The sequence below is a fragment of the Lemur catta genome, chromosome 5, assembly GCF_020740605.2.
Source record: "Lemur catta isolate mLemCat1 chromosome 5, mLemCat1.pri, whole genome shotgun sequence".
Classification (NCBI taxonomy): domain Eukaryota; kingdom Metazoa; phylum Chordata; class Mammalia; order Primates; family Lemuridae; genus Lemur; species Lemur catta.
Genome location: NC_059132.1, coordinates 43717882 through 43779118, shown reverse-complemented (window position 1 = coordinate 43779118; position 61237 = coordinate 43717882). Strand labels below are relative to the sequence as shown.

The following is a 61237-nucleotide window of genomic DNA, read 5'->3' as shown; positions in this document are numbered from 1 at the left end:
TTGTAGACTTTGTCTGCAAATGATAAAGTCTACCTATCCATCTTACTCTGGCTCCATAGCAAGAGCAAGAGAGCCAGACATTAGGTCCAGTGACACTGGAAGGAGAGGGCTGGGGCGGGGGCACAGAATGGTAAAGGGGCTGCAGAGCCCACAGTGTGATCTGCACATCCTGGGAGAGGAGAAGTCAGGGCTGCCGAAATGGCTCCGGCAATATCATGTGCAACTTGCTGGTTTATTGAGGGCAACGAGGAAGGTATCCTAAGAGCACAGTGCCTGATACATAAAGTGTTCAATAGTCACTCCTGGAATGAATTAATGAGTGCAGTAATGAGTGCCATCACTGGCTGAGGTCAAGTATCGCCATGCTGTGGGGGTGAAGGTGAAATGAGTGTTTGGATGAGTGAGACTGTGCTGTCACTATTCATGACGTTGCACCAACCTTGCATCATGGTCCGAGGGTAGGGGCCCGTCCCGGCCAGGAGAGGCAATGGCACATTTTCCCAGGCCTCTGATTTTAGCCAGGCCTTCATCCTCCTGAATGTCTTGGAACTGCTTATGCAGCGCTGGCACTCAACACTTGTACTGGAGGAAATGACTTTTTAACTACAGCACTGTAGAAGATTCTTTGAACAAAGCGCAATGAACAGTGGCGGGCCAGCCTTTATTCTCAGTAACCGTGCGGAAGAGCTCTAGAGGAGCTGGAAAGCAGGTGAGTCTCGTGTGAGGCAACTAATTAGAGAACAATCCACCCTCGAGACAGCCTCGTGACTACCAAGAGGCTCCTTGGAAGCAGATAATTTGGGGACTTCCTTACATCTGTGCAGTCTGGAGACGTCTGTCCTGGGGCTCAGATTAGCAGCTGCGCTCATCGGGGTACTGCTTTGCAGGGCTCTGTAACTCGTCAGCAGGTTCTTCTCACGCGGTAGGTTCGGTCTGAGAGTTCTCTTGCGAGGAGCTTGCTGTGATTTTGTGCAGGCCACAGTCAGAAGGAAATGATGGTGGCATTGGCGCAGGCCACGGTGGCATGACTTCCGGTATACAGTTCTAGCAAAACCTGGTATTCTCCCTGCAGGAGGCACAGGTAACGTGTTAGTTAGGCATGTGAGCCACAGTACAATCAACCACCTAACAAATGTTTATCAAGCATCTTCTATGTGCTGGGCGCTGTTCTAGACACTGGAGACAAAGTAGAACAAAACTAACCACGGCCCTCTGAGCCCTGTGGAGCTTACAGTCTCGCTGGGAGAGGGGCAGGCCACACTGCAGTTGGCTGTGAAGGGGGTCAGATACCGATGCTCGTGCAGGGAGGGGTGGGCGGGAGCTCGGGTGGGGACAGGGTGAGTGCTGGTTTGCAGTTTTAAGTAGGGTGGTCCAGGGAGGCCGTGCTCAGAAGACCACCTTTAGGCAAAGGCCTGAAGAGTTCTGGAGTGTTCTGTGCTGCTGTGGGCTGCTGCCCCCACATTTGAGGGACAGCAAGGAGGCCACAGGGGCCTCAGGGAAGAGAGGGCGAGGAAGTGAGTTCAGGGAGACGTAGGAAGCCAGACCCTTGGGGCCTCGCAGGCCATGCTGGGGACGTCGGCTTCCACTCTGAAAGGGATTTGGGTCTCCAAAGTTTTCCCCAGGGGAGTGGCCTGATCTGATGTTTGTGTCAGGGGACCCCTCTGGCTGCCGGGCTGAAAAGATGGGGTGGGTGGCAGTTGCAGTCATGCAGGTGAGGTACAAGGGTGACTGGGGGCGGGGGTAGGGGAGAAGGGGTTGGATTCCAGAGAGGATCTGCTGAGGAGCCCGAGTGGGTGGAGAGAAAGAGCTGGGTTAAAGGCGACTCAGAGGCTTCTGGCCTGCGAGACTGGAAGGATAAAGGGTCATTTGCTGGGACAGAGAAGACCCTGGGGGTGCACAACTCAGCAGCACAACATCCAAATGCTGTGGCACAAAATGTGTGGCCACTTCCAGCTTTCCTTTCTGGCAGCAACACTGCAGAGAGGGCTCCCTTCATCTACAGTTAGCTTCCAAGAGCCGTCTGAGCACTGTGGCGCGTGAGGAATGGTGGAAGAGTCCCAGGGCTGGAGCCACACCTGTTTCGCTCTCTGCCCCAGCGCCCCACTGGCCATGAGGTGGTGACAGGGCTGTGGACGCTGATCTGGAGAAGAAAAGGCTGGGGGAGGCGGAGTGTGGCCGGCAGGGCAAAGGACTGAGGGGAGGGGAGGCTCAGGAGACCCCAGCACATCCGGGAACTGCCTGTCACCAAAGGAGGAAAGGGTTTGATCTGTACAAAGCCGGAGGGAAGGAAGCAGTCAGACCACAGAACAGAAGTTGCGTGAGAGGCTGCCTTTGTCAGAAGAGAATAACTTTCTAGCACCTTGCCGAGGCTCAGAAGCGGGTGGATCCCCCGACAGAGGCTCTGCTCTGGATGGGCCTGGGTGTCAGTCTGTGGTTCTGGAGGCTCCCAGGAGTCTCATTGCTCAAATACTGAGCAGCTGACATTTTAGAAACAGTGTTAGGAATTTAACCAAAGCTGTGTAAAAGTTTGAGAATTCATAATGAGTAAAGATTGGCTCAAATTTATATCTGATTGTGCATCACCCTCATCTTCACCTACTTTTCTTTTAACTCTCTCTGTATATTTAAGTCCACTCCCTGCACGATTATTAAAAATCAAATGAGCTTTTCATTATTGCTTTATGAGTCTGAGAAAAGACGTATTTGAGGGAAGGGGCTTCAGATTATGAGCTATGGGTACACAGACTTGGGGTAAGGCGTGAGGGTGTTTGGGCAGCCGAGCCAGTCTGGGGGCAGGAGGGCTGTGCGCTGGGAGGACAGGAGGCGGGTGGGGATGAAGGACGGAGCGGGCAGCCTCTCCACTGTTGAGGGCACCGGGGTTGCAGGTTAGGACTTTGAAGGTGCCTCCTTGGCGCTACATGGTTCAGGTTGTGTCTACAAGTTGGTGCTTTGGGAGCCCCCAGATCTCTAAATTCCATTTCAGAAAACAGCAGTGCACAGATATGGGACACAGGCACGGCTACGATCTGGGCCACGGGACTGGATGCGTTAAAAGGGAACTGATACGAAGGCACTGAGTTCTGAGTCAGAAAGTTTTTGGCCACTCAGAGACCCCCATTAGCCAGAGCCCATCCCAGGGGGTTAGGTTGGAGGAGAGGACATGGGGTTATGGGGTACGTCTTTCGAAACCCAAAGGCTGTCTGTCTCTGTCCCGCATTAGGGAAGCGAAGTCTCTGGGCGCCGCAGGCCAGTGCAGGGAGCCCGTCGTGGGACGGAAGCCCCAGCGGCCTCTGCCGCAGACGCGGCCCTCACGCTGGCACCGCCTCCTCCAGCTCCGTCACTGGGTGAAGAACTCGGGCATTGCACGCCCCCCAAATGTCACAGGTGAATGTAATAAAGCTTTTTAGACCTCTGGCCAGTGTTTTCTTTCAAAAGGGTTCTTTGACTTTAAGACTTTCTTTTCCACTCTATTTCATATAATTGCTAAGGGTAGCTAGTTTTACAAAAAAGCAAATAATTCAAAATGAAAATCAGTTGTTAGCGAATTTTAAGTCAGTCTCTAGTTGGTGGTCAGAAGGAAAGTGGGAAAAGAAAGAGAATTTAAATAGCAAAGATTTAAAGAACAAAAGGCTATCGGGGAGAATTTAGGTCCCACAACCTAGAATTGAAGAGAGATTGAGTTTGCCTTTCTTGAAAAACTTTCCCACTGTGCCACTGAGGCCTGAGGAGAAAGCGCGGGAGAACCCCGGGGGTGGGGGGCTGGAGACCTCCCAGCTGCAGGAGCAGTGCCAGTGGGACCCAGATGCTATCGGGACGAGGTGGGATGGGGCTGGCCCTCTGAGCCGGGAACCCAGGGCCCGGGGCAGAGAGGAAACAAACCCAGACGTGAAACTAAGTTAATGAGATTCTGTATGGAGGAGGAGACCCTTTTCCTGAGTCAGATGCAGGTTTTGGAGAACTGAAATAATGAGATCGGAAACAAAAACATTTAAAACGATTACATTTTTGCAGTCTTTTTCATGTTCCGTAGGATTCTCTCAGGAGTAGCATCTTGAAAATTTATTGTTTATGGCAGACCAGCTTGAGTTCAGCCATGAATAGAGTCACACTATTTTGGATAAAAAGGAATTAGTGGGAAATTCTGCTCTCGGCAGTGAGCCTTGTCCGCAAATGCTGAGGACGTGGGCATACTATTGACTTGGTGGCAGCCCACGAGTGACAGTGCAAGGGCTGTACCTAGGGGACCTTTAAGTCCAGGGCTTTGCGTGTCTGCCTTTCTCTGCACTGCCAGCCACCCCAGCACGAATCGCAGCGTGCGTGCGGCCGCTCCACGCAGCAACCAGCGCAAGCCACTCGGAGTCCCCACGGACGCCAGCAGCCCTGCCGGACGAGACACAGGCATCCCTCTCGGGGAGGTTTGTGTCCAGATGGCCTGCAAAGCTTCAATGGCACAGGAAACGTTGAATACCTAAATGGCAGATGCTAAAAGGTAACAGCGTTATGGAGAAAGGCTTTTGTAGTAATGGCTTTTGGATAAGTTTTAAACTGTTCAGTTCCCTCCTCCTTCCCCTCCTCTTTCTCGCCTTCTCCTTAAGAAACGACCTGTTCAATACAAGCATTAAGCAACAGAGCAAAACAGAAAACCAAGACCTTACCTTGGGAATATCTATGCCAGGGTTATTGACAGGGCCGGCAAAGTAGATCTGCTCTGAAAAACATGTAAATTCAACCATTTAAAACAAAAATGGTTCCCTCGCACGATCTGTGGTCACACAGATGTGTAATGATTGTTGGCACTAAAATTGGAGTAGCCACTGAGAGAAATGTTCTCATTCCCTGATCCAGACCTACTGTTCATTCCTTTATTCTTTTATGCAACAGATGCCCGCTGGCCACCTGCCATGTGGCAGCCCCTGGGCATGCAGTGACTAAAAACAGTCTGTGCCCACGAGCTGTGTGTATTCTAACGAGGAGACTGACAGTGCCAAAATAACTAGACAAGAAAGATCCAGACTGTAGAAGGTGCCGGCAGGAGCCAGGCAGGCAACGTGAGAGGGCGGGAGGCTGAAGCAGGATGCACAGGGTTAAATCCTGAGACCATCCCTACAGGCATTCGACCATGGACAGCCATTATCGCTCTGGGCTGTTTCCTGACTTTTAAGATGGGTACCACGATGACAGTAACAGTGCCCACCTCCTAGTGTTGTGAAGAGTCAGGAGTTAACCGATGTAAAGCACTAATAGCATAATGACATCCAGGAAGCACCTGTGGATACTGGCTAATGCCAGGAACTGGGGGCTGTGTGTTTCGTGGGGCGCTGGCAGGGAGAGGCGCGTCTCAGGAGGTGACACTCGAGCCAAGCCCTGAAGACGCAGGATGAGCCCAGCCTTTAAAGGGCTGGGAGAAGAGCATCCCAGGACAGCAGGGTAAGGGCAGAGGCCCTGGTACGGAGAAGGGCTGGGCAGCTGGAAGGGCAGAGGGACGGGTTCTGCAGAAGCACAGTGAGCAAGGGGGGCCACGTGGAGACGAGCCTGGGAAGCCTGAGGGGGGACAGACAATCCAGGACCTTGAGGAGTTTGGATTTCATTCCCAAAGCGATGGGAAAGGTGTTAAAAAGTCAAGGGAAAGTAGCTAATTCATGTTTTTCAGAGACATGGCGCTGTGCGGGGAGTGGAAGGGAGGCAAGAGCGGAGGGTCTCCAGGCTGAGGTGAGTGATGGGTTGGTGGGGGTGGCGCTGGGGACAGAGGAACAGATGTGTTGGACATGCAGAGTGAGGGCCAGGGAGGGTCTGGGGTGGAGCATCTGGGTAGGTGGGGGGGCCTAGAGAGGGTGTGTGTGTGTGTGTGTGTGTGTGTGTGTGTGTGGTGATGAAAGAGCTCTGTTTCTAGGGGAGGGTTAATCGAGGCACTTGTAGGGGTTGGATATACAAATCTGGAATTTTGGGGAGGAGGTAGGGATGGGTTATGAATATTAGAGTCATTAGAAGGTGATAAAGCCATGGGACAGGATGGGAACACCTCCACCCCCACCCAGAGAAAAGGAATGAGAAGACAGAGAAGGGGACAGGGCCAGAGCCACTCCCGAGGCCCTGCAGCATTCAGAGGTTGAGTCAGGGAGGGGAAGCCAGCCAAGGAGGCCAAGAAGGAATGGTGGGTAGAGTGGAGGGTCCCCAGACAGTGGGACCAAAGGAGCCAGGAGATGAGTGTTTTCCAAACAGGAGGGGACGAGCAGCTGTGTTGGATGCCACCGCTGACAGTTTGAGTAAGATGAGGACAAAAATGTGCAGTGGCTTGGGCAACGTGAGGTCATTGGGTGACCCTGACAGGAGCTCGGAGAGGTAAGGACAGATGTCGAGTGGGCTGGGTTGAGGAGTGACGTGAGGAGGGATGTGAGAGAGTTCTGCCATGCGGGGGAGCAGAGCTCACGAACGGTAACCGGAGGAGGGCGTGGTGTCAAGGGTGGTTTGCGTCTGTGCTCAGGGTAGAGACACTGCACCATATACTTTGTCCACAGGGAATGGTCTTGTAGGAAGTGACATTGAAAGTGCAGAACAGGGAATAACTGAAGGAACGAAGTGTTTAAGAAGGTGGGAAGGAAGGCATCTGCCTTTGACAGGAGCACAGATATTACTCCCATTGTCGTAGGACAGGAAAAAAGAGCAGAGCGAGCTTCAGTGCAGGCGGGTCTGCAGTCGGCGTCAGAGCAGCGGCAGGCCCTGCCTGGTGACTTGGGTTTTCCAGTGACGATCATGGAGACAGATGAGGGGCGTGGACGGTGAGGGCCTATGCTGTGTTGAGCAGCAAAAGAAGGTGCGTAATATTCATCACGGGCGGTGGGAAGGAAATCCACTTGAGAAACACAGAAGGATTTCTAGGCAGTGTCGAGTGCTTTTTTTGAGTTTTGTGGCCATAAATTTAAAGATGCTTCAACCAGCCCAGATGCAGATTTTCTCAGCAACCTTCAGAAGGTGTGACGCAGGAACAGAGAAGGTCGACAACTGGGTTGGAGTTTTGCTGGACGAGAAGGGTCAGGAGAGAAAGGCAAAGCTGCCAGGACAGATGCGAGGGGACAGTGTGTAACAACACGAGGCCACGGAATCTGTGGGGTTGCGGAAGAAGGTGAAGGCGGGGCGGGGGGGGGGGGTCGGTGACAGTTCAAAGAGTGGTGCAGTCATTGAATGGAGTTTCGTTATTACAGTCGAGATCCTAGAATCAATGAGCTGGAAGAACACGAGGAAGCCGGAGGGCAGAGGCTTGAAGTTGAGATTTCAGAAACGGTGCAGTTTCACACTCAGGATTGACACGGGAGGTGGTGGCTGAGGTGACACGATGGAAGTGGCTGTCGGAGGTAAGCAGGTGAGGAAGGTGGGCCATCCATGCCCACACTGAGGTCAGCAAGAAGGAGGACACCTCTGCCAGCTGCTCGGTGATTGCTGCCCCCTCTGCGATTCCCCAGCACCGTGCACCTAGCGTGTGATAAGCACCGCGGCGGCTGAGAGCACAGACCAGGGTCGGGCTACCTGGGCTGGGGTCTTAGCTCCTGTTCCCACCCAGGCTCCCTGAGCAGTGTGTGTAGGCGCTGTTCCTAGGAAGCACAGAGTGCAGAAGCGCTGCCCGCCCGTGATGCGCTCGGTGCCCAAGCTCTGCACAGCCCGGGGCACCGTTCCAGTCAATCTGTGCGGACGGTGCCCTCAGGAGCAGTGCAGTGGCTGGCCGTCCACCAGCACATGATTTCTCTCTAGGAAATCATCTTCTCCCCTGTGGATACTCTCTGACCCAAGCCAGGACAATCGGAGCAAAGGGACAAGGAGACCCCGGCCCAGTCTGTTCTGGCAAGAAGTGGTTTCATTTCGCCTCACCGATCTCTAGGGCTGCCCACTTTCTGCCCGGTGTTGCAGCTTCTCCTTGTACCTGAGACTCCTACACAGCCTTTCAAGAAGTTCCCTTTGCTTTTGTTGACTGGAGCAGGCTTCTGCTGCCTGCAACCTGAGGATGTGACTGGCGTGGGCAGGAGCCAGTCAAGGGCTGTCTTGCCAGCATCAGGGTTTGGGGCACGGTGTGGCTCAGGGGTAGAGCCCACGGATGAGGACCGGGTGTGCCAACCCCTGTCTGGTCTGGCTGGGTTCCCTTGGCCATGTTTTATACACACTTTATGTTTTTACAGATTGCTCTCCAGTGGCAGAGTGCAAACGACTTGACCTGGGAAACAGAAAGACGTGGGTTCAAGATGCCCCTTTCCCACTCACTAGCATTTGCTTAACCGTCCTGCCACTCAGCTTCCGTGCTTGCAAAATAGCAATAGGAACACCTCCCCACAGGGCGCTAAGAGGACTGGAGAACTTGTCTACAAGGTCGCTGAGCAGAATGGGATCCCCAGGAAAGGTAGACACCACAGTTATCAGTTGTATTAATATTCACCCACCAGGTGTCACGAAGAGCAATGGCATGACCGACCACTGCTGGGATGTTGAGAACACAAGGAGACTAGGTTTGGGAACCTCTTTGTGCATAACTGCTAAGTCCTGAACTTCTGTTCTAAAATAATGGATGAATATGATGCGTTGAAGAGCCCAGGAATGATGTCTAGCATCTCGATGTGCTCACTTAATGTCCCGAGATGTGCTAACTTGTGCTCTTCACTATTAACAGGGTCTTTACTGGGGCAAGAGATTTTCATTAAATTGGTCTCTTACACTTTACAGTTTCAAGTGGCGCTTTTTGGGGGCTTGTGAAGTTCCTGAGAATAGCTGCAAGGAACTCATGAAACTGTCTTTTTTTTTTTAACCTGATGAAACAACACCTAAAATTAAATTCTCGCTCCTTCCTTTCTCAGATCCTCTCCGACTCTGAGCTTCCTTTAATGAACGTTCCCACACCCCAGTGCTATAAAAAGGTCCCCAATGTGTTTGGGCCCATTTCTTCCTTCCCTTCATTTGAAATCTTTATCAATTTTTAATGTGCAGTGGATTGAAAAATTTACCTCCCTGGTTCGGAACGCATGAAGTCATTTCTGAATATCGGCTTTTTTTTTTTTTGACCCAAATCATGGGATGACTGTCACTGAGTGTCTTTTTAGAGAGAGAATGGTTTTTAAATTGTGGAAATAAAAGGTCCCAAGGGTGCTGGATGACACTGGCTGAGCCGGGGCCTGCGCCCTGCTCTGCATCCTTCTGTCCTCGGGAACTGCGCGGTGCTGGCGTGGAGAGCCTGTTGGGGACTGTCTTCCCGCTTGCCAGACCTCCCTAGGATCTTAATAGAATTCTCCCTAATTTTTCAAATTTACTATAAAAATGTCATCAAAAGTTAAACACTAATGGCTGACTACTTAAAAGTAAATTGCCAAAGTAGGGGAATTCAGTAATCGCAGTTATTTCTGTTTTGCTCAGGAAAGTGTTAGTCCCAACGTGAAGTAATGACAAATATTTGAGATGATGGATATGCTAATTACCCTGATCTGGTCACTATACATTTTGTATACATAAAAACATCACTCTATATTCCATGAATATATACAATTATTATTTGTCAAAGAATAAAATTAAAATGCTAAAAAAGGAAATAAAATGGTTATTACATGAAAGTATGCGTCACAGAGCTGGATTTGTGAAATTCCATAATAGGCCAAGGGTTTGTAAAAATGCCCATATTGTCTTAGAAAATTAAAATTGCTTCTTTCCTAGGTCAACCTTAGTCTTACTATGCTGGGGTCGACTAACATAAAGAATTGACTGATGTCAAAGGACATTTAAAAACATGCTTGAATTTGAGGATGGAGGGAAGGTACTCAGAGCTGTAAGATTCCTCAGTAGCCAGCGAGTTCTCTTGCAGCTTGCTCAGCAGCCACCCAGCAGTCAGGAGGGCTCTCTGACCTCACCCCGGCTGGTGTCCTCACTAGGGTGACCACTGTGTCTAGTTGTCTTTTGAAGTCCATGACTTTTCTGCTAATGCAATAAGTAAGCCATTGTTTTTGTTGATTCTGCCTGAATTTGCAGCAGCAGCGGCTGCCCAGTAATCACAAGCAGGAAACCTGCAGCTGCTTGAAGTCTGTAGACAAAGAATAAAACATGAAAACAAGAAAGGGCTGGAGGCCAGGTGGTGGTGCTTCAGATTTCCAATTCCATGAGAAATGTAAATGGCGCTGTCTCCCTAGGGGGCCGGGGGCAGGGAGACTCCGCATTGTCAACCACCAGAGAATAGGCAGGGTTGGACCAAAGGCACCTCCCTGCGAGGAAAAGGTCTTAGACTTCCAAGTCTCCAAGGCTCCGCTGCCTTCCAGGTACCTGGTTAAAATGCAGGCCTCTACTCTGAGATTGATGATGGCTTGAGAAGCTCAGAGTCCTTGCAAGAAATCCATCATCAGCTGCATGAAGTAGCTGCCATTGATCACTTATTGAGTGCTTACTGTGTGCTGAACACCATGCTAAGGGCTTTATGTATATTATCCCATTTTATCCTTATGACAATCCTGTGAGGTCGCTTATATTTTCCTTATTGTACAGATGAGAAAACTGAGGCTCAGAGAGATTAAGTAACTTGCTCGAGGTCACATAAGGGATAAGTGACAGTAAAGGTTCAGCCCTATGTAGGTTGGTAGGTCTGGCTTCAAACCCTATGCTTACCCACCAGGCTAGTGGTTCTCCATGTGTGGTCCCTGGACCAGAATCATCAACCTCACCTGGCAACTTGTCAGAAACGCAAATTCTCAGGCTTCTCTCCAGATGCACTGAACTAGAAACCCCAGAGGGGAATCCGGGCATCTGTGCTTGAGCACGTGCTCCAGGTGATGCTGATGCATGTTCAAGGTCAAGAGCCACTGCGCTGGGCTGGGCCCCCGGCCCTCCAGCAGCAGCACTGCAGTGTGATGAGGCAGGGAGCAGGAAATTGTTCCAGTAATATTGGTCTTGGTAGCATGCTGCCTGCAGCTACAAAATGACAGTGGGGATACTGATGGCAGGAGAAATCGTGCAATTTCCCAGGTGACAGAGAATCATCACTCCCTCCACGAGTCTGTGGATTCATCCATGGGAAGAGGAGCCAAGGTGCATAAGTTCCCATCTAAGCCACTTTGTCACTGGGGCTATTGGCAGTGCCTGAAGGACAAGGACCAGAAGCGGGGCTTGGGGATCCTGAGAGTGAAGTGCAAGGACAGAACGCCTGCAGCTTGCAAAGGAGCTTGCAGAAGCAGGGGGTCTAAATGGCCTCAGAAATCAAAGGTAGAACCCAGGCAATACCCCAGAAAAGACAAACAGTAACCCTGTGTTGCCCATGGCTCCACTTTCCACGGTTTCAGTTATTTGCAGTCCACAAATATTACAGTACTTTAGAGAGAGAGAGAGTGTGCAAGCACACACTCACGTAGTTTTTGTTACAGAATATTGTTATAATTGTTCTATTTTATTGTTGATTATTGTTGTTAATCTCTTAGTGTGCTTAATTTAAATTTAACTTTATCTTAGGTATGTATGTATAGGGAAAACATAGTATTTATAGGGTTCAGTACTATCTGTGATTTCATGCCTCCACTGGGGGTCTTGAAATGTATCCTCTGCAGATGGAAGGAGACTACTATATTTTAAAATTGAGTCTTCAGTTAAGCTGCTTATTCTCCTTCTGTTGTAGCTAAGATCAATGCCTGAATTCCTAAGGCTTGCATTTGTTAATATGCGTAGTGAATGTGAAACAGCTGAATCATGAGGCTGACGGCAGTGGTGCCGTGGCTTGGGGCACGCTTTATAGAAGTTGTCAGGTAGTCGGCATAGATTAATGCTCTTCAAGATAGCACCAGCCTGGAAGGTGGTTTTGCCCTGTCTTCTGCTACAGCCATGCAAGGTAGAAGGTATTTTGCAGAAAGCATTTACGGGAATTTTTCTAAATGTAGGCAGTAAACAGATTGCATTCCCATTGCTCCTCCTAAATTCCCTCCCTAGACCTGTAGAAAAGACACATTGAAACAGAAATAGAGGAAGCAATAGAAATCTAGCTGGTGGAACCTGAATTGCCAATCTACTTAAAACTTCTAAGACTGAGTTTTGAATAGATACAGTGAGATTGAGAAGGCTCTGCAGTTAATAATGCTAGGGAGATCACCAGGTACAGGTATCCAGCAGGAACCAGGACCAGAAAAGAAACACGCTGGATAATGAAAAGGAAAGGAAGCCATGTAGCCCTGAGCACCCACTGTGGTCACACCTGTGACTTACTGGTGCGTGTAAAATCAGTGAGTATGCCTGGACTTCCTCAGCTGCTGTCAGGGATATCTGCCTTATGGGAAATATTCTGCCAGATTTTAAATATAGTTCTCAAAGGATCTACTCTGTTGCATACTGAAATTCATCTAATTTTGATGCAGTACCCACTTTGGACAAACACTTAGAATAGGAAAGTTGAAATTTACACGAAAGATAAACCAGGGACCAGTTATTTTCTCGACTAAAGGATTCTTCAGCTTGCAAAAGGTGTCCTTGTAATATTTCTTTTAATTACCAGCTTTAAAAATTAATGCATTTAAAATCAAGTCCAAACTTATCTTTTTTTCTGTAGCTTACACATTTTATGAAGTGAGGTATGCCTATATCTATCGTATGTATTTCATAATAGATTTTGCTCATGCTGAAAAGTGGCTCATGCAGGGACGGATGCACCGTGAGTCTGAGCCAGTAGTTCTTATGGGCCCCGCTGCCTTCTGCACCTCTCTGCGGTTCTGACACGAACTTGGCATCATTAAGTCCGCTCAGCTTTTCGTCATGCTGCACCGTGTCAATCACAGCTGCCGAGGTCTCAAAGAAGAGTCCTGACCTACAGAGCCCTAGTTCATGATAATAAATACCCAGTGTGTATACACACGCACACGCATACACACACAATTCAATTGTTTAACCTCCCTAAGCCTTTACTTCAGTCTCAGTTGATTTTGGCAATAGGTTGGGTACAATTGATAGCCACAAGTCAATCCATGAAACAATAAACAAATTATCTTTGAAAATCAGTTACTCACTTAGTGCTATAAAACCAGCACCACTCTGCCTGGGTTGGCCGACCCTGGCCAGAACCAGGTTTGACAGCTCATGCGCCTCTTGCCACCAGAGTGAAAATCGTGTGTTCATTCTATTTGCTTTATGGCCTTAATCTGAGTCTTTACTCAGATCTCTCGGTTCATTTCCAGTTGAGAATCTCTCTTCTCCATGGCCCTACACAGAATATCCTAGAAGCCAAAACGTGAGCCACCCTGTCCCTTTAATAATTTCTCCCTGTTTTTTATTTGGGGGGAGCAAGTCATGCTCTTACTTTCCAGGTTGACACTCAAGTTTCATGTTGCACTGTAAGTCCTACGATCAAATCTCCGCTCTGTTCAACTCCTTGTTTCCCTCTCATCCTCCTGGCATGGGCTGTTCTAGGAAACTCATTGAACAGACGGATCTCACTGAGAATGGACGTGAAGATGTGTTGAACTCTGATACGTCAGAGACTGAATGGGACGGGGGTGAACTTGACTCGATTCCAAGCCAGACAGGGCTGCGGGAGTCTCATCTGTGGTGCTGGGTAGTGCTGACGAAACAGACTTTGGGAGAAGTCCCGGTGTCAGGTGGTTGTGGGGTATCTTTTTGGGATCATGAGGACAGACCACACCTTGGTGGACAGATGTCAGGTTCCCTTGAAGCAAATGGATATTCCCATGGTCACATATTCCGGGAAAAAGTCAAGGCAGGGCCAGAAAATAAGAATTTTAGAGGCTGACCTGACCCAGGTAAAACAAGAAAACATTACAGAACAACACAGCCACAAATACTCATTCAGCTGCTGCTCAGGAAATCCTGGGTCTGGGGCAGGCTGGTGGAGAGGGGTGCGGTGGCCGCCCCCTGGCTCCCAGGCGAGCCAGTTTGAGTCGGAATCCTCACCTCCGACTGTGTCTGTGAGAGACCCGCCCGGGGTTACAGAGCAGCCCTGTGGGTGCTCAGGCTGCCCCAGCCCCTGCCGCAAGGTCCCCCAGGTGGGAGAGGGAGCCAGAGAGGTTCACTGCCACGATTTCTGACGCACCAGCACCATCGCATGTCTTTTCTTGCTTAGTCTCCACGGTCACCCAGTAAAGAATTATGGCTACTCCCATTCAATACATGAAGTAGCTGAGAACCAGAGAAATTAAATGACCGCCCAGAAAAGAAGAGCTCCTGTCCCCAGCCCGTCGATGGCAGCTGTGGGGGTGGAGGGGGGCCATGGGTCCCCCTCCCTGGCTTTCTCACGAGGGGCTTTCTTCCTGCCCCCGCCGCTCTTACCAGTTTTCCTGTGCGGTCCCCTTTGCCTCCCATCTAATTTGTTGGCACAGCCTTACAAAGCCGAGTTACAGCAAAGGTGTCGCGTTTGTGTCAGCGTTGGGGACCTGAACTGATGCGCGGCTGTGCTCCCCGGTTCTGCCCCACAGCCCTGGCGTCTCACCCGCTACCGTGCGACGGCAGCGCCTACAGCAGGGGCTCGGCCAGCTCTGGCCTGTGGCCGAATCCTGCCCAAGGCCTGGTTTGGAGCAGCCTCAGGCTGAGAATGATTTTGATTTTTATGTTTTTAAATTTCAGGAAAAAAATCAAAAGAAGAATATTTCATCACATGTAAACATTATATGAAATTTAAATTTCAGTGTCCATAAATCCAGTCTTATTGAGACACAGCCATGACCATTCCTTTTCATATTGTCTATGGTGAGTTTCACACCGCAAGGGTGGATTTCAGCAATCACCAAAGAGACCATGTGGCCTGTAAAGCCCGAAATATTTGCTGCCTTGTCCTTTCCAGAAAAAGTTTGCCAACCTGTGGCCCAAAGGGCTTTTATTTTTTTATTTTTATTTTTTGGGACAGAGTCTCACTCTGTTGCCTGGGTTAGAGTGCTGTGGCGTCAGCCTAGCTCACTGCAACCTCAAATTCCTGGGCTCAAGTGATCCTACTGCCTCAGCCTTCCATGTAGCTGGGACTGCAGGCATGCGCCACCATGCCTGGCTGATTTTTTCTATATATTTTTAGTTGTCCAGTTAATTTCTTTCTTTCTTTTTTTTTTTTTTTAGTAGAGAGGAGGTCTCGCTCTTGCTCAGGCTGGTCTTGAACTTCTGAGCTGAAACGATCTGCCCGCGTCGGCCTCCCAGAGTGCTAGGATTACAGGCCTGAGCAACCGCGCCGGGCACCCAAAGGGCTTTTAAAATACAGATGTGCTGAGCCCTAAGCCCAGTTTCTGATTCAGTAAGTCTGAGTGGGGACCGAGAATTTGCCATTTCTAAGAGTTTGCCGGAGAGTGCTGATGTTGCTGGTCTGAGGACCACAGTGGGAGAACCACAGCCTTACAACAGCGGCTGGTGACGCCCAAAGACGACTGTCTGATCCCCATAATTTGTATGTCCTTTAAATCCTTTTCCTAGTCCCAGTGGAGGGCTGAACTGAGTTCACTTCTCCTCTCCCGGACCTTTTCTTTGTTTACAGAAGACGCATAGCAGAGGAGTTCGGAGCTGGAAAGAAACCCAGCATCACCACCTGTTGGCGCTGTGACCTTGTGTGAGTTACTTAACCTCTCTGGGACTCCATTTCCCCACCTGTTAAAATGAGGCTATATATAGGAAAAAACAAAATATTTTCTCCTGCTATATTCTCCACACAGAGCATTTCTGGTCACTGAAATGTGTGGGATTTTATCCTCATATCCACCAATTCTCCAATACCAGCTAGGTGTGCTATTCTGATACTGGAGTTAGCACAGACCCCGTGGGTTAAGGGCTCAGCCCCCAAGACCGCTCTTCCCCCTCATTTCAAACATCAGTTGCAAGTAGTAGGTTCCTAGGTGACCCACAACTTCTGTCCAACTTGGCTATAAACCAGAAGTTGCCACGAACCCCTGCTTGTGTTTGACAATTTGCTAGAATGACTCATAGAACTCGGAGAAACACAGCCTCGTGCCGCATAATGAAGTTTCTGTCAGTGAAGGACCACATATATAACAGTGGTCTCCTAAGATTATAATACAGTATTTTTACTGTCTGTTTTTATGTTTAGATTGTTTAGATACACAGGTACTTACCACTGTGTTACAGTTGCCTACAGTGTTCGTACAGTAACATGCGGTCCAGGTTTGTAGCCTGGGAGCAAGAGGCTGCACCACACAGCCCCGGCGTGTGCCAGGCCATGCCACCTAGGTGTGCTAAGTACACTCTGTGATGTTCGCACAAGGAAGAAATTGCCCAGTGATGCATTTTTCAGGACAGACCCCGCTGTTAGGTGATGCCTGACTGTGCTTGCATTTACCAGTTTATCATAAAAGACCTTACAAAGCGTACAGGTGAGCGGCCAGGTGTACGGAGCAAGGCCAGGTGCGGAGCTTCCAGGCCTTCCCTGGGTGCCCCACCCTCCAGGCACTGCCACGTGTTTAGCAACCTAGAAGCTCCCTGAACTCCACGCTTTAGGGATGTCTGTGGAGGCTTCATCATGTAGACACGATGGGCTGTTAACTCTATCTCCAGCTCCTCTGTCCTTCCCAGAAGGCAAGGGGTGGAGCTGAAAAATCCGAACTTCTAATTGTGGCTTGGTCTTTGTGGTGATCAGCCCCCACCCAGGAACCCACCAAGAATCATCTCGTTAGGAAAAAAGGCACTCCGGCCACCCAGGAAATGCCAAGGAGTTCAGTCGCTTTACGCAAAAAACTGAGTCAAAGACCAAATATTAAAACACACGATACTCCCAGCACCCCTATTGCTCAAGAAATTACAAGGGTTTTAGGAGCTGCCAGGAACCAGGGACAGAGACCAAATATATGTTTCCTACTATAAATCACAATATTATAGAGGCTAATAACAGTAGTTTCTATACTTCACAAGGCTGATGCAAGCAGTAAATTAGTTCATACACATAACATTCTTGAGAAGATGCCTGGTGCACGTGGAGGGGTACCACAATGCCAGTTGGTGTTGTGTAGCCAGCCTGGGGCTAAGGTGGCGCTCTTTGACCTCGGCTGAATGTTGGACCACCTGGCTTGGTTCTGACTCCCAGAGGTTCTGATTTAATTGGTCTAGGGTGTGCCTGGGTATTGGGATCTTCAACATTTCCAAGGGAGATTATAATGCAGCACTGGCCAATAAGAAATATAAAGAGAGCTGCATGCATAATTTTATGTTTCCTAGAAGCCACATTCTAAAAGGTGAAATTAATTTTAATGATATGTTAGTAATGTCTTATTATTGATAAGTAATTAATAAATAATATAGTAATAGTAAATTCTATTTAACTCAGTGTATTCCAAATATTATAATTTCAACATACAACCAATATAACAATGGATGGAGATATTTTACATTCTTTTTTTATACTAAATCTTTGAAATTTAGCCTATATTGTACACTTAAAGCACATCTGGTTTGTGGTCACTGCATAGGACAGCAGGGGTATGACTGAGGTGCAGCCCAGATTGAGAGCCACGGGGGAGGGCGTGCGTGCCTGGTAGCTGTGCACCAGGCCTAAGCTACCCAACTAGGCGGGGGCTCTGTCAGCGTTACTGTTCTTGAGCATCCAGGGAGCTGGCTGCAGCTTCCCCCTCTAGGGTTAGTAATTAGGTGTGGTCCTTAAAGATATTCAACGAATCCCAATTTAGTCTTAAAAATTGGTTTCAAAAAAAAAATTGGTTTCCAGCTTATGGAGCCAGATTGAAAGCATCGAGATCAACTAAAGCAGGTAAATCTATATGGCTCGGTGCTACCAGAGGAGAGAGAGGGACTGAGGGGGTATTAACAGGGTGGAAGGTAAAACAGGGGCCAGTTCTGTCTCCCTGTCAGTGAGCCCGCAGCTCCGGCAAAGGGGGCTCTGGGCACACTAGGGAGAGAGTACAGAGTGGCTGTTAGACGGACCGTTGATATTCCTTCCATGCAAGGCTCTGATTCCGAATGTTCTATTCAACTCCAAACATCATTGAGTATTATATAGGCTGTGATTCTCTTTGAAAACTCTTAGATTTACTCTATAGGGGATGGTAATTCACCCTCTCTGTTCTTTCCTACAATGAAAAACTAACATTTAAGAATAAATTTGCAAATTTATCCTAAAAACAAGAGAGATTTTCAAAAAAGACAAAAATAAGGATCTGCAGTCCCAGCATTTAGAGATAAGCACCTAAGTGTGTGTTCTTCCAGAGCTTTTTGATGTACACTCTTACACGTTTTAATAAAAACAAGATCCAGTGGACAGTACTCTTTTATAGCCTGCTGCTGTTGCTTCTATTTTCAGAGATGAGGTCTCGCTCTATTGCCCAGGCTGCAGTGCAGTGGTTCTGTCACAGCTCCTGGCAGCCTCGAATGCCTGGCCTCAAACAGCTCTCCTGTCTCAGCCTCTTCGGTAGCTGGGACTACAGGTATGCACAACCACACCTGGCTCATTTTTCTTATTTTTTGTAGGGACAGGATCTTGCTATGTTGCCCACGCTGGTCTTGAACTTCTGGCCTTAAGTGATCCTCCTGCCTCAGCCTCTGAAAGTGCTGGGATTATAGGCGTGAGCCACTGTGCCTGGCCCATAGCACGCTTTGCCATTTAATGTTCTTATATTTTCATGTAATTTAATAATCTACAACATCATTTTAAAATCACAGCATATTATACCTTTGGCCGAATAATGACCTACTTAACCAACACCTTATAATTAGCCATTTAGGCTGTTTCTCCCAAATTGCTAATCACACTATAAATGATGGTACTAAAAGAGCAACTCTTGGCCTCTGAATCCGATGTGTTTCTTGCCTTAGCGCTAGCTGAGGAGGATGCAGAAGAAAAGGAGACAATGCTTTGTACCTACATCTCACCGAGCCTGACCCACTTTGCAGTTTAATCTGGCTTGGACGACAGCCAGTGAGATGCAGTTTGCACAGGAATACGTAGTAATGCTGCAAAAATGATCCCAAACAACTCAGCTGCAACTGACACCATAATGTGCCGCCCACAGTGTACACCAAGTTTTCTCACTGCTCTGCTAAGGAGGACCTGCAAACCCCAGAGAGACTCCATTTCATGCTAACTGTGTCAACAGCAGCTTGTGCTTGGGTTTGGAATGATTTCAGTTCTCCCTGTTGCCATTTTTCCCCTTCTGGTCTTAGTATTAATCACGTCTTTGGAATAGAGTCATTCCTGCAGTAGGTTTGTGGGTGGGTTAAAAAAAATTAATAACCCAAGAAGCCTCTGAATTTAAGATTTGAGTTTCTCTGGCTTATATAATTTGCATAATTATTTGTTCATGCAGCATTTGTATATCACTTTTCTGATCCTTTTATACTGTATGAAGTTTCCTGGCAATTCTCCAAATGCTAGTTTCTCAGCCTGCCTCTGCAGTCATCTTCCCCTTTGCAATAAAGCAAATAAATGGCTGCAGAGCTGCCCAGAATTCCAATAAGGTAAGCATCAGCCTTTTGGGCTGCTAAGCTGAATTGGGCACCTCACACTGTTTGAGGGAACAATATCTCTTCTGTTTTATTATTTCCATTAAAACCCTACTCAGAGGAAAAAATAGTAAGGTTTTCTTAAACTTGGAGGACAAAGAAAATTTACTGTCTGCTGCGATTCAATGTGCCTTGTGTCTTTGTGCCATGCATAAGCATCATTAGTCACTTCTGAGGTGGACTGGTGTACTTGCATTCAATCCATTATATACTCACGTGCAAATTCAGTAAAACAAATATTTATAGTGTCTTTACCCTGTACCAGCTCTCTTTGCCATGTCTTCAGAGACAGATAAGAACAAGAAATATTTTTGCCTTTGAGGAGTCGAAAGTTTAATGGGAGAGACACACACACCCTAGCTATGGAATTCAACTCCTGCTGAGACAAGGGCTAACCAGAAGTAGGAACACAACGCCCCCAGAGCACCCACAGGAAGTGCTACATTTGGCTGTGGTTGGAGGAAGGCTTCTGAGCCAAGGTGATGCTTGGGTTAGGTGTGAAGGAAAGACAAATACGGAGTGGGCAGGAGAGGCTAAGGGGACAGTCTGAACAACTTCGCAGGTGTTCAAATGCAAGCTGCAGTGAGAAAGCGGCAAACCATTTGTTGAGGCTGTTGCCAAAGGTGTGGATGGGGGAAATGGAGCAAGATGTTGCTGCAGAAGCAGGCTGGAGTCAAACTTATGACGACCTTTGGTCACTAAAGACCTTAGGCTTATTCTACAGAAGAGGGAGCTCGTGAAGTCTCTTGGGAGGGGGCGTGGCATGATGAGCTCTGTATTCACACTGGCAGCAGCGAGGATGGAGACAGGGAACCAGTTAGGAAGCCATTTCTGCAGAAGACTCCATCCAGGGAACAGAAGGACAGCCCAGTATGTGTTCTTTCTTGCCAAGCTGGCAGTACCTCCAAGGGTACCTGTTTCCACATTTGAGTTCAAGAACACTTATTTTGGGGAAAAATTAGAAAGATAAGAAAAAGGCTTGAGATAGAACTGTAGATGCCGGCTACAGGTGACAGCCTGTGAAATTGTTAGCCTTTCCTGGATGGTTATTATTTAATTATGAGCTCATGATGCTTCGAGTTCCTCCAAAACATCTATAAAATCAGGAATCCTTACAGACCACCAGTGTTATCATGCTATGTCTAAATCATACACATTCATATGTGTGAAAAGAATGCTGAAAACACCATAACAGGTTTCAGATAACTTTAAGGCAAACAGGAAAGTAATTCTTTATTCAATTTCCCAGGTGGTCCTTGTTCCAGTAGGTTAAACTGGTTGGAGATGACTCCATCTCTTGAGATGACTTGTGTTTGTTTGTGACTCTTTAATGCACGTGTCACACACAGCAATTTGGAATTGTTGTGCTGTGGGTCTCTCATTTCTGCTGGTCAACCAGGATGTCCCTGACGGCACAAACCATTATTGGTTCATCTTCAGGCTCCCCAAAGCATTGGCACAGAGTGGGACTTAGTCACCATGGGAGGGAGGAAGGAAGGAAAGAAGGGAGTAAGGGCTGACTGGATGAGGGGTTTGGGGTTGGCCCAGCTGAGGACAGGTAGGAGATTGGGTGGGGACTGACTAATGACAAGCTCATCATGCTGAGGACATGCATGAATGCACCTAATTAACTAGAAATCTTCCCAGTAAGTTGACAGAGGAACACTGTCTAATCTTTCTATGGCAGGTTAGCTAGGAGGAAAAAAAATGTACCCATTTGAAACAGTGAGTTGTTAAATGATAATTTAAAATAAACTCCTGGCCAAAAGACACATTCATACATTTCTAGTTTTTTTGTTTATTCATTCATTGGAAGTTAAAATTAGGGCCAGCCTACCTGGATCCCTCACAAGCCATGGGCCCTACACCAACTCTGTGACTTTGTGCAAGTTTCTATAACTCTCTGTGCCTCAGTTTCTGCCTTTATAAAGTTGGAGTATTAACAGTACTCATTCAAAGGGGTGGGGTGGGAATGGAATGACTTATTGGGTCTAAAGCTCTTAGAACAGTGCCTGGTACAAATGCTCAGTATCATTAGCTATTTTGCTGTGTGTGTGTCTGCGTGCGTGTACGTGCGCATGTGTGTGTGTGTATGCGTGCGCATGTATGTGTGTGTGTGGGTGTATGTGCATGTGTGTGTGAGTGTATATGTGTGTGTGTGTGTGTGTATGTGCGCGCGCGTGTGTGTGCGTGTGTGTGTGTGTGTGTGTGTGAGTGTGTGTGTGTGTGTGTGTTTGGTGCTCTCCATGTATCAGACATATTCCAAATACTGGAAATAAAAAGGCAAAGGTGGTGCGAACGCCGCCCTCAAGAAGCTCGCAGTCTAGAGGATGACGGCTGGGAACGAGCCGTGAGTCGCCGGGGCAAGCGCTCTAGCACAGGGATGTGCCGCCCCCTCGGGGAGGGGAGGGAGGGCTGAGTTCAGCCTGTCACCTACAGATCACAGCCGTTCACCGCTTTCCATCTGGTTTACCCTCGTTTAAATTCCCTGTTTTCTTTTGTCTGCCTCCCTTGGTGTGGGAAGGGGATACCAATTTCTTCTAGATCTTTCATTTAAGAAGGATAATTGGGTCATTTCACAAAGAACTTCACTGTTTAAAATTCTAGCTTCCTTGAGTGGGGAAACAGATACAGGGGTGTCCCTGGGGCGGGGGGTTGGGGGTGTGAGGTTGGGGGTACACTCCCCGCCAGCCAATGGACACAGGAAGGAGGGAGCAGCCAGGAGGGAACTCCTGGGCCGGGACAGCCACAGAACAGGCTTCAATTAACAGGCTTTAACTAACCCACAGGGGCATCCCAGGGCCTTGGGTGAGCAGGTGGGGAGGACGAGGTGGAGAGGGCAGGTGGGGTGTGGGGGGCTTCCTGCCCTCCTGGGGGATGTGTGGCAGGGGTAGGGGGTTCGTGAAAAGGGAGCTAATGCAGTGGGTTTCCTGCTTCTCTGCTTTGAGCCTGGCTACCTGATACCCGTGTCCGTCGGTGACCCAAATGGGAAAGGCCATGACATTCAGTGGGCTTCCTTTTATTTTCTTTTTCAAAGAGCATCGCTATATTGAGGAGACCCTGCCACTAAAGAAGCTGTTGAGAGCAAACCTGGAAACACCTTGGATCTCAATGGATTTTCAGGGCACCGCTACTCCCAGTATCCATTTTTGCTTTGTAAACCGTCTCATACACCCCATTTCATTTTGATTTCCACAACATCCCTGTAAGGCAGGCCCTTACCGGACAGGCCTGACTGTTATTTCTGTAGGACACATGCTGGTAGGTGAGGGCAAGCTTGTCCAGAGGCCCGGGCTAGACGCCGGCTCTTGGTCACCCTGCGGGCCTCTGCAGGCAGTGAGCCAGACAGCTTACCTCCTTTCCTTCTTCCACAGAAAGAAAACTTGGGCTGGTCCTCCTCACAGATGGGGTAGGAGAAATTCAAAATGGACGATCCTTTAGCGGTGAGAGCTATGTCGAGAAACAGCTCTTTGATGTCCTCTCCTGAAGGAAAGAGGAGAGCACCTTTGCTATTATGGTGGGTTTCATTGCATAGCAAGGCATCCAAAGTTTATAACAGCGTGAGCTAAAGGACCTTTTGTTTCTTTTAGTCTGCTCTGTCTGGGGAACAGTTTTCTTCTTTTCCTGGTAAGACAGCATTCAGGCAATGCTACAGGGGATCATAATGATGACCTGGGGTATAGAAGGTGGTCCTTTCTCAGACTCTACCTGTTGGGGGCAAGGTAGTTACTCTGCTGTGCTCCCCTACCCCAATGCTTTGGCCGCTGAATATGATTTCTGCAGGTCTGGCTTCTAGAGCTTCTCAGCTACATAGTATTATTTATCCCTCATGACAGGGTTGGTGTGTGATCCAGCCTACAGACTCCTGCTACTGTTGCCAGGCAGATATTGCACCATGGTTACACAGGAAGCTTTAGGGGGGCTCTGTGGGGGTGAGTTTCAATTCTCTCTGCCTTTTTCTCCATTCCTCCCTTTTATGTTCCACCCACTCCTCCTTCTATTCCTCTTTTCTCTCCCCAAAGCATTTCTTGAGCTGCTGCTATAAGTCCAGATATTGTGCGAGATTCTAGAAATACAAAGAGGCATGGGAGTTCTTGATCTCTGGGAATGTTTCCTCCACTTAGCTGAAATGATCCCACATGCAAAGTTTATTAAATCTCTCAGCTCTGGTTTCGGTAAAACTGTTTTAGAAAAGGAGATACTCTGGTAGCTATAGCAAATATATTGGCTAACTGCAATGGCACGATCATACAAAAATTAAACAGAAAGTGCTCTAGCTCATTCACTGGGGTTGGGGAGACAGTATTTTTATCTCCTCTTTGCCTGTGTTAAGGATTCAGGAACTTACATTAGCTATTTGGGATATGAAAGAACACAAATGACAAACCATGCTTCTGGCAGTAGATTTGTTTGTTGCTGAGATAACTAAGCAAAAGCTCTCTCCTGAGTAGACGTCAATATTTAGTCTCAAAATATTTTCCTTTTTTTCTTGTTGGGTATACTAATTGCAGGTGCTTATGTTGCCCAGATGAGTGCCTAGAGTCTTTTCAGTACAAAAGTACAGCATTAAATGAGAGTTCTACCTTACCTGGATATTACCCAGAGAGAGATTTGAAAATTAAAATGGAAATAGAGTTAATTCCAGAGCGTGGAGGAAGAGCAGTGGTTTAGCCAGCGATTATAGTTAATATGAGTCACTGGATTCGTGAAGTCTGAAGAGGCTATGCAATGTTTTATTTCATGCTAATCATTTTTACTTACTCAGAATAATTCCAAATCTAATGTTGAGATTTGATTTTAATTGTTTGGAACACTGGTCCATAGAGAAGCCAAAATCCTGTAATGGATCTGCCAAGAAGAAAACAAGAGATTAATTGTGAGTACATTGTATATTCTACAAACTCACATTCAAAATTTGCGCCATACTAATTGCTTTTACACGAGTCACTGACTTCATTCAAAAACATTGCCCAATGATTTTTTTTTTAATAAGTTCATGATGTTTTCAGCAGTTCCTCCCAGTCTCTTCAAGGTCAATGTCACGTTCCCTCTGACACCAGAGACCCCAACCATGAAACAAGCACTGTGCCTTGCTGGTTGGGTTATATCCTTACTTGTTAACGTTTTTATGATTTAAAATTTTTATCATTGCTTGAATTCTTTTAGTTTTTGAACTTTTGGCCTTAAATTGATCCTAGATTGCCCAACATATTTCATAAGACATTTATTATTATAATGACAATAGAGGGAGATATACATAGATTTTCAAAGTTAAGACATGCCTTTGTAATTCCACTTCATCCTGTCCCATCTCATCCTATTCAATGTAATATTTTTTCCCAAATATTCCACTATATGCAAGGCATTGTGTTAGATATGATAGAGGCTATAAGGCAATATTTTTTGCACATAATTTCTGCTCACTCAAAAGACTCCAGGGACTCGTCTGCGCCTCAGAATGAAGCCCAGACATGTTCTAGTGGCCCCACCTTCCATAGTCCACGTCGCAAATCCATCCTCCACGCACACCCAGCAAGTTCCCACCATGTTTGATTTGCTCATGAGCTTTCTCCCATTTGAAATGGTCTTACTCCTTTGGCCATTGTCTAAACACTCAGGTCTTGCTCCTTCCCCTCTGATTTATGAAGGCTTCCTTGATAGCCTCCCAAATATTCTTTTGCTTCTTTGAATTCTTTTTTTTTTTTTTTTAATTTTATTTGAGACAGAGTCTCGCTCTGTTGCCCGGGCTAGAGTGCTGTGGCATCAGCCTAGCTCACAGCAACCTCAAACTCCTGGGCTCAAGCAATCCTCCTGCCTCAGCCTCCCAAGTAGCTGGTACTACAGGCATGTGCCACCATGCCCGGCTCATTTTTCTATATATATTTTTAGCTGTCCATATGATTTCTTTCTATTTTTAGTAGAGACAGGGTCTCGCTCTTGCTCAGGCTGGTCTCGAACTCTTGAGCTCAAACAATCCTCCCACCTCGGCCTCCTAGAGTGCTAGCATTACAGGCGTGAGCCACCGCGCAGGGCCTGCTTCTTTGAATTCTTAAAAGTGTATGCCTGATGGGAGGATCACTTGAGGTCAGAAGTCTGAGACCAGCCTAAACAAGAGTGAGACCCCATCTCTACTAAAAGTAGAAAAAATTAGCTGATTGAGGTGGTGTGTCCCTGTACTTCCAGCCACTTGGGAGGCTGAGGCAGGAGGATCACTGAAGCCCAAGGAGTTTGAGGCTGCTGTGAGCTATGATGATGCTGCTGCATATCAGGCAGGGTGAGAGAGCGAGATTCTATCTCCACAACAAGAACAAACCAAGATCCAGTATCCCTGAGATTCTTTTTAAAGTGTACTTTTCTCTGTGGTTTATCCCATACTTAATCTAAATGTGAGATTCCTTAAGGCCAGGGCTGGTTTCTTGTTTTGTTTTGTTTTCCATTTCCTTTCCCTTTATGTTTCCCACTGGGCCTGAGAGAAAAGAGCTACATTTAATGGAGGGTCTACCTTGTACTAGTCACTGAGATGAGTACTTTATAAGAGTTTCCACTGAATTCTCCGGACTCTCCAGTGCCTGGCACAGAGCCTTGCAATCTGACACACAGTAAGCACTTCATAAATGTACACAATGAATGAGTGAACATGCCATGTGTTAAGATGTTTCTCAGCTCCAAACCCAGTCTTCTGTTCTCTGCCTTGGAAAGCTGGGGCAGTCTGCAGTCATGTGTCTCCCTTGCCGCCTGTCAGTCAAGGTATCAGAGGGAGCTGGAGGCTGGAGCTGGAGGAGGAACTTTGCTCCTTCTTGCATACTTGCTAATCACTGGTGAGGGCCCATCACCCTGGCAGCGGCAGTTAGTTCTAGCATCCAACTCCTTTCTGCACTTTCCCAGCATCAGCTGAGGCTCAGCTCTGTGGGTGCCTAAGCTTCTGCAATAACAGTACCTGGGTAACTGCTGTTGCCCATTCCTCAGCTCGACAGGGTCCTTCTTTCAAGCATCCAGATTGTGATCACCCCAACCTCTGCACTTTGCCCTCCCAGCCCTCCAGGTGGTAGCTGCTCCTTCGCTGTTCTTTCTTTGCACTTTTAGTTCTCCAACAAATTCCCTACATTAAATTCTCCCTGTTAAAATAACTGATATGGTCTCTGTTTTCCTGAGGGGACTCAGGGTGCTAGAATAAACAACAATTGGGGGAGATAAGTATGATTTTCCTTCTTTCACTTATGTAAAAATATAGATGCAGAGAGGTTGGTATTAACTTATCCAGATCCCCACAGAAGAAAGCATCAGAGTCAAGATTCAAAGCCAGAGTTAAAAACAAACAAATAATTTGCTCCCTGGTATTGTGCAGTGATACTCACAGAGTAGAACCTTAAATACATATGTTAATTATTTGATTTGTAAGAGTGCCCAGAATATCTTGTGTGCAGGCATATGGCACCTGGTAGTCCTATTTCATTGCTGATTTCCATTTCAGCTTAGCTCTGAGCTTACATTTGCCAATGATAGTGCTCCAGACAGTTTTATCATCCACACAGCTCACCTGGGAGACTCATCATTGTCTATGGTACATGCCATGAAGATGACCACTAGGCAATTTCAGCCTTGTAAATCTAACAGGGGTGCAATTTTGTTTGATCAAAAACCCTTTGGTCTGGTTGCTAATTTTTCCCAAGAGGAAAAGCCCATTTTTTCTTATGCTCATTGGACTCTTCCCTAAGCATCTTTGTGCTATGTCAGGGCTCCTTTCAGCTTGGAAAATAGGAGCAACGAATATGGAGACAATAGTTCCTAACCTGGGAAGAAGCTGTGAAACTTCAGCTAATTCGGCTATACCTAGGGTATGTTCAAGAAGAGAAGAGGGGGCCATAAGAGGCTGGTGAGCCAAGACTTTCAGTGGGAAGGGACTATACACTTGGCACTCAGTATTGAAAAAGACAGAGGCCAATGAACATATGTTTAAGCAGGTGCATTCCCAAAATTGTGGATAAATTTAAGTTGCTATCTGAGGCAAAATAAAATAAGCTAAGTATGTATTGCTTAGTTAATTAGCAGCTACAGAATTATACTGTTTATAAATATTCTAAAGACATGAATAGAAAGAATCAACCAAGGGCAGGAGAAGGAAATAAAGCATTTCCTTGGTACTGGAAAAATATCATTGTTAGGAAAATAATCTTAATAAGGAACAAAGTTGCAAAGAAAACAGTAGGTTGATTTTCTCTGAGGACGTATATATAAAGAAGCAGAAAGACAGATTGCTTAAAAAGTGCTTAAGGGTCTGGTCTGGTGAGCTTTCCTAGCAGTTATTTCAAATTTGTATGTGAGAGCAATGTCTTTGAGCGTAAACATGCAGTTTGCGGTCCTCTTGGGAAAAGTGACATCAGTTTCTCCTCCTCCCCCAATCCCATCCTCACAAATTCATACGCTTCTCTGTATTTACTTGTGTTTCCACTCAGGCTCTAGCACACTGTATATTGCATGAATTTGTTTGTGTGCCTCTGTTATTCCTCTATGAGACGCTACAAAGGCAGGCTTCCCAGTGCCAGGGCTGTGCATACTGTCTTAAGATTACTCTAGGTCCCCAGTAATTGTTTGCTGAATGAATAATTGAGGTTATTTGTAGTAAATTTGCTGAGAACCGAAAAGCAGCATTTCTCAACCTCATCACTATTGACATTTTGTTTCAGATAATCCTTTGTTGTGGAGGCCATCCTGTGCATCGTAAGATGTTTCCTAGCATCCCTGGCCTCTACCCTCTAGGTGCCAGTGGTACCCCCACTCCCCACCAAAAATATCACCAGACATGGCCAGAGCTCCCTTGGGGGATGAGGTCGCCCTTGGTAGAGACCCACTGCTTTAAAGAATTACCTTCTTACTCACCAGCAAATTGGTTTCCTTGATCATCACCTAAGTGCACATTTGGGAATAACACCCATTGGGTGTCGGGCAGATGTGGGGAGTAGGAGGAGGGGATGGGTGTATACCTACATAATGAGTGCGATGTGCACTGTCTGGGGAATGGACACGCTTGAAGCTTTGAATCTGCAGGGTGGGGGGCATGGGCAATATACATAACCTGAACTTTCATACCCCCATAATAAGCTGAAATTTAAAAAAAAAAAAAGGAATTACCTTCTTAATTACCAGGCTTTTCCTACACTGCAAATGCATCTGAATCATCACCCAAAATAAAAGATGGTGTGCTGCATTTTTTAAGTTTTTCTCCTTATAGAGAAGGAGAAGTGACAGGTGGGGTGGGAGCAGGGAGATGTCCCCTGCACCCCCGGCTCAGGTAACTTTCAAGGCATATAAATCAGACCATCGGACTTTGGATCATCTGAAACAGTAAAATCAGGAAGTTAATGAGAGTTGCTGTTGTGGGGCTTCGAGGGCAGAGATAAACGTTTCCTCCAGACACGTCATTGAATGTTGGTGCATGAGCTGAGGAAAGAAGGAAAAGCTTCATCGTGAAATAGCAGATCTGTTCATTTTAAATATTTCTTCCTTGGCCTCTGTGTCACACCCCTTTCTGTCCCATGGACATCTATGGCTTCAGCCCCGGGAGGACCGTACTGCAGCGTATGAGCCCGGCGTGCCCACGCTGCTGCCCCCGGGCGTGTGGGCCCTGGCACATGGTGTCTCCATGCCAGCTGAGTGTCATTCCCCGGGGAGGCGGGAGCGGGCCCCCGGAAAGCAGCCAGAAGCATCTGCTTTGCATACAAGGGCGGCAGCAACCAAATTCCTCCTGGAAATATTTTCTTGCACATTCGAGGGGTAGAATAGAGTCGGATGGACAAGCCGAGCTCACAGTGCACGGGGTCTTAACAAATCTCAGCTCCAAAGCCATTTCTGTGCCTCTGCTCTGTTAGTGGCCTGTGTTCTGTCAGGCAGGGCTAGGCCCAAGCAGCTGTCCAGGGGAGGACAGCTTTGCCTTGGTGGCCTCTCACTAGCAGCGGGCATTCGACCAGAATGGGTGGGAAGAAAACAAAACCTCTGGCACAGCCTCTGGAATGCAGCTCCTCAGCAGAGGCTGGTGGGGGCCCCAGGGTGTGCTCCGTTGTGCCGCTGCTTGGTTTGGCCTCAGGCAGCCTGAATGCTTGGATGTGTGTCCCTGAGTCCTGACGTCTGGGACGCAGCTCCGTGTCCTGTGGCCTCTGTGTTGCTGGGGGTGGGGGCGGTTTGAGGTGCGTTGGGGGCAACTCTCATGTAACTGGTCCCATTTTCCACAGTCTGTAGCTTTGCTTAAGGTTTTTTTTTTTTTAAACTTTATATTTTGCAATAATATTTTCAGAGGAAGTAGCAAAAAGATACAGAGAGATTTCACGTGCCCTTCCAAACTTTATATTTTGAAATAATTATATTTTCACAGAAAGTTGCAGAGGTTTCAGGTGCCCTTCCCCGCCTTCCCCCACGGTGAGATCTTACATACAGGACAGTATCAAAGCTGAGCCGTTGCCATCGGTACAATCCACAGAGCTAATTTAGCTTTCACCAGTTTCATAGGCGCACATGTGAGTATGTGTGTGTGCACGTGCACGTGTCTGTGCTTACAGTTCTACTGCTTGGGTTAAAAACTGTCAGAAATTGGCCTTCCTTCTCCCACAGGAGGGTACAATTCTTACAGCAGAGTCACTGTGGCAGGGAGCTGACCCCCTCCAACCAGCCTTGCCATGCCCATGCCCACATGCAGCCCCAAGCTTGTCATGTCCTTCCTGCTATGTGAAGGTGGTCTCTCCCTCCTTCCCTTTCTCTTCTCCTCTCCTCCCCTCCCCTCCTCTCCCTTTCCTTCTCTCCCTCCCTCCCTCCTTCTCTCTCCCTCTTTCTTGCCCCCTCCCCTCTCTGCAGTACTTAGATCTGACTGCGTCCTGAGACCCAGGGCACTGAGCTTTCTTGCAACATACATTGACCTTCCTGGCTCATTCCCTGTAACCCACATTACTTTAAGAGCTGGTGTTGCTTCCTGCGTGTGCCGTTGGCAGAAACAGGCTGATGCCAGAAGAATACCAGCTATTACAAAGCTTGCTTCCAACAGGCAACAAAGGGCCCGTGGAGCCCTTTCCATCAGCGTGCGGCTTAGAGGCACCCGCAAGACTGGACTCTAACAGATAGTTTATGGAGGGAAGAAAACCTTGGGCAAACAGAATGTGAGTCAAACTGGTCTGCTTCTGGTTGTTTCCTGGAATAGTACTGGGTGGTTATTTAATAAAGGGGAGGTACATTAGGGTTCTCTAGAGAAACAGAATCACTTGGCACTTGGGATGGAGTGTCTGAGTGTGGTTGATGTAGTCCAGGGCGTAGCATCTTTCAGAATTCTTTTCCAAATGAAACAAAAATGACAAACACACCTTGCTTTTGACTTCTTCCTTTAGGTTGGCTGATTTAGAATTCTGCAAGCTTGTACTCTGTTTATCGTACAGGTCTACTTGGGCATGGATCTAAAAGTTTACCGTCTTGCATGGCTGTATTTTGACTGGAGTGTTTTAATTTGCTTGGATGAGTTGCTAGAATAACATTCCAGGGTCACGGTAGATCCCTAAAAGAGGATGATGCATAAGGCTCTAGTAAAATGCCACTGCTGGAAATTCCTGACCACCTCAGCACAAAATTAACTTTTGTTAATGTGTCCCTCCCACCTTGCACACCCCTTCCCTGCCTTTGTAAACAAAGGAATAACTTACAATGCAGCAGATGCATTCTAGCTATGTTTTTCTATTATTTCCTGATCTTTTCTTATTTCCACCTGTCCAGTCTTACTGCTGCAGAGAGCACAGCAAGGCTCCCTGATGGGTACTTATTTCAAACAATGGTAGTTCCACTCCCGTTCAAGTCCCTATGGCAGCCTTTCATCGGGAATTGACTCCCACATTTGCCACCTGTGTGTGATCTGCCTTCTGGTTTCTTCATCTCAGCTGTGTAGATGGTGTATTCAAAAGGCTTAAATGTAGTTCTTGATATCAAACACAACAAAAATGGAATGAACATGGTCACAATGGAATGTGTACGTTTGTAAAATGAGAGAGTGAGAACTCCGACACCCTGCGGATGGCCTGGTAACCTTGGAGAACGCGCTTTTGAGTGGGAAGGTGAGCTTGGGCTGCCCACCTGGAAATTCTGTATCCCCCACCTGTCTGCTTCTAGCTGCAAAAGAAATAGAATTCATTAATAACAGCCTTTTTATCGAGGGAAAAGGGATATGACCCCTGCACGGCCCTTTGGCCCCTGGATGCCACTCTCCCAGAGTGGCCTGGGTTTGGCTTCCATCAGCACAGGAGCAGAAGGCCTTTGTATCGTGACATGAGCAATTTAGAGACAATAAGAGATAAATGGCAATGAAGGTGAGCATCTGCTCAAAATGCCTTGCCAAATGTCTCGAGGAAATGATGACCCATCTGAGGCTGTTATGCCTGATCTTTTGCATCTTACGAGTAGATGGACAATGAGGACTGAGGGTGCAGTTTCATTGCGCATTGCCGAGAGGGTGCCATGATGCCCCCTAGCACAGGACCTCCCATGAGGGTGGGAGGAAACCAGAACCTGTGTTACGGGAGAGAGCGCATCCCAGGGGCTTGGGAGTGGGACGAGCAGCTTAGCTTCTCACTCATTTGCGTACAACCTGTGCTTGGGAGGATGAGGCCTTGGGGATACAAAGACAAATCAGAAACTGCTTCTGCTCTTATCTGAGTTATACTATGCCCATCATCTAACTATGAAAGTGCTCAACAAGGACACATGTGTACTCTAAACCTCTCATGTGTAGTCAACGCAAGTCAACAGTCTCCTGTGTGCAAAGCACATCTCCTAGGGACTCACCTACCTGGCCTAGGCCCTCTTCATTTTCAACACAATCTTAGTGACCATGACGATGACAGTATTTCTCCTCACAACAATACTTATCAACTGTCTACTATGCCACAGACGCTGGGCTGGGTGCTGTGGGGCCACAGTGGAGAGCAGGATTTCAACCAGGCCGGTTCACCCAGAGCCCTGCATCGGTTAAGTAGCGACCAAATTACCAGGGCGCCCCTAAGTCTAGAAGCATCAGGGGAACTTGCCTCCTGGGCTTGGTGTTGGTAATTGTTTAGCTTTCTGCTACCAGGCTGGAGCCAGTCCCTGTGGGATATGAAACTGGACGAAAGCCAATTCTGTTCTCACAATGGAAGGTCAGCCCCCAGAGCATGTTCCTCCACTGCTGATTGCATTCACGTCAGAAGACCTCTTCCAGGGGAGGGTGCTTGGCTTAGGAGCAGCGGGAGCTGTGGCACTGTTTGGTGACACCACGACACAAGTAGGATACACCTGTCACATTTCATTTCTGCATTCCCTACAAATCCGTCTCTTGGCAGGGGATGAGAACAGGACCATGATGTACAGGGTGGTTTACTTGACAAGTGTGTATGATGATCTCTGGGACTTTTCTTTCCATGCCGAAAATGCTGACAAGGAATTCTCATTGGCTTCTGAAGCCATGAGCTGAGAATGGTTAGAAGAAAAAGCTAAGGGGTCCCTGGCATTTGCTGTTGTGGAACATGACGGAGGAGTGAGTAGGGATTGTCCAACCGGCTGGGAGGCAACACCTGACAGCCAGTGTTTGCTCATGGGTAGAGCTGGGTTTGAAACACGTGTACCAGGAGGTCCTTGATGTGTTTGAATGGCGGATTCTCCCAGCAATCCTTCAGGTGGGCAGCGCATAAGGTGCTGACATCCTGCGCATGGTAAGGAAGAGGCTCAGATCTAAGGCAGCGAAGTGACTTCCTCGTGTTTCCACACTCAGCCTCCAGGGCTCTGAGCTGGTCTGGTTGTTGTGGCTGTCACCTCACATCAGACTGGCGCAAAGAAAGAAGCAGAGGTTTAGGTGGAGGAAGCAGGAGTCCAAGCAGGTGTGCCGGGCCCCGCTTCTCTTGGGCCTCAGGTTGTGTACAGGAAGGGACGAGACCAGCCGAGGTCCCGGTTTGCCCAGATCCTGAGCTGGGATTGCAGGGGTCGCTGGCTCTGCGGAGCCGCAGCTTTTCTCAACCCAGACGATGCTGGGATGGTACAGAGGAAAAAGCACTAGGAGTTCTGTGTGGGAATTAAGAAAAATAATGTCTATAAAGTATCTTGGCCAGTGCTAGGCACTCAGTAATTGGGCAAAAAAGTGGTGGATTCTGTTAAAAGGGCAATATTAGCTATTCTCATTGTAGTTGTAGAAAATGAAACCAATTTCCTTTTAAAATTTTCTTGTAAGAAATTATGTGACAGCACCCTAGATTTAAAATGAGTCAGTTAAGCTCAGTAGACATTTCTGAGACAGAACCTGGATGTCAGCCAGGGCCTCCCAGCCTGTGTGGTGTAAACAGGACTGAGCATAACCCCGTGACTGGGACGCTCTTTGCCACCCGTCCCCAAACGAGGCTGCGCGTTGGGGTCACTGGGAGAGTGCAGGGAAAGTGCCAGTGCCTGAGTCCCACCCCGACAGCCTGAAGGAAGGCGTGTGGTGCCACTTGGGCAGGGAGGGTTCCCAATGCTCCGCAGATGAGTCGACCCCCTGCCTTGTTTGAGGTCCCCTGTTGAAAGCCACAGCAAGTTCTTGCTAATTCTCTGGGTGTATGATCCTACAGGGGGGCTCCTGGGCCAACCTGGCATCACTGCAGGCCCAAAGTTCAACCCCTTCAGCCATTTCCTAAGAAATTCCCTTACAAACAGTTTCACAGGTTTTACAGAACTGATGAGGACTTAGGGGTTTTAGGGAGACAGCCCTCTTCCCCCAAGCGTTTGATGGCCAGCGGTCACTTTCCTGGCCCCTTCCCGCCCTCTCTTTTCATCTCTCTAACTCCTGTCTCCACCAAAACAACAAAATGCTCCCCTCATCTCTGTGCTGAGGAGTTGGACCCCCTGCCCCCTGCCCCATGGGGCCTCAGCGGCTGCCTGAGTGCTGCCAAGAATTCCTTCTAGAAAGGCAGGGCTGTGCCTAGGCAGGATTCCTGCAACAGCTAAGAGTGAGTTTTTCTATTTCGTTTCCTGACCATCAGCTCTCTGCCAAACACCATCCTGGGCACGAGGAGGTTTGAGATGGGGGGTCCAGAGACGAATAGGACAGAGCCTCGCTGTGGGGAGGATGCCACGCTCCACCTGGGAAGCCGTGGGGACCCAGGTGGGTGTGACAGTAGTGGTTGCATTTATAGCTCTTGTCACAAGCAGGTGCTGTTCTAAGCACTATATACATATATCAGCTCAAATCCCACAAAAGCCTTCAGAACTGATGCGATTATTAGAATGGAGGAAACTGAGGCAAAGAGCATTTAAGGAGATTGTGCAGGTCACAAATCTAGTGAGGGGCTGGAGTATGAGCCCGCACCGTCTGTCTCCAGAGTGTGGCTTTGCAGGCTCTTCCCTACCAACCTCAGGGCAGAGAGAACAACATGTACAAAAACTCTAAAGTCCCAAAGACTGTGTACTTTCTGGGAACTTCATATTTGCCAACAAAAGCTCTTTGTGAAATCAAGCCAGTTGCGCTTTTGTGGTGTTTATCTTAAATCATATAAATGCAATTGGTTCAGGTTCTTCCTTTGAAAGACTAGAGGTCAGAGGTGGGTGGTGTTTGCTTGGACATGCACAGACCTTAGAGGCCCTAGAATCACCTCTGGAAGCATCTTGGAAAAGCCAGAAAATTTCCTTTCCTCTATCGCTTAAAATGGTACCAGAAAGGTAGATTCCTGCGTTTTTCCTGTACACTTACAAACAGGGTACCAGCCTTGGTAAAACACCAGTTTCCATGGCTGTTGGGGTTAGGAAAAGTTTCCCCCATCATCACTGGCTCTCACCTTGCTGATAAGCTCAGACATTATCACCCTTTTATTGACTTTGCTAAACATCTGCCCACCACATGGAATTGAATTTCTATACCATTGATGCCCGCAGTTTGATATCAAAACCAGTTTATTCTTTACAATCATTTAATACACACACAGACACAAGCACATACACCCCACACACATACACACAAAAACAGAACCCCAGCCGTCTCTCACTTTGGCCTTCGAGGCTAACCAGTACAGGGCACTCTGTCTTGGTGTGTTCCTAGGTGGAGGAACTTCCACCTGACTCAGCAATTACATCAGGTGTCAGCTAACAATCACCTTTCCTCACTGAGCTTCCATTTCCTCACCTGTAAAAGGAGAACTGGGCATTATTTTAGGCTTCCTGCTTTCTTTTTGTGCCAGGCTTCTCAGATGCCCTAGGGACCAGGGCAATGCAGTCTAGACTCTGGGGTCTGGGGCCTGCATGGGCACAGAACAGGCAGGTGGGATGCAGAGCCTTAGGCTCAAGAGCCAGAGGCTGGGCCTTTCTTCCTTAACTTTTTAATTTGAAATAATGACAGACACAGGAAGTTGCACAAAGAGTACAGAGATGTCCTATGTATCCTTCTTCCATTTCCTCTCATAGTAACATCTTACAAACTGAGTATCAGAACCAAGACATTGTCATTGGTGGAATCTATAGATCCTATTCAGATTTTACCAGTTTTCACATGCAATTTTATTGCATGTAGACACCATCACAATCAAGATACAGATAAGTTTTGTCACTATAAAGGATCTCCTCTGTGCTGCCCTTTAATAATTTATGTGATTTGAGGTAAACATCACAAAAACACAACTGTCTTGATTTCACAAAGGGTTTTTGCTGGCAAACGTGAAGTTGAAGGACATTTGGCCAGTTTTTGGCTATTACAAAGGAAGCCGTTATGAGCATTCACGTGTAGGTTTTTGTAGGGACACAGTTTTCATTTATCTGGAATAAATGCCCAGGAGTGGGATTGCTGGGCCCTTTGGTGAGTACATGTTTAACTTTATAGGAAACTGCCCCCTGGTTTTCCAGGGTAGCTGTGTGTTTTGTAATTCCTACCAGCAACGTAGGAAAGATCCAGTGGGCAGGGTCCCTTCAAAAGAGAGACCTGCTAGAGAAGCTTGTTCCGTGGGGAGAAATTAGGAGGTGACAGGTCGTCCAATATGAGGTCAGCAACTTCCGTACCCACTCAGCCTGCGGGGATCTGGCAGGACTCCTCCGTGAAATGAGAAGGATGTCCCCAGGAATGACTGAAATCGCAGGTGCCACGGCTGACTGTTAACACCTGTCTAGGGGAGGGCAGCATGGATACCCGCGGCAGCTGGTGTCTTGGTTGCCCAGTGTCCTTTGCCAATGCTGCATTCAGGGCCCTAGAAGCAATCTTGGCCTGTAGGACAAGTGTTAATTCTTCTTTTTTTTTAAATTTTAACTTTTAATTGACACATAATCATTGTACATATTTATGGGTTTGTTTCCTAAATGCTTTCTAGTATGAGATCAGTGTAAGTTGTTTTTTTTCTTGCTCTCTGCAGACATGATAATGAATTGTCCACGGCTGTCTCCAATCCCCCTGCAGACCCGCAAGAGGAAAAAATCAATTTGCATTCTTCCTAGGAAGCAATCATCCTGTTGACAGAGCTGGCTCATACAGACCCTCCTTTTCCATGTTAGCGTGGTGCCGAGGGGACAGAGTGACACTGCTTCTGCATGTGGCCACCCCCAGGTGAAAAGCAGAGGAGTGTCCCCACCGAGAGGCACTCAGAGGAAGAGGAGGCGTGCAAGGAAGAGCGCCCGCTTGGTCTTCCTACAGAATGAGACCCCACGTCTCCAGGGCGTGGGGTCCTAGGCTTCCTAAAGATACCAGGGGCTTCTCAGAGACAGCACAGTGTACGGGACTGCCGACCGGGATGCCTTGCTGAAATCAGGGATGTTGAATTCCTCATTCCCAAAGCCAACTTGCCATTTCTCCCTGTTTCTCACAGCAGTGGGATGGGATAAGAATGGGCTTGCCGGAGGCCCTGGCTCTGAAGCAGCGATCTCCCTGGCAGGGAGGAGGGAGAGGTTTCTATGGGAAACTCCCCACTTGTCACTCCTGCAACATAGACCTTCCGGGAATAGGATCCCGTGCGCATGAATGATACACGACTGCAAGCTCTGACAGGTCGATGCCAGACGGGAAAAGTGGCAGCTGCCATGGCCTTGGCCCCTCTACCAGCAAAATAAACTCCTAAAAGAAGGAATCATTTCTCTGCCTCCTGTATCAACACATCCTAGTATTTCTCCTGATTAGAGGATCAAAAAACCACTTTTGTTAAAAATATGAAAAGAATTATATTGAAAGTCAACAAGCTGCTATGAAAAATAAGATGGGAAACTGGACTAAATGAGAAGATTGCACCTGTCGAATAACCACAGCCCTCCTGCCCTCCACGACCCCACGCACAAGCTAAACACAATGTGTGAGTTTATCTCCTGCGTCACGGCAAAAGCATCCAGAAGGTCTGGCTCAATACGTGCCCTTCTCTTTCACACCATTGTTGCAACCACTTGGATGTCGTTCAGCCTCTGCTTGCCATCTGTTCAGTCTGTTCAGAACGTACCACTCAAAAACTGTTACTGTGTATGAGAAGATTACTAGACAAAACTGATGAAACTGGAGCAAGTATCCTAAATACCTTTGCCTGGGCTTAAGCTTCAGAGAGGTGGGAAAAGCAAAGTCCTGGGCTGGGACCCATTCTCTGACACAGAAGACATAAATAACAGATGTTCACAACAGTTTGTAATTGCAAAAAATGGAAGGCAGCCTAAACATTTATCACCGGGAGAACGGACGCAGTTGTAGTTGAACATATAAGGATGTACTTTACCTCTGTGGAAATGGGTTCACTAAAGCGACACAAGCTAGCTCTCTCCTGGGATAATGTGTAACGATAAATTGGCCCTGAAATAAATTGTTAATTCAACTCCTATAATTCTAGTAATGCGTAGATTCGGTTTTTCTGTGGTAGACAGTCACACTGTATGCACTTGATAACATTTACTGTTTCCTCCTTTCAAATTCTTAAAACATTTTCTTTTTCTTATCTTGCTGTGCTGGTGAGGGCCTTCAATGCCATGTGGAACACAAACGGTGATGATGGCATTTTTGTGTCTTGATTTTGAAGGGACTGCTTCCAATGTTTTGCCATTAAATATAATGTTCATAATAGATCTATATTTCAGGTGTATTTCTTTAAAGAGCAGATAGATGACTTTTAAAATGCAATCTGGCACTCTGTTTTCTTTATGAGGCTTAGTCAATTTGTATGTATTAGAACCTCTGATATTTTTACAATTATTTGTCATATGATTTTGGGTTTTCTTTCTTTATGCTGTTTTTCTTTTAGATTTTTTTCTTTTAGTAGTTTGGCAATTATATATTATATTTTTAGTTTTGTAGTAGTTTTTTTTTTATCTTTTTTGCTTTGGTATGTATGTATGTATATATGTATATTTTTATTGTGGTGAAAAACACGTGACATTGAATTTACATCTTAATCATTTTCAAATTACAGTTCAGCTGCATTAAGTATATTCACTTTGTTGTGCAACAGATTTCTAGAACTTTTTCATTGTGCATCATTAACCATTATCTTTACACTCATCCCTGAAAAACACAAGGACAAGGACATCGGAATGCCTTATGTTCGGTCTGCAGCCCCTTCCTACACGTGCATGGTTTTAGCTGCATTACTCCCTCGTGTCGGGCACCATCTGCTACGGCCCCAGTGACCCTCCTGTGTGTGCACCTTTGTGTAATACCCCCCTCCCCCAGTGGTCCAGCGACTTGCCTCTACGCAACAGAACACAGCAAAAGTGTGGGATGCTGTTTCTGAGATTAGGCTACAAAAATACTGTGATGTCTGTCTTTCTCGCCCCCTTTTACCCTCTCTTTTTCAGGGCCCTCTCTCTGGGGGAAACGCATTACCGTGTTGCGGGGAGGCCCACATGGCAAGGAACTGGTCTCTGTGGCCAATAGCCACTGAGGACCTGAATCCCGCTAACAGCCACGTGAGCTAGCGTGGAAGGGGATCTTTCGCTGCCTTCCCTTTGCCCCATAATCACGTGAGTTTGGAAGCAGATCCTCCCTAAGCCAAGCCTGGGGATGACCAGAGCCCACCTCGATCACGCTGTGTCAGACACCCAACTAAGCCACACCCAGATTCCTGCTCCAGAGAAGAAAAACTGAGATGATGATGGCTGTTGTCTCATGATGCTAAGTTTTAGGGTAATCTGTTATGTAACAATAGAAATCGAATACATGCCTATTCCAAATTAAACAGTATCATCACCACATTCACTGATTGTTAAAATTTGCCAATTTTTTGCTTGCCGTTCCATGCTGCATCTCAGAATGTACTTACGGGATCATTCTATTTCTTTCTGAAGTATTATTTAAAGTTCTTTTCAGGGCAAACACTCTAGATTTTGTTTGTCCAAAGAGTCTTTAATGCACTGTTACTGTTGAATGACATTTAGCTGTACTGTATATAGAATTCTAGGTTGCTTGTTATTTTCTCTTTTCTCTGAGGGTATTACTGTTGCTATTTATAAATCTGCTGTCAGTCTGTGACTTCTTGTTAGGTAACTTCTCTTGCTACTTTTAGCAACTTTTTTCCTTTGGTGACTTGCGGTTTTATCCTCATTGGTTTAGTTGTAGGAATTCCTTTTATGAATCTGCATGAGAATTGCTGTGTTTACTGAACCTGAGATTCATGTCTTTCAAAGCTCTGGAAAATTTCTGGGATTTTTCTTCAGAAATTGCATTTCCCTCCATTTGTTCTATTTTCTTCTGTAGCCCATAGTTTTCATTTATTTATTTCTCTGTGATGATATATTTTGAGTAATATCTCCAGACATTTTGTCTATTTCATCATCTCTCTTCAGCTATATTAAAATTGGTGTTTTAACTTAACCACTTTTTATTTTAATAATTAAACATTTCATCTGAAAGAGCTTTAATTTATTCTTTTTTGAAACTCCCTGATCTTTTTTTGATATTATAGTTTTCCTCACTCATGTTTTGGATTCCCTATTTTATTTCTTTAAACAAGTCACACTTTCTTATTTTGTATTCTATACCTTACATTTCCAAAACCTATTATATTTAGAGATGTAATTCTACTGTTTGAGTTTTCTGCTAACTCTTCTTCATGGTGGATTATTTCCTTGTGATTTTAAATTTTGGATTTCGAGCTCATGGTTCAATCTTTAGAGATCCAGTGAAATGTGGATTGAGGGTGTGTGTCCCTCCGGAGACAAATATTTTCTTCTGCTAATATGCCTCAGATGTACCCAATCAAGAACCACCTTAATTGATTTCTAGGTTTGGGATTTTCTGAACCATAAAGGTAGTTACATACATCTGGGCCCCAAACCTAGATGATATTATGCCTAGATAATATGTCCCCTTGGAAGACTTATATTTATGTTCCCTAGGGATCAGGCAGAGTGAGATAAATTTTCTTGTTTTCTGTTTTGCATAAAATTGATTTTTTATTCCTTATCCACCTTTTTTTTAACCATGGCTATAATTCTTAGAAGGTTGTAGCTTCACGGAAGGATTGACTTTTCATCTAGCACAGTGCAGGGCACTGTTGCCAAACTCATGAACAGCCATTAAAGCCCACGTTCTGGTTGGTGGAGGCTGACAGGTGTTCTGAGGGCAGACGCACAGCTTCAGTGTCGGTTTTCCACTCTGCTTCTTTGGCTTTTGCTTTGCTTTGGCTCCTGGAAGCTTCCCATCATTTCTTACAAGTTCAGACATACATTGTGTCCATTATTTTCAGATATTTTATCGCAAGGCAGTTTTTCTTGATATGCAGACCGGAAGACTGCCCACTGCACCTGGTTTCCCTAGGTGTGCAGGTAATATTGTGTGGGCTGTCTTGGTCTCGCTTTCCCCAGTGTGCTGTTTATGAGTGCTTTCATGTATGTTCCAGATCCAAATTCACAAGGACGCTGTAGCAGGGTGCTATGGTCTGAATGTTTGTGTCCTCCCCAAATTCATCTGTTGAAACCTAATCCCCAATGCAGTCGTATTAAAAGGTGAGGACTTTAGGACACGAGTAGGTCACGAGGGCAGCACCCTCATGAGTGGGATTAGTGTCCTTATAAGAGAGATCTGAGGGAGTTCTTTGCCCTTTCCACACACGAGGACGGAGCCAGAAGGTGCCATCTACGAAGCTGCTTTCCAGAATTCTGAAGATCTACTTCCTCCGGAAGGAAGCTCTGCTGAGATCCTGAGATCAGGCAGTGTTTGCCTAGGAGCCTCCCGCTCGTGATGTTGGTCACTGGCTCTAAAACCTCAGGCGCATTTTTGTTAGGACACTTGATACTTGCTAGCAAGCCTGTGTTTGGTTCAACGGCTGGTTCAAATAAACCAATAGCCGGTGGCAATTTTCTCAGGTATTTTTTTAACATGTGCCACTTATTAACGCACAAATTGCCCTTTAATATAGTCACAACCAAAGCCAAGTGTGAGGCAGAAAAGCTATTGCTCACTCTGGACAAATGATCTTCCTGTCTGCTCTGCACCCTGCTTTGCTTCCAGACAGCTCAGTGTAGGTCACGCTAGAATTTATTCTCTGGAGACTTGAGGCTCCTGGTACTTCCCCTCTGGAACATCCTCTATCCAGTGACCCAGACGTGAGGCAGATGATCCCAATGGAGAGGGCTGGAAGGGTTTTGGCATTTATCTGATGGCCAAAGTCGGTTGTATGTAGCAAGCTTTTTTATAAACAGAGAAAAGATCAGAAGAAGCAGGCTCTGGCATCAAGTTTCCAGGCTTTAGGGGCCCAACTCACCTGTCTCATTTTTGCCAGGTGTCCTCTGTCATGGCCACTGGTTTACTAAAGGCTACTGGAGTCCTTAATGAGGATCCTATCACAGAGGAAGGCAGCCCTGTGTAAGCTCACTCCACACAAGTTCTTGCTTTCACTGCTCTATGAAAATACATCATTTCTATGTCAAGTTTGCACTAATAATAAATTTATAGAATTGTTGATCCTCTCAATATTATAGAGGAGGCTCCAAGAATCTTTTTTATATGCAAAGGGTCTTGGGCAAGAAGGGATGTGGGCAAAGCCTCTAAGAGGAGGACTTCCTAGAAAGAGGGTCCTTTGCCCTTGGGTGTGTGGGTGTGCAGGAGAGGATCTGGTTTTGGTTTTGTCGTATCTCTGACCTGAAATCAGGTGAGTCCACTTCACATGATGGTTTTCATGCTTGAAGAGGAAGCAGAGCTTGCCTGGGAGGGTCCTGTTGGCTTCTGCTGCTGACTGGTTTTGTGGCCATGGTTGGGACACACAGCCTTTCTGATTCAGAGGTTCCTCTTCTGAACAAGGGGGTGCTCGGCTTGGAGCCCTGAGGCTCAGTCTGGCCTGGACATGTCCCAATTCCGTAGGAGACCCCCAGTCTGCCCATAGCTGGGGACTGACAGAATACTGACGCGCCCTACGCAGGCTTGGGGAGGGGGCGTCCTGCGACAGCTGCCCCACACTTGGATGTTTCATCAGCAGCCACAAGGGCAGACGGTCAAAAACCAGTCGCTCAGCCTTACAGGACATCGAATTGATTGACACTTGAGAGCTGCTCGAGGCACCTCCCTCACGCCGGGCCTCCCTCCTCTCCACAGCCACTGGGAATTGGCCCAAAACCCAAGTCCTCTACGACTACACTGGTCACAGAATTGTAAACAGTCGGTCCCAGTGTGGCCTGTTATGCTCATCTCTGGCAGACAGGGGGCGGGTGGGGGTACAGGCCTTCTCTCCTCCCCTGGGCAGGGTGCGTGGTACTAACAGCAGCAGGCAGGTGCCGGGGATAGGAAGACAGCGCCCATCTCTCATGACCTGTCCTTGAGAACGACTGAGCAGGCACGTCGGGTGATAACAAAGATGGGAAGGAAATTGGGTCACGTCCTGAGGACTAGATGAGCACGGGGCCTGATTCTTAGTTATCTGGAGACTGAATGTGTCCATCCACATGGATAGAGCAGAGACAACTATGCAGTTTCCTCTATCTTTGTAAGTAAGTAGGAGTAAGGACAAAGAGTTGTGAATGAGCCAGATAGTCTCGGGAAAAACGGGACAGAAGGACGGATCAGCTCAGGTGGTCCATATAAGCCAGAAGGAAGTCATGTCAGCATGAGTGATCACACAGAAAATACGAGCACAAAGGCAGGGCAGTGCCATGTGATAAGACGACAAATTAGCTAAATGGAAAGACGAGCCTTAACTATGCAGGCAGAATCCATCACCTCCTCTAAACGACCCTTCTAATTATATGTTGAGGTGACGACCACGGGTGTAAGTTTCCGATGACGTTGCAGACCAGGTCAATACGTGATGATGGGAGGACAATGAGTTACAAGACAGGGACCCAGCAAACTTAACGGGCACATCATTCAAGGAAAAAGCAGCAGGGTAGTGGGATCCTTATGAAAAGAAAAGACTGAAATGCTCTTATATATGTGACAGGTGAAGTTTAAGTAAAGAGAGCTCACCTTGCTGACCGGCCACCAAGCCCAGAATCAATTAGTTGGTAACTCAAACCCCAGCTGATGTGAGTGATAGTTTTTAACATTAGTCTGGAATGTACCAGACAACTAGGAAAGTACCAAAATAAGTATTACTATTTAATATAACCTCAGGAAGGTATAAGGGTATAGGTCAGAATGTATTACTACAAAGATAATAAAGAAATAAGTTAAAATTCATGGTATCAACTTTTTGAAACCAGGTTAAGAAAAAGAATAATGAGGGAAATGACCTCGGTAATCTGCGTGTGCTCCATCTGCTTTTGAAGGTTTTTAAAGCAATTAAGAAAAATGTGTTGTATTTGATTAAATGCTTAAGACAATTCCATTAATAAATTTGTGGCCAATGTATACATGTCTGCAAAAAAATTGATTTGTTACATTTACAAAGTTTTGATTTATTAGTTGTGTAAGTAGCGTGTAATTGTTTAAAAATCCAGTATAAGAAGATCGAATTGAGCTTGAAAACATACAGCGAAGCCCTTTCACTGAGAAAGACCCAGCCGTGGGGAAGCCGGCACAGGGAATGCAGATGATCCTGCTTTGGGTTTCTCACCGGGGCTGGTATAATTTCCATCGGGCCAGAAGGGAGGCACCAGGTTTCAAATAAGGAGCCCTTTGAAGGCCGTGGCTGAGCAGGCAGCCTGTGTGAGTCTCAGACTGCAAATTGTGCTTGGAAAGGCCAGTGGGGATTTCTGGGCCAAGAACTCTTTGCCTTTTCCTCCTGGCCATTGGGTTGGTGACAACTCGCTTCTGTCCTGAAGGCAGAGGGCACTGGAGGGAAACTGCCTCGGAATTTCAAGAAGGGACTCACAACGGTGCCTTCTTGGATCCCACACGACGGCTGGCAGGTGCCAACTTGCACGCTGCCCACCACTCACGAATCACCCGTCAGCCTCACACAGCAGGACGTGCAAACCCTTGCTTCCTGGCAGGCACCAGCATACGTCTTCCACTTCCAGAACAAAGCTACGGGGTCAAAGGCCTGGGACAGTACCTTACAAGGCATCGCAGAAAGGGAACGAACACCAACCTCGATGGCACACATGTCCTGAGCAGGTCACCCTTTTCTTCCAGTGAAAAGCCCTGCCCTGTTGTTGGGGTTCTAGAGGGAGCACCGCCTGCCCGCACTCCGCTCCCAGCCCTGCCCTGCTCTGTGCCTTCCCACACTGGGCGCACTGCATGGATGGCCTCTGCCAGCCCCAGCCAGGCCCTGTGTTTCGGGGAGCCTGCTGCTGTCGGGCTCTCCCGGGTGCGCCAGCCGCACAGCCCGAGCTGCGAATGGCTCTTTCACCTTCACTTTCCTCGGCTCCTGGGGAAAAGGAAGCTGCTCTGGTCCACACTGTCCCTCATGCAGGCCTGGGTCTGAAGCCATGCCCAGGATCTCAGTCACCATTGCTTTGGGAATGTGTCACCTATGCTGTAGTTTCTACAAAATAATAGCTGTGGGGCTGGAGGACAGCAGCCCCCTCTGAAGATTCTCCTCCCAGAACGAGGGGAGCTGCCGTCTGGCTAACCCATGAGGGTGGGGAGAGCAGCAAACAGCCCTGGGAGGCATTTCCTGCCTGCAGAAGGCATCTCTTGGAACCACAGACTCTTGGCTTTTTTCCCTCTCTACATCCCTATTCACTGAGTCCCTTAGCATCACCTTTCAAAAGTGTTTGGGGGTTTGGAGATTGGGCTGTGAAATGTTCCCCCTAATGGAAACCCAGAGGACCCCGGTGCTGTGGTCTCAGAAACACGTCCACGTGGGTCACTTCCCTTCCAGCTCCATTCGCTTTCATTTCGCATGTTAAAAATCTGCACTGCAACTTTGACATTTTTTGTTTCTTTATCAACTTCCTGTTTTCAATTTGGGCCACGAGGCCCCACCCTGCTCGACCAGTGAGCTGTCCAATCCCGCACACCCAGCGCTGTCCCTTTGAAATTCCTTCTTTGTCTCTGTAGCTGTTTCTGCTTCCCTAATTGTACTTTGATCTCCCTGTTAATCTGGGAAACAAGTGAAGGGAGAAATCACTGTCTGTGTGCAGTATGTGAAAGTATTGTTAAATGACTATATGGCCTGTGACGTTCTTCTTTCCTTTTTGATGTTGTTGTTTCTTTTGTATTTGTTTTATGCTCCATTTACCTTAGAGTTATTAGATTTTGAGGAAAGTAGTTTTTTCCCCATCTCTTTTCTCCCAGGGCAGCTTTAAAAAATTTGTCTATGAACACTTTATCAATATGCCTTGCTTGTTTGCTCTGCCACACGGCTAGGGCATTTGCAGCTCGCCCTGTATTTTGGTCAAGACGTTGCCGGCATCGTTTTGCATTCTCAAAGTCTGATTAATTGTCCTGTTTGACTACCTTGATGGATTATTCAGATGCGCATGACCCGATTTAGACTTTGTAATTAAGAGAATTTTTGGAGGTCAGATAAAGTGCCCACCCTGTAGCAAACTTCAGAAACATGTGAAGCCTATTCAGGCAGATGTGGACGAGGCCGACTGTCTTCAAGGAGAGGAGAGCAGGTGCTGATTGCGTGTTGGAAGCATGGTGACCAGATGCCATGGTAACCTGACCCCGGAAGCTCCCAGGGGCTTGCCGGGGACCCTTAGGGACCACCCACAGCCCTCAGCACACTGCTAGGATGGGGCTCCCCGCCCCCTCCTGCTCACCAACTGCTCCGCAGAGGGCACTGTTGTTGGGTGTGGGAAATAGGGCTACCCCAGGAAATAAGTGAGCCACCTGCACAGGGCTCTGACCATAAAATAGGCTGTTCTTAATGGTAAGAGAATGGCCCTGCATTTGCCTCTTTTAATTTGGGAGATGTCATTTCTAGACACCACCTTGCAACAAAAAACTTTGTACACACGGCTGGAAAATGTAGCTGTGGCTCCTTTTCCTTTGCGGCTGCTGCAGATTTACGATGGAGACTTGGGAAGAGACAAACTGGCCTGGCTCTGAATGTGCATAGGAGAGGGAGGCTGGGGACAGAAGGGGCACAACTTTCACCAGAAGATGAATCTCTCCCCTCCTCCTCCTCCCCTCCTTGTCTTCCTCCTCTTCTCCTCCTTTCCTCTTCTTCTTCCTCACCTCTTGCCTCCTTCTCCCCTCCTCCCCTCCTCTTCCTCTTCTACCACCTCCTCTCCCTTCCCCCTCCTTCTCCTACATTTTCCCTCCTCTTCTTCCACCTCCTTCTCCCCCTTTCTCCTCTTCTTTCCCCTCTTCCTCCTCCTCCTTCCCTCCTCCTCCTACTCCTTCTTTTGCTAGTCCACATGCTGCTTTGGGTTTCCCCTTTTTACCCAAAGACTTATGTTCTTAGCCACGTCTTCTCCCTGGCCTCCCCTCTGTCCCTGGGATCAGACGGTCGGATCCCTGTTGGAACCCCACGCTACAGCTTTAGGTCACTGGGCGAGAAGTCAGGATGCTTAGGTTTATAGCACAGCTCAGGGATGTTACTTTATCCAAATACTGAATGTGTCCGTATGTTTCAGTTTCTATATCCGAAAAATGGAGATGAACACCCTACCTACCCACCCCACAGGGCTGTTCGTAGGGATTAAATGAGGCCGTACCCATGGAAGGACCTTATCCTTCCCTTGTAAAATGGCAAGCGGAAGGGAGAGATTATTCTGGCGATGACGGTTCTCTGAAGGGATCCTCCGCATTCCCTGCAGTCCTGGCGGCTTTGCCATCAGGTTCACTTGTCCGTGCTGCCCCTTTTTGGCTAGAATCGTCTGGAAGACCCGGAACTTGAGGCTGTGATCTTGTGAAGACCTTGAAAGATTCCTTCCTCCCCTTGACTGGGGATCATCAAACCTTTTCCACGAGGTTCCAGATGGCTAACAGGTCAGGCTCTGTGGGCACGAGGGCACAGTCACGCTGGGCGGCTCTGCCCTGCAGCACCAGAGCCGCCGTCACCAACACAGAACGAGCACAGCCGTGCTCTGACAAAACTTCATCTATGTTTCCAGACATATTTGTGTTAACAAAACCCTTTATTTATGGACAGAGAAATTTGAATTTCATATCATTTCCATGTGTCATAAATATTACTCTTCTTTTGAATTTTTTAATTATTTAAAAGTGTAAAAACTCTTCCTAGCTCATGGACCATTCACAAACAGGCAGTTTTTTTGCCCGAGGGCTATAGTTTGCAGGCACCTGCCCTGCACTGTTCCCGGGAGCCACTCCTATGGCCAGGTACACTGCGAGTAGCAGAGAAACCGAAAGGGGACATAAAGGCACGTAGGCACGTGCCACAGGTCCTCCTCTGCCCTGCTGGCGGCAAAGCATGTGAAATGACGACGCTGGGGTCTACCCTCAAGGCTCTCGCCAGGGAATTTAACTCAGATCTCTGCTATCCAACCCTTATCAGAAACCCAGTAACAAACCCCTCAACGACAGCGACGACAATAATACGTGCGGAGCATTGCCTGAAGGACACGCAGCTCGTCCATTCTTATACACAGTCTAACGTTCTCCCTCAAATAAGCCAGAACTGTGAGTGCTGCATTCATGGCAGGTTCTACAGAACCTACCCTGATTCTGGGCTCTTGGTCTGCCCCAAGGAGCACCGTGAGAAACCGCGGGTGTGAGTCGCTGCGGCATCTCCTGCAGAGACTCCGTCCGGGATGTCATCTACTCCAGGGAGAAATCCCCCTCCTGGCTCAGCCCAGCACCAGGAAAAGCTGGACATCTTAAAAACTGGTTGTATTTTAGAAACAGTGTCATTTCCTTGTTCGATTTGGCTTCAAGGACGCTCACAGTCAAATATACCTCTAGCAATTGTAAAGTACCTCACAAAGTCAGCAGCAGCGAAGATTTACTGAGCATGTAGTATGTGCTGAGCACTGTTCGTGTGATCCACACACAGCTCTGTGACGTAGGTGAAGCATTCTCCTTGCGACATTTGGCTGAACAGCGACCCCCAGAGATGCCCACATCTTAGTCCCCAGAACCTGTGAATGTTGCCGTGCATGGCAAAGGGACTTTGCGGATGCGATTAAGGATCCTGCGCTGGGGAGATGACGCTAACCACAAGTGTCCTGGTGGAAAGGAAGCAGAGGGAGGTTTGACACAGAGCAAGAGAGCCGGGTGACGAGGGTGCCGTGCTGCTGGCCTTGGTGACAGAGGAAGAGGCGTTGAGCCGGGAATGCAGCTGTATATGCTGGAGAACACGAGGAAACAGAATCTCCCCTAGAGCTTCTGAGGGAGCCAGGCCCTGCCAACACCTTGACCCCATGAGACTAATTTCGGACTCCTAACCCCCAGAACTCCTAGAGAATAAATGTGTGTTATTTTAAACCACCAAATAGAAAGTTGTTACAACAGCAAAAGGAAACTAACACACCCACTTTACAAACAAGAATGTGAGACCTAGAGAGTATTGCCCCAGGGTTTGAATGAGGTTTGCTGACTGCAGATCCGAAGTCCTTATGCTTCACACTGCCTCATCTGTTACGTGGGTCCCGACCTCTGCTGCCTTATGATTCCCCTAGTCAGTTAGGACGAGTGCATCAAATTGTCACAGACCAGAGCTGGGGGATGTTAAACAATCCACACGATTTCTCCCAGTCCTGGAAGCTGGGAAACTGAGGCCAGGGTGCCAGCAGGGGTGGGGTCTTGGGGAGGGCTCACTTCCTAGCTTACAACGGCCGCCTTCTTATTGTGTCCTCTCCTGGTGGAAGGACAGGGAGACCTCTGGCCTCTCCTCATAGGGGCACTAATCCCATTTATGAAGGCTCCGCCCTCATGACCTAATCACCTCCTAACGGCCTCACCTCCTAATACTATCACATGGGCATCAGGGTTTAACAGAAATTTTGAGGGGACACAAACATTCAGTCCATACACTTTCCCTTACCCTTCCCTTCACCCCGCGTCTCCTGCTACTGCCTGTTTCCTCTTCCAGTCCTGGGTGTGTCTGCAATCAACCTCACATCTGTGTGTACAAGAAGCAGCACACAGTCAACACATGGGTGGGCATTTGTGCCATGTGCATGGGGTCCCCGGGAATTGTCTTGTGGCTTGGTGAAGGCAAAGCCCCTGACCGCATGTGTTCCCTATTTTGCTTTGGTAAAGACTGCAGTTCTCTTCTTTCCTGAAGCACGAACAGTTGGCTGGGGCAGGACTTCTGCTTTTGCAGAAAATTATGCTCACTTCCTGGTTGGTATTCAGAGCCCAGTACTGCTTATGAGCTTCCTTCTTTCTCCCAAGGATATTAAGGCTGTCAAAATGATGCCAGCTCAGACTGTCGTTGTTTCTTTCCTGAGTTATTGCTCCTCATGGTTATAAACCTTGTTTCCAGCCTCAAATAGCTCCTGATCCAATACCCAGGCTCTATGCATGACCTGAGGGATCTTTCCAAAATGCAGCCACACTCCTTGCCAAAGGCAGGCAGCCCGCCCTGTCTGGGGCAGCCCACCCTGTCTGGGGCTTTGCCCGTACTTCCCCCCCATCTCTCACCCCTGTGTTTCCAGCCCTTCCACAGGTCCCCAAACTCTATGCCTGGTCACATCTCCCTGCTTTCCTGCATTCCACGTTCTCCACCCAAGCTCTCTTCCCCTCGCCCCTCCTTACTCATCCTTGCCTGCTTACAAAGCTCTAGAGCAGGGAGATTTGCAGCGTGGGCTCTGGAGTCAGGCAGGCTGGGGATCAATTTGTTTCAATTCCATAAACACAATACTTAATGCTTTGCCTTCTCTGTGCCCCCAGGGATGCAATTCTGCCACTATTAGCTGTGTGGCCTTGGAAAAGTCACCTAATGTCTCTAACCTTCAGTTTTACACATCTACCATGTAAGAATGATGTTTATAAAAGCACTGAAGCGTGGTGCCTGCCACCAACAGAAGATGTTATCATTACTATTTTTGTTAGTCTTTAAGCTTCATCTTAGGCTGGGCGACTCCTTCTCCGACAGACTCTGATGCCAACCTCAGCCTCTTGTGCTCACCGTGTCCCCCGGTGCACAGCGCCTGCCTCTGCTACAGCCCTTCTCACAGGCTCTTGCCCTGGTGTGTCACTGTCTGACCCACCCACTACTCTTGGACAAGAACAGCAACTCTGCATTCCCTTATTCCCAGTGCCCGGAGCAGGCTTGCCTGGGACTTCGGCTGACTCCGTGGAGCAGCTCCCCTCGGAGCCAAGAGCTGGTCCCAGATGGGTGGGCAATGTCTCTGCTCTTTCCCGGATGTGCCCAGTCCTTATGCCTCTGCTGGTCGTGGGCCGTGACTCGAGAAGATGTGCCAGGCTTGGCTGCAGGCTGAGGATGAGTCTGGAGGCAAACCAGCCCCGGCAACCTTTTATGCAAGGATGAATTGGAAACACAAACCCTGAGCATTCATCACAAGTCTTGCTTCCCACCCTGCACCTAAAATGAATGGGACGCCAGCGGGAAAGGGTGAGTAATGAGAGTGGCACTTCCAGCACTGGCCATTCATCCTCTTTAGTTATTTTTTACTTTTTTTTGTACACCTCAATGTTCCTTCTTTTTAAAGGAGTGAAGCCACGTCGGGCAAACGGCCCTGGTGACCAGCTCCTTGGGTGGCAGTTGCGGGATCCGCTGTTTGCTCAAGTGCCACGTCTTCACTACGCCCCGGCCACTCAGATGCGTCATCTGCAGCTCCTTCCCCCTCGGACAGTTCAAACAGCCTCTCTCCATTTCCCTCCAAGTGGCAGATTTCACAGCCAGTCCCTCTGGCCTCCACTCAAGATGTGACCGAGCCTGGATTCCTCTCTTCCCAGCCTGTCAGGGGCTGGGTCGTGTCCCGCGCACACCAATTTATATGTTGAAGTCAGAGGGCAACTGTATTTGGAGATGGCGGCTTTAAAGAGATGATTAAGTTAAAATGAGGCCGTGATAGGGGCCCTAATCTGGTCGGACGGCTGTCCCTATAAGAAGGGAGGTGCGGACACAGACGCAGGCAGAGGGACGACCGTGTGAGGACGTGGGAGAAGACGGCTCTCTGTGGGCCAAGACGAGAGGCCACAGGAAAACCAACCCTGCCAACGCCTTGATTGTGGATTTCCAACCTTCAGAACCGTGTGAAAATAAACCTGCACTGCTGAAGCCACCTGCGCTGCGGTACTTTGTCGTGGTGGCCCAGGCACACCGGCACCCGCCTCACGGGGGTGGTTCTGACCTGCTCTCTGCAGTTTGCTGCATTCTCTCCGCTGAATTGCAGCTTTCCTGTTGGCACATCAGTGTGCCCACTGGGGTCACAGCCACGTCTCACGCACTTTTGTCATCTCCCGTGCTAGAGAAAACCCTGACGGTGACAGCCGCACCTGCAGTGTCTGCAGAAGCCCTGAGTGACACTGACACAGCAGCTCTGGAAGTGTCCGAAAGAGGACAGGAAGCTTCTCTTTGGCAGAAGCGATCTTTTCACTCCACTGGCAAACTACGTCCACTGGACGGGAAGCCCAGGCCTACAGTCTGGGGGGAAGGCCCTTATTGGAGGCATATTTTCCTAATTTTCAACTGGTGAGGCTTCACGATTTGGTAGATTCATCGATCATTTTGTTCTTTTTGGGCTCTGTGGTATTAGCAAATTGCTGTCCTCTTTGTCACTCGCATGAGGATCCCTCCTGTCCACGTCCAGGCCCATCCTCTACCCCCACGCCTCCCCCCAAGAGCTCCCATGGCCCTCCCAGACCCGCTGCAGGTGGCGAAAGTGCTGGGCTGCTGGTCCCCTCTCCCCACCCCCACCCCAACTAAGCACTCAAACAGCCCACATCTGTGGGCCTTAGTTTTCCCACACACATATGGATGTTTCAAAAGCCCTTACCGCAACTCTGGTAGAGCACTTCCAAGCCCCCCTCCCTGCAGGCCAGGTGTGTGGGCCAGGCTTCCCTGCGGCCGTCACCGTAACCGCTGTTGCTGCTGCCGCTGCTGCCGGGAGAAGTCAGAGTCCAGATGAGGAGGACAGCTGTGAAACCCTTCATGGCGAGGCCTGCGTGGGACCAACAGAAAAGCAAGCGGCCCAATAAAAAGATCTCAAAGTCTCTTCCTCCCCTCTCATGAAGGGGGTGGCATGTTCAGTTTCACTTCCCAAATTTTAGGCTCCCGGGGAACCACTGTCAGAAGCAAAATGCAGTGAGCAAAGGCATTTACTGTTCCCCCAGGACCTTGAATCGACGGAGTCTGGTTTGCATGTTGACTTTCTGCTTTCGCAGGGAGAGCACCAGCAAGTGGTACATGAACTTACGCCTGGGCCCCAAGAACAGCCCTGCTTTGAGCCCCCACCCCTGGGTGAAGCCGTAAACTCACAAAGACAAACCACAGGCCACCACGTGTTTTCTATCAGCAGCCCCTCTGTCTCTGCAAGCTTCTGACGCGGGCTGAGGACCAGAGACCCAGCTGGGGCTGGCAGACAGCGTTTGGCATTTTTTTTTTTTTTTTTGAGACAAAGTCTCACTCTCTTGCCCGGGCTAGAGTGAGTGCCGTGGCGTCAGCCTAGCTCACAGCAACCTCAAACTCCTGGGCTTAAGCGATCCTACTGCCTCAGCCTCCCCAGTAGCTGAGACTACAGGCATGCGCCACCATGCCCGGCTAATTTTTTTTTCTATATATATTTTTTAGTTGGCCAGGTAATTTCTTTCTAATTTTTTTTTAGTAGAGACGGGGTCTTGCTCTTGCTGAGGCTGGTCTCGAACTCCTGACCTCGAGCAATCCACCCGCCTCGGCCTCCCAGAGTGCTAGGATTACAGGCGTGAGCCACCGCACCCGGCCCTGTTTGGCTTTTTGAGGATGGCAGAATGACATTTGGAATCTGGAATGAGGCTTTTGAACAGTTGTCCTTTTTCTCTCCTCTGGTTTTGGCTCCACTCTTAGGGCTGGGGTGCAGCAGTGAAGTGTCCCGCTGAGAGCAGGACCTTGTTTGGGGAGCAGCAGATGTGGTCTCTGAAGATGAGATGGAGGGAGTAGCCCTGGGCAGTGAGCCCTGTTCTGCTTCCGAGTTTGGCTTGGTGGAAGGAGCAGGGAGGGGGAGAAGGCAGGGCCTCCCTGTAAGGCTGGTCTAATGGTTTTGTTGGTGGTGGTCATCGATGTCACATCCCACTTTCTTTTCAAAACCAAGATTTGTCCTTTTTCCATGTATCTTTGTTGTCTGGCTTCAGAACAGCAAGGTCTCTCAACCCCACTCCCCACCCTGCCGCCACTCCACCTCAGTCTAAGAGAACCAGAGTCGGGGCCGAGACCAGCAGATTTCGGGAGCCACAGAGAACACTACTTCCCCTGGGAGGAAAAGCATTTCTCTGAGTGCACTAGGCAAACTGACTATTTCTGCCAGTGGCCAAATAAGAATTAGAGTCCCCTCAAAGTAATTACCAATGAAGATAAACAAATACATTGAATTAATTGGTGGATAATTTAGATTCTTGAGAGACATCAGGGAGTGCTCATTTGGAGAGAGGACATGTCTGGATTGATTTTTTAGGTACCCATCTGCAAATAAGTTCAGTGACACTGGCTTTCGACAGTGGTTCTCACGGTGTGGTCTGGGGAGACGACAGCGGCAGCTTCCACTGGGAGCTTGTCCGAAACGCAAATCCTGGGCTGCACACAAGACCTACGGAATGAGAAAGGCTGGGGCCGGGGCCCGGCATTCCGAGTTTCAATAAGCCCTCCAGATGAGCCTCAAGTTTAAGAACCGCTGGCTTTTACAGAACACACAGTGGAAGCTGAGCCCCAAGGGAGAGGCAGGTAGTTGCTCTAAGAGGAGACAAGGCAGCTCCACTTGGCCCCGGGAGCGGGAGGCAGCCATGCTGGGAGCAAGAGCTCAGGAGGGCGGGTCCGACGCTCATGGCGAGAGCCCTGGCCCTGGTGGAAGTGGTGTAATCACTGGAAGGTCCAGGAAGAAATGGAGGCTTTCCCTTGGGACAGCTCAGTGTTCCAGGAGTTGTTGAGAGAGCTCTGAACGTGTGAGCAAGGACAGCAATTGCGGGTAAGACCTTCCTTCCCTACAGAGCATAGTGTGACCAACACCCCAGACAAACCCAGGGAACAGACATCCTGGAAGACAGCTGTGGGCAGCTACAGCTACTCTGGTGCCATGACAGAAATACCTTAGTCTGGGTGGCTTAAATGACAAACATTTATTTATCATGGTTCTGGAGACTGGGAAGTCCAAGATCAAGGCTGCAGCAGATTCAATGAGAGCTCTCTGGTTCACAGATGGCGCCTTCTTGCTGTGTGCTCACATGGTGGGAGGGGCAAAGGGTCTCTCTTAAGCCTCCTTTATAAGGACACTAATCCCATTCGTGAGGGCCCCACCTTCATGACCTAATCATATCCCGAAGTCCCCATCTCCTAATGCCATCACCTTGAGGGTTAGGATTTCAACCTATGAATTTGAGGGGAACATAAACATTCAGTACATTCTAGAAATCATGTCGTTTGAGTACAGAGCTACAGATTTTTGTGAATCAAAGGCAATGAAAAGAATCTTCATTCAGGACTGCATTGGCCTTTGGAAATAGTCAATATTGGACCATTCAGAGACCTGTGACCCTAGAACAGTGGTTCTCAGCCTCGAGTGGACAGCAGCATCAGCTGCAGGGCTTGTGGGCTCACAGCCCTGAGTCCCACCCCAGAGTTTGGAGGGAGGGACTCGAGAACTTGTATTTCTAACATGCCGCTGATCTGGGGCACACTTTGAGAACCTCTGCTTTAGGTCATAGAATTTGGTCTGTTGCAGAATGTACAATTTTTTTTTAAATTTTATGAACGAAATGTTATTTTGTTATATGACAGACAATACTTTATGTAACACAGCACACCCATATAGGACAAAATAGTAAGCCACTTTCTCTCATGAGTTATGCTGGCCTGTCCTGCCCAAGAACAGGCTTTTACTGAAATATTAGTTATGGCCCATCTAGTTCAGAAATTCATCCATAATGACGTTTTGAGGAGTTCTTTAACTAGAAGCTTTATAAGGACAACCAAAGCTTTCTTTAAGAATGTCCTGTTCCGTAACTATAGAATAAAATTGAAAATCAGTTTATGATAGTTATTTAAAATATGATTATGTATATGTAATGGTAACCAAGCATCCTGCCGGGCTTTGGTACTGACTTCTGCTCCGCTCCATCAGCGAGTCGTGGCTGAAGAAGCCGTGCTTCTGGGCTCGCCCAGATGGCTCTTCTGTTTCGTACACCCCCCTTCCTCTGTGTCTCACACTGCTCTCTTTTCATGGAGCTCTACATGGGGATGGTGCCTTTCTTTTTTTGCAGGGCACAAATGTCTTATCACGATGGCTGTCCCTCAAACTCTTCTTAAGAAGAAAACTTCTGTGTTTAAGCAGAGATTTTGAGAATCAAAGTGAGTCTCTGAGGGCAGGAGTCCAGTTACATAAGGAAGTGAGGGAGAAGCTGCTCTACACAAGAAAACACGATGTTCCAGAGAGAGTGTGGGGAGAGGAGAGAAAGGAGAGGAGGGAAGGAAGGAAGGGAGGAAGCTGGTGTGTAGTAGAGGGGGCAACTTGTCTGCAGTGGGACAACCCAAAGGTCCCTTAAGAACAGATTCTGTATTGCTCGCTGTGCAGTTGCAACGTGACAGCCCCCTCCACTGTGACCCACAGAAGTGCAGTGGAGACTTGTACAGCTAGAAATGCCGTGTGTGTGCACATGCGTGTGTGTGTGTGTGTGTGTGTGTGTGTGTGTGTGTGAGAAGGGAAGAGCTTCATGTTTGCACCAGTGTGGTGTGCAACAGAGGTGGGGCCATGGGAAGGCAGCCCCCTGGGGACAGTGATTCAACCTTGGGGTGGGCATCACATGTCCCCAGAACATGGAATGGGGTTCAGACCAATGTTATCTACATTTCACATGCCAGCAGGTGGCAGACAGCCCTGACTAGTCTCTAACGCTAAGCATTACAACGGCAAATGTGCCCTCCTCATCATCTGTATTCAACTGTGGCTGCTCTCTTCTCATTCCCCTTGGAGATTTAGTATGTTAGGCAAAATTTTTCCTTCATGTAGCACTGCCACTTTGCTCCTTTTCTCTGGGGCCTGCAGGGGGAGGAGACAGGTCTGAGCTCACCTGGCTTCTGCCTTCCAGCCTGAGTGCAACTGAACGCTGCCGTCGCGCGGCGGGAGTCAGGGGGCTGCGCTACTTCCTGCGTGTCACCATGTGGCAGCCCCGGGCTGACTGCTGAGGTTCACTTTTCAGCTACTTTAACACCCTCTGTCATGTGGGCTACATGAGTATCTATCTCATAGAACTGGTGCCAGCCTACTGAGTTTGTCAGTAGAATCTCACCCGCAGTCTCTCAGACTTCTGGAAGACTCACCACACAGAACATGTGAGACGCTCACAAAGCCCCCTGGGCTCTTGACATCACATGTGATGTGTATGTCTTAGGTTAAAACGTGCAGAAACCAGCTGTCTACTTTCTACACAACTGGGGAAAAATCATCTGTCTGCCTGCTTCAGACGCACTCACTCCTGTAGTCATTAAGAAATATTCATCAAGCACCTCTGACATGCCAGCTACAGTTCCCAGGACCAGGAGCACAGGGACACAGAGTGCTTGTTCTCATACAGCTTACCTTCTAGTGGGCAGAGACAATATATTTTTTAGTACTTTTTTTTTTTTTTTAAGAGATGGTGTCTTGCTCTGTCACCCAGGCTGGAGTGCAGGCCCATGATCTCAGCTCACTGCAGCCTCTAACTCCTGGGCTCCAGTGATCCTCCTGCCTCAGCCTCCTGAGTCTCTGGGACTACAGCCATGAGCCAACACGCCTGGCATATTGTTTAATAAGAGAGAATAGACTTTGCTTCTTGAAAAATGACTTGGGTTTCACATAGAAAATTGGACTAGGCTTTCTGTAATATTTTCGTCTGGCTGTTGCATGTACACAATAACCATTTTTTTGTTTAATTTGTCCCAGGTTGGTAGCTCAGCAGGGTTTTTCAATGCCTGTTTGCTCCAGCGGACAAACTGTAGCAGGCGTGTCCGAAGTACCACCCTCCCCTCATTTCCTATTGTTCCCCCACTTGTTATCATTGTTAATGCTCCTTTGATCTGGGGACATAATATGGAAAGTACTTGGTTTCTGAGTGGGCCTACAAATTCTACAACAAGCTACAAACAGAAATGCTTTAGTTTGTTAACACGTATCCTGGGCCAGGGTAGAAGTGGACAGTACAGATCCATCTGATCGATTTTCCGATGATGGAAAAGGCAACAAATTGCAGCATCTGAGGAAGGCGGAAGAAATTGCCCTGGGGTTCAGCGAGGGGAGCTCCCCAGCACAAGAGCTCTGATGTTCATTGCATCGAAATTCTCTAAAATGCGATAAATTAGCAACTTGTGGCTAAGACTCTGCTCCTCAAACTGAGAATGCTCTTGATAAGAGGGAAGTGATTTCAGTAAGCTGAAGGGAAAACATGAGGCAGGAAACCAGAAATGGGGTACGGAATGGAAAGGGGCCTTGTACGTGGTGTGAAGAAGGGGCCCTAATTTGCTGTCGTAGGTGGAGCCCTGGCTCTGGCTTCAGTGCCTCCAACTCCAGTTGGTTTCAGAACCTCCAGCTGTCATGATGGGGTTTGCACTTGTCACATTTAAGCCAAATCATTCGAGAGCACTTTCGCTGGACTGGCAGGTAGTATTTGGAATAAAATAACTAACTTATTCTTTGGATCAGACCCCTGGGAACATTCTTGACGTCTCTCTCCTGGAAGCAGCTGCTGGGTCCATCCAGAATTCTTCAGAAGTCTGATGAGGTCTTTCTAGTCCCTGAAGTAGTAAACTTCCCCAGCAGCAATTTCGACATGTACATAACAATCTTTGAAGTAGCCTGTGTTTTCCCGCTTTTGGAATGAATGAGAATATCTACAATGTGCTGGGCATTCTTCTCAGCGCTTTGGCTGCATATCCCCCGCCCCCTGCACGCAATGCTCACAGCCGTGCACGGTAAACACAGCGCCACACTCCACTCTTTGCCCCCTGCCTCCCTACCCCAGCTCTGCAACTCTGAAATCCAAGATCCTTGAAAGAGGAAAGTTTTGGGTTTTTTTGGTGGTGGAAAAATTTCATCCGAACCGATGAGACTATTTACAGTTTTACCCCACCTAGATAAAGATTACTTTGTTTCACTGCAAAAATATTAACATGATTGGTTAGAGGCTACTGGGTCCTCTCTCAGACCCCACTGGGGGTGCTATCTAAGTGCTGTGCTAGCTAACGGATTGCACCCCTGGAGCTCCAGGGGGTGTTATAAAACGTAAACTGTGTTACCTTTCCAAAATCAAGAAATCCCAAGGATCTCAGTTAGGGGATTCTGGACCTGTTGCATAATGACCCTCATTCTTCAAGGGAGGAAACTGAGGCATAGCTGGGGATGCATCCACAGTCTCACACCGTGGTCGGGCCCATGAAGGCCAGATGGACTTCAGAACCCAAGTTCCTGCTCCCTGAGAAAACGGCCCCGTCACTACTGTGCCCAGAGGTTTGCTCGTCTTCCCTTCTAGTGGTGTCAGAGCAGCTGATCCCACCACCTGGAACTGACTGGCCTGGCCCACGTGGCTCCAAGGAGCAGGCATGCCAGGTGTCGCTGTCTGTCGGAGGGGGGAGGGGCCATAGAGAAGTGCAAGGGGCACAGACCTCGCGTTCAGCTAGGCCCGGGCTGGGGCGGTCGGCAAGTCACCTACATTATGCTCCCTGAATGTAAGGATATTTACCCATAAAAAGGTCAATAAAAATCAATAAATGGCAACTGTTGTATTAATATTTTTAGGGGAAACCAGAGACCTGGAGGTGCCTCAAGGCTCACGGCCTCCCAGTGATGTAGTTCTCAGGCTCCCTGCGCAAGCCGGCTCGCAGCCCCCATGGCGAGGGTCTACCTGGATGAGCCTAAGTGATGCGTGAGTATCTTCTCATTAGCAATGGAACATGGCGGCAGAAAACAGGACTTTGAAAGTTTGGACGACAGAGGCCGTGAAGCTGAGCACCCTTGAAGGAGTCTGACGAGTGGCACCTTTCCTGTCCCCACTGGACGCGGGTGAACACAGGGCCGGCTGCTTCACAGTCACAAATGAGCTCCTTGCTTCTCCTCTAAGCTTGGGCACGTCAGCTCCAGCAGGAAGGCTACTGACGAACGAAGCAGGAAAACAGCACTTCGTACTTTTCAGGCAAAATGGTGCTTTCCACGGCTGTGGCCTCTCTCACCTGAATTTAATTGTGTTATAAAGTCCCTGGCCCTGAGTTCTCACTTCTTGCCCCCACAGTTGGTCTTTCCTTTGTTATGGCTTTTGAAGTGCAAGATCGGAGACGCCCCATCAAGGGCTCGGAGATGAAGTCACTGAAATTTAGTCTGTCCACTTTCCGTGGGATTGAGTGAGGGGCTGTCACTCCACTGCTTGTGTCCATCCCTGGTGGACCTCCTTGTGGTCTCCTGGGATCCACCAGCCCCTCTCAAACCCAGTCTCCATTCTACACCCACAGTTATCCTGCTGGAAAGTGCGTCTGTTAAGGGCCCCCCGGCTAAAGCCCGTCAGTGGTGTCCCCTGAATGAGCCCAAGGCCTGGCCTGCTGTGGTCTCTCCCCTCCCCACCTCCCTGCTCCCTCTCCGTGCTCCAGCGTCGCTCGCCTGCCTCCCCTGCCCTGGCACTTGCCGCACATGCCCTGGAATGCTCTGACCCCCGTCCTTGGCTGGATGCCTACACTTCCTTAGCAACGCAGCTCAGTGCTTGCCTCCTGGAGGAAGCTGCTCTGCAGACTGAGCAATGCCCCTAGAGTTGGCTCCTGTAGCCAGGTGAACACTGCCTCTGCCCAGCACTGCTCCAGGCCAATCACTCCATGATGGCCGGCCTCCCACATAATACACCAGAGAGCTCCCTTCTTCCCCTCTCCTTCCCAACCTTCCTTCTTCCTCTTCTTCCTCTCTTTTCTTCCCTCACTGTTGTATGCCTGGTGGCCTAGCACATGCTCAGCAAAATATTTTAGGTTAAATGGATGAAAGACAGCATGGGGATGGCCCAACAAACTTGTCTTTCTGTCCTGGGCAGCTGGACTTATGGGCGTGGTGGCAGCACAGGGAAGGCAGTGCAAGGGCTGCCCTCGCCAGAGAGGCTGTGACCCCCAGGAAGTCAACACAGTAGGCCACAGTCGCTTTTTCCTCTCTTTTGGCTTCTCATTCTTAAAGTAATATATTCTAATTGAAGGGTTTGGAAGATACACAGGCCAACCCTCCCCTGTGGGCGGCGGGAACTGGAGAGAGAGAAAAAACAATCACCATCATCTCAAGACACAGATGTCACCTCTGTTGACGTCTTGCTAAATACTTCTAGTACACACCCCACACACACAACCGTACTGTACCAACCACACACATTGTAACACCCCACACTACTCACATCAGGCATTTAGAACTCTTCCATTACTTGTCTTTTAACGACTTTGTAGTATTCTACGGT

General features: G+C 48.1%; 1 protein-coding gene and 1 long non-coding RNA gene across 3 annotated transcripts; one reads left to right on the top strand and one right to left on the bottom strand.

Annotated features, from left to right (window-relative positions):
- Positions 1 to 642: 642 nt before the first annotated feature.
- On the bottom strand, positions 643 to 53032 carry LY86 (lymphocyte antigen 86). 2 transcript variants are annotated; one of them, XM_045551637.1, is made up of 5 exons: positions 52606 to 53032; positions 24202 to 24288; positions 22795 to 22923; positions 4656 to 4708; positions 643 to 1066 (listed from the first exon to the last, which is right to left on the bottom strand). In XM_045551637.1, the coding sequence occupies exons 1-5, from the start codon at positions 52760 to 52762 to the stop codon at positions 983 to 985; spliced, it is 510 nt and encodes a 169-aa protein (XP_045407593.1). In that variant the 5' UTR covers positions 52763 to 53032; the 3' UTR covers positions 643 to 982. The 2 variants fall into 2 exon arrangements, with proteins under 2 accessions (XP_045407593.1, XP_045407594.1); XM_045551638.1 differs by lacking the exons at positions 643 to 1066; positions 4656 to 4708 and adding an exon at positions 20699 to 20846.
- On the top strand, positions 6763 to 8796 carry LOC123638203. The gene is made up of 3 exons (XR_006735226.1): positions 6763 to 6811; positions 7200 to 7349; positions 8166 to 8796. It is a non-coding gene; the product is annotated as an uncharacterized LOC123638203 (long non-coding RNA).
- Positions 53033 to 61237: the final 8205 nt, after the last annotated feature.

Coding starts and splice junctions, on each gene's coding strand:
- LY86 (XM_045551637.1), bottom strand. CDS start 52,762: ATGAAGGGTTTCACAGCTGTCCTCCTCATCTGGACTCTGACTTCTCCC. Junction 22,924..24,201: donor TAGATTTGGAATTATTCTGA/GTAAGTAAAAAT, acceptor TCTTTCCTTCAG/GAGAGGACATCAAAGAGCTG. Junction 1,067..4,655: donor CTGGCATAGATATTCCCAAG/GTAAGGTCTTGG, acceptor TGCCTCCTGCAG/GGAGAATACCAGGTTTTGCT.